The 70,647-nt window shown below is 42.7% G+C and overlaps 3 protein-coding genes and 1 non-coding gene across 6 annotated transcripts; 3 read left to right on the top strand and 1 right to left on the bottom strand.

The window, feature by feature from the left end:
• The first annotated feature begins 815 nt into the window (after positions 1–815).
• CCR8 (C-C motif chemokine receptor 8) lies at positions 816–5,426 on the top strand. 2 transcript variants are annotated; one of them, XM_061195291.1, is made up of 4 exons: positions 816–891; positions 1,118–1,252; positions 1,597–1,694; positions 4,248–5,426. In XM_061195291.1, exon 4 carries the CDS (start codon positions 4,278–4,280, stop codon positions 5,337–5,339), a length of 1,062 nt encoding a protein of 353 aa, XP_061051274.1. In that variant the 5' UTR covers positions 816–891; positions 1,118–1,252; positions 1,597–1,694; positions 4,248–4,277; the 3' UTR covers positions 5,340–5,426. The 2 variants fall into 2 exon arrangements, with proteins under 2 accessions (XP_061051274.1, XP_061051275.1); XM_061195292.1 differs by lacking the exons at positions 816–891; positions 1,118–1,252 and having other exon boundaries at positions 1,683–1,732; positions 4,548–5,426.
• Positions 5,427–23,575: 18,149 nt separating this feature from the next.
• On the top strand, positions 23,576–35,565 carry SLC25A38 (solute carrier family 25 member 38). 2 transcript variants are annotated; one of them, XM_061195289.1, is made up of 7 exons: positions 23,576–23,965; positions 29,631–29,752; positions 30,378–30,462; positions 31,172–31,351; positions 31,585–31,753; positions 33,512–33,678; positions 34,766–34,983. In XM_061195289.1, exons 1-7 carry the CDS (start codon positions 23,897–23,899, stop codon positions 34,886–34,888), a joined length of 915 nt encoding a protein of 304 aa, XP_061051272.1. In that variant the 5' UTR covers positions 23,576–23,896; the 3' UTR covers positions 34,889–34,983. The 2 variants fall into 2 exon arrangements, with proteins under 2 accessions (XP_061051272.1, XP_061051273.1); XM_061195290.1 differs by lacking the exon at positions 33,512–33,678 and having other exon boundaries at positions 34,766–35,565.
• Positions 35,566–38,983: 3,418 nt separating this feature from the next.
• CASP14 (caspase 14) lies at positions 38,984–68,739 on the top strand. The gene is made up of 7 exons (XM_061195288.1): positions 38,984–39,506; positions 41,421–41,473; positions 42,565–42,714; positions 52,335–52,560; positions 53,025–53,141; positions 62,002–62,111; positions 67,035–68,739. Exons 1-7 carry the CDS (start codon positions 39,158–39,160, stop codon positions 67,134–67,136), a joined length of 1,107 nt encoding a protein of 368 aa, XP_061051271.1. The 5' UTR covers positions 38,984–39,157; the 3' UTR covers positions 67,137–68,739.
• On the bottom strand, positions 60,203–60,337 carry LOC133095811 (small nucleolar RNA SNORA70). Its single transcript, XR_009701674.1, has one exon. It is a non-coding gene; the product is annotated as a small nucleolar RNA SNORA70 (small nucleolar RNA).
• Positions 68,740–70,647: the final 1,908 nt, after the last annotated feature.

Raw genomic sequence — 70,647 nt, 5'->3', positions numbered from 1 at the left:
CTTGGTCGATTCCAATTTTTGACAATTATAAATAAAGATGCTATAAATACTCATGCTCAGGTTTTTGTGTGGATATGTTTTCAACTCATTTGGGTAAAAATCAGGAGCATGATTACTGGATTATATGGTAAGCCTATTCTAGCTTTATAAGAAATCACCAAACTGTCTTCCAAAGTGATTATACCAGTTTGCATTTCCACCAGCAATAAATGAGAGCTCCTCTTAATCTTCTCCCTCTCCAGCATTTGGTGTTTTGATTTTAGCCATTCTTCCACATCACAAGTGTGTGGTGGTAACTCACTGTTGCTTTAACTTACAATTCCCTAGTGAAATAATGTTTTATAACATGCTAATTTGCCATCTGTATGTGTTCTTTGGTGAGATCTATTTTTTAATTTTTAGTTTTTTTGTTTTTTTGTGTGTGTTGTCACTATATATGATTTTTAAGCATTTTTTTGAAAAATTGAAGTATAGTTGATGTACAATATTACATGTCACAGGTGTACACTATAGTGATTCACAATTTCTAAAAGACTCCATTTATAGTTATTATAAAATATTGGCTCTATTCTCCATGTGTACATGATATCCTTGTAGCTTATTTTATACCTAATCGTTCATACCTCTTAATTCCCTACCCCTACATTGCCCCTCCCCGCTTGCCTCTCCCCATTGGTAACCACTAGTTTGTTCTCTATATGAGATCATTTTTTTAAACTTTTTAAATCATTGCAGAGTGCGATAGTAGACCCACCCCTATTCTGCCACTCACCACAGATAAGATACCTGCAAAGAAGCTGTTCTCCACTGAGCAGCACACATGACAGCGCAGACTCTGAGAAAAGGGAATTAGCAACACTGAAAACCTCTGGAAAGAAGGCTCTAATTAAGGTATGTATTAATAAGCATCCTTGGGGAAGAAGGATATAAGAAGCAGGGACAGTTTTATGTCCCTGGGGGCAGGCAAAGGGAAGACCATGATTTCAGAAATCTGGCACAAGAGGTGACTTTTTTTTTTTTCTTTGCATATCCCCAGAGTTTACAAACACTGCGTATGTCTTAATAGCTGTCCATGGCTCTGGTGGAGGAAAGAAAGCCATGCCATTTTTCTCTGCAGGATGCTAAGAGGGTGTCAAAGCTCCTCCAGGAGTGGGAAGGTGGATAAGAAAAGATCCCTCCTGTCACCAGGCATCTGGGGAGGAACCTGTCCATTTGCTGCGTACAGTGCATCCGTGAGATAACGGGAAGACATGTGGGTATTATTCTCAAGGAACAAAGCTGGCAAGCAAACGTTCATCCCTAACTAGATGCTAACTTAAATGACCTCAGGCACGTCCCACCAAACCCTGAAAAGCGTTCTTAGCCCCCTTCCACAGAGGGGAACCTGAAACTCAGTTTGAAAAACAAGTCCAAGTTTACTCTGCTACAAACTAATCTAGAACTTGGAAGTCAGGTGGTCTAGATTCTAAAAGGAGCTTTTTACTCTTTTTTTTTTAACACACGAAATAGAGAAACATGGAAAAGAACAAGGATTGGAGTAGACAGATGTGGTTTTTGAGCCCTGACTCTAATCTCTCACCCTCTGTGTAACTTCAGGCACTGGACAGAAGCTGAGATTCGGTATAATCGTAACTCCAGGAATAGAAAGGAGATATTAGTGCCTGCTTCATAAGGATTCAAGAGGAATAAATGAGGTGATGCATCTAAAATTCCTGGTCCACTGTGATAAATGGTAGAGCTTGCTAATACTTTCCACAGATTTTAATGATAAAAGAGCACGGGGGAAGTGTGGAGTGGGCGTCAGTAGGAAGGATCTGGGGAAGAAAATGAGTTGAAAACCTTCTCATAGTCCAGGATCTTAGGAGACCAGAAGAGAAGGACCATGAAATGGAAATTGTTTTGAAAAATAACTGTAAAAGACAAGTAGGGAGGAAGATGTAGGAGGGGAGACTGTTGTTTTGAAAGTTGCTGGCCACATAAAAAAGAGACCCACCTCCGTACTTCAGAAACTGTTTTAAAATCTATTTTGCGTACATAGTGAAATTAGTATTTTAAAAATGGCTAACTTGCTTCGCATTTCAAATTATAGAAATGTGGCATAGTGGATAGGGATGTCTGAATGTTCAATAATCAAATGCCTCGGAAAAATAATAAGTCTAGGTTGAAATTGCCTTGAATGTAAATATCAGTTTGAGGAGAATGATCATGTTTTTGTTTGTTTGTTTGTTTTTCTGAAAACGAATTTATTAATGTCTCTCTGTAAGTGAATCAAGTGGATGTACAGCAGCAAGAAACAGAGCATTGAAAATCAGCTATACCCCATTATAAAGAAAATTTAAAAAAAAAATCAAACACAGTGAGAGACAGATAAATACTTACAAAATACGTTCAGGGGGTGTGATGCAACCGGGATTGACCACACTAAAACCACAGCTGGATGAGACCTAAGGCTGGACACTGGTGGGGCTGAGAGAATTGGTGAGGATGGGTCAGCAAATGTAGCCACTTAAGAGTAATACTGCCTGCCCCCCATTCCATGGGTCCTAAAACTCCAGGTGCAGGGGAACCGTCCTACCGCTGAAACATGCATGGGACACCCAGAGGATGGTACATCGTCTGATCGGGAAGAGTGTGGAAAAGTTGCCTCATCTTCTCATTTCCTGGTGCTCGCGTTCTCCCCACGGGCCTCTTTCCTAACAATCTCCCCACTTGGGGAATGCGCACCTTCAGCATCCTGTTTCGAACAGTTTGGAATTTGTCCGGAGGATGAAGGGGAAGGGGGGGAACCAATGAGAGACAAGCCCTAGGTGTTTGGACAGACACATGTCACTCTAATTTCCAATCAGGAAGACGAGTTGACCAAAGGCTCAGCTTGCCCCCGGAATCAGATTAGGGCTTGCAGCAATCCTGCTGTTTTGGGGCCAGCTCCTACAAAAGCAAGTTAAAAAATGGAGGTCAGGGGTACTGCAATTCACAAACCTGCAGGGTTGTAAATGATACCTATTGTCAAAAAATGTCTTGAGGAAAGTCATCAAAAAGGGCTTGAAAACAAGGCAGAATTGCAGGAAAGGGATTTCAAGAGGTTGATTCGAGTCGCCATTGAAGCACATGAAAAGCGGCTGAACTTTGCCATTGCTGCAGTTGGCCAAAAAGGGCGTATGCGTCTTTCCTGAATATAAGAGAATGATCATGTTTTAAATGTTGAGTCTTCCTTTCACTTTATCTCTATTGCAGAAGGAAGGAAGGGAGGAAAAGGAAAAGAATCAAAAGCAAATATGGCAGTATGCTAGCAGTTGCTAATTCTGAGGGGTAGAACTATAGGTATTTAAGTTTTCTTTGCGAATTTTGGCTTTTCTTGTCCCACACAACCCCTCTGTATTGGTCAGCCCAGGCAGATTTCAGCTTTTAAAAAATGCTAATAGGCTTTACTTTTTAGAGAAGTTTTAAGTTTACAGAAAATTTGAAAATTTGGATAGAAAAGGCAGAGAGGTCCCATGTAGCCCCTGTATTAGTCTGTTTAAGCTGCCATCACAAAATGTCACAGGCTGGGTGGCTTAAATGACAGGAATTTATTTTCTCACAGTTCTGGAGGCTAGAAGTCCAAGAGCAAGGTGCTGACAAATTGGATTTCTGGTGAGAGCCTCTTGGGCTGCCTTCACACTTTGTCCTCATCTTACAAGGACACCAGTCCGATTGGATTAGAGCCCCATCTGATGATCTCATTTAACCTAAATTACCTCTTTAATGGCCTGTCTCCAAATATAGTGACATTGGGAGTGTCTTGGTCAGTTTGGGCTCCTACAAAGAATACCATAGACTGGGTGGCTGACAAACAACAAATTTATTTCTCACAGTTCTAGAGTCTGGGAAGTCCAAGATGAAGGTACCAGAACAGTCAGGTTCTGGTGAGAGCCCTCTTCCAGATTGCAAACTACCAAATTCCCATTGTATCCTCACAAACCCTAGAGCAGAGAGAGGAAGCAAGCTCTCCTGTGATTCTTATAAGGGCACTCATCCCATTCATGAGGGCTGCACCCTTATGACCTCACCTAATCCAATCACTTTGCAAAGGCTCCACCTCCTAATACCATCACAATGGGGGTAGGGTTTCAACATACAAATTTTGGAAGGACACAGTTAGACCATAACAGGACTTTAGGGCTTCAACACATGAACTTGAAAGGGGCAGGAGGCACAATTCAATCCATACTTTTAAATAAAAATATTGTTAAATGAATCTCTCTTAGGTGCCTCTGTGGCCAAGTCTTCCTGCCTTGATGGATTATACACTTGAGCCCAATGTGACAATAACTGACCACTACTATCCTGATATAATCTCAAGCCCCTGTGATGGGGAACTTATCCAAAGAGATAGCAAGTTGCTTCTTGCCATCTTTTACTGCCTCCTGTTTGTATTTGGTCTTCTGGGAAACAGCCTGGTCATCCTGGTCCTTGTCACCTGCAAGAAGCTGAGGAGCATCACAGATATATACCTCTTGAACCTGGCCCTGTCTGACTTGCTTTTTGTCTTCTCCTTCCCCTTTCAGACCCACTATCAGCTGGACCAGTGGGTGTTTGGGACTGTAATGTGCAAGGTGGTCTCTGGCTTTTATTACATTGGCTTCTTTAGCAGCATGTTCTTTATCACCCTCATGAGCGTGGACAGGTACCTGGCAGTTGTCCGTGCTGTATACGCCATGAAAGTGAGGACGACCAGAATGGGCATAGCCCTGAGTCTGGCAGTGTGGCTGATTGCCCTCGTGGCCACCAGCCCGTTACTAGTATTTTACCAAGAGGCCTCTGAAGATGGTGTTCTACAGTGTTATTTGTATTACAGTCAAGAGACGCTGAAGTGGAAGATCTTCATCCACTTTGAAATGAATATCTTAGGCCTGTTGATCCCATTCAGCATCCTTATGTTCTGCTACATTAGCATCCTGCACCAGCTGAAGAGTTGCCAGAACCACAGCAAGACCAAGGCCATCAAGCTCGTGCTCATTGTGGTGGTTGTCTCTTTACTCTTCTGGATCCCGTTCAATGTAGTACTCTTCCTTACTTCCCTGCACAACATGCACATCTTGGATGGATGCGTCATGAGCCAGCGGTTGATCTATGCCACCCATGTCACAGAAACCATTTCCTTCATCCACTGCTGTGTGAACCCTATTATCTATGCGTTCATGGGCGAGAAGTTCAAGAAACACCTCTCAGAAATATTTCAGAAAAGTTGCAGCCACATCTTCCTCTACATAGGGAGACAAATCTCTAGGGAGGCCTGGGAAAGGTCATCCTCCTATCAGCACTCCTCCCATTCCTCCAGTATAGACTACATTTTGTGAGGCAGGTGCCTTAGAGCAGCCCTCTGCCTCCATCACCCGTCTTCTTTCAGGAGACAAAAATGATTCACAGTGGAGTCTGAGACTAAGTGAAGGGAGACTCTTAGAAATTTGGCTACAGACACAAGACTTATTTCATGATATTCAAGGAATTCCTACTATTGCAAATTAGTCTTCTCAACTTTCAAAAACTTTGTTACTATTTTCTGAAAAGAGTCTATATATTTCACTATGAATTGTAATGTTAGCTCTAGGGATTTTTTTTTCTTTAGTTTTTGGAGTATCTTTATCAAATACCGAATTAAATTTTATCAAATGCTTTTTCCTTATCTGTTGAAGTGATCATGTAGTTTTCCTCCATTATTCTGTTAATTTAGTGAACTATATTGATTGATTTTCTTATTTTAAATCAACCTGTATTTTCCCTGGAAAAAATGACATCATGGTTATGATCATTTTAATAAATAATTGGATTCTCTTGGGATTTTCGTATCTGTGTTCATGAGAGATCTTGTCCTGTAATTTTTCTTTCTTATGATGTCCTGGCCAGGTTTGGCCCCCAGTACAAAGGGTGGATTGTATTATATGTCAATTATAACGTAATAAAAAAATGCAAGTCCCCCTCCCCCACACACAACAAAACCAACCAACCAACCCGACAACTCTTCAACAGGGCCTGTAATACCCCGCAAAGATTGTCTCCCTTTTCTCTTTACTTGTGCTGGTCCAGCCACTCTGGCCTCCCTTCAATCCTGGGAGATTGATCTCCACAATTTATTCAAATGGTTCTTCCTCTCAATTTGTGTGTGTGTCTTTTTCTCCCTGAACTCTAGTTAACTGAGTGTTAATACTTTTCTTATCCATATCTTGTAGCTTTATTTTATATTTTCTGTTTTTTAAAGAGTTCTTTAATTTGCTCTTCCAATTTTCTAATTCATGTTTTAGCTATATTCCATCTATTATGCTCTCATTTCAGCTATTATATATATATGTGTGTAGGTATATATATATATGTATATAATATGCTCCTTATTTCAACTATTATATTTTTCATGCTGGCACAGTGATGGCCTTGATACTTGCTGGGTTGAAATGATGAGGTCAGATAGAATCATGCTGTGTGTAACCTTTTTTTAAAAAAAAATTTATTGGAGTATAGTTGATTTACAATGTTGTGTTAGTTTCAGGTGTACTCCCCTCTGTTTCTTTTTCTTTTTTAAAAAAATTAATTAATTTATTTATTATTTATTTTTGGCTGTGTTGGGTCTTCGTTGCTGCTCACAGGCTTTCTCTAGTTGCGGCGAGCGGGGGCTACTCTTTGTTGCGGTGCGCAGGCTTCTCATTGCGGTGGCTTCCCTTGTTGCAGAGCACAGGCTCTAGGCGAGCGGGCTCAGTAGTTGTGGCTCACGGGCTCTAGAGCACAGGCTCAGTAGTTGTAGCGCACGGGCTTAGTTGCTCCGCGGCACATGGGATCTTCCCGGACCAGGGCTCAAACCTGTGTCTCCTGCATTGGCAGGTGGATTCTTAACCTCTGTGCCACCAGGGAAGTGCCCCGTCTCTTTCTTAAAAGGAATTCCTGACACCAAAGTCAGCCCGGTGGCTTTGTGTGTTCCTTGCTGAGGCAAGCCTCTACTCTTTGCCATTAGCTGTATGCAAAAGGATTTATATATTTGAAACAAATAATCAGCTGACTACTGGGCTATGTTGAGTCAGATTTAGATGACCCTGCTCAAGCCACATCCATGATGGCAGCTATCCTGTCCACGTAATAGATACCAAGATCAAGCCACAGCAAGTTCATTTAAGAGCGTGAACCAATTTTTAAGTATCTTGACAGATATACTTGCAGGTGAGATGATATAGGAGAAAATAATTATAATACATGAAAAACATGTTTTGAATTTTATAAAAGGCATTATAATTGGCCCTCACGTAGCTCTGCTAATGGAGGAAACGTATATAAATAATCTTAAACGGCAAAAGCAAAATGCCGTTAAACCCTAGGTCTGAAGTGCATTGGAATTTACTTTCTCAAAGCAATAGCAAATTACCTTTCTAATAATAGATGGTTTTATTAAATATTAAAAGTAGCTAGTGTTTACTTGAGTTCATCCTGACTTGTCCTGATACATCTTGAGTGGCAGGGGAGTCAACCTGAAATGGAACATTTGCTAGAAATAATCCACCAAACAAAGAATAATCCATATGTGTTTCATCTAGAGATGACTATAAAAAAAAAAAAAGAAAGAAATGATGAGGTCAGGAGGGATATGGGGAAGGGAACAGAGGGACATTCACATTTTTAGGCACCTACTCTGAGCTGGGCACTTAACTGGCATTTTCTCATTAATCTTCAAAGAGCCCTTCAGGATGATTATTGTTAACCTAAGAGGCTGCCAAATCAGAATCCCAGAGCATGATGTCTCCAAAGCCACGGAGTTCCCCCCTACCTCCTGCAAGTGCACTGCCTTCTCACACGTGCCCTGTGCTCCTCAGCTGGGCTGCCCCGCTGCCTGGCCTGGAGTAGGCTGAGTTCTGCAGGACACGACTCTGAGTTCAGCCAGCCCCTCGGAGGGGCCTCCACCTAGGGCACCACCAGTCCGGACCAGCTCGATGGTCGGGGTGTGAATTGGGGAGGGGTCTCCTCTACGTGCTACTGGACTGCTGCCTGCCAGGATTTTTCTCTCTCCAACCCAGCAAAGACCATTTGGAGCCGCCAACACTTGTGAAGTGGGATGTATCTCTGGATCTTGAACCATGCTGGCCTTTCCTGATAGGACATTGCAGGGGACACCTCGGAATTCCTGTCCTGGACCCTGCTCCTCACTTACAAGCCAGCCTAAAGTAACCTCTCTGCATGTCAAGGCAGTCATGTATAAGATGAGGTTGAAGATGGTGATGATGATACTTTCTGTCTTGCCTTCTCCATAGGACTGCCTGATGTCCCACCTGTAACCTGTAAACATCTTTGTACACATAAAAGGTTAAGTATTATTACTATAATAAAAATACACAGCACATAGCCTTCTACTAGCTGTGCAACTTTGGACAGCTTACTTTAACTGTTCTGTGCTTCAGTTTCCCTACATGTAAAATGCAGACAGTAATAATGCATACCTCTGATTTCTGTGAGACGGTTGGTTATATAGGGTTATGCGCTGTGTCTAACGCCACCTACCGTTCACTAGCTGGCAGTAACAAGAGTCTCCTACAGCAAGATTTAAAGAATGGGAGATCATTCCTGTGTGTGTCTGCTATATGTGTGTGGTATGTTAAGAATGTGTCTGTCGGGCTTCCCTGGTGGCGCAGTGGTTGAGAATCTGCCTGCTAATGCAGGGGACACGGGTTCGAGCCCTGGTCTGGGAAGGTCCCACATGCCACGGAGCGACTGGGCCCGTGAGCCACAACTGCTGAGCCTGCGCGTCTGGAGCCTGTGCTCCGCAGCAGGAGAGGCCACGATAGTGAGAGGCCCGCGCACCGCGATGAAGAGTGGCCCCCGCTTGCCACAACTAGAGAAAGCCCTCGCACAGAAACGAAGACCCAACACGTCCAAAAATAAATAAATAAATTAATTAAAAAAAAAAAAAAGTAGTTTGGTTTAAAAAAAAAAAAAAAAGAATGTGTCTGTCAAGGAAAGGCTGAAAAACTGTTCCAGATTAAAGAAATATATGATCTTAAATTGGATTCTGGATCCAGGGGAAAATGCTCTGAAGGATGGTTTAGGAACAATTGGGGAAATTTTAATTTGGACTATTTATGAGATAGCATAAGTATTAAAAGCGATAAAACAGGGCTTCCCTGGTGGCGCAGTGGTTAAGAATCCGCCTGCCAACGCAGGGGACACGGGTTCAAACCCTGGTCTGGGAAGATCCCACATGCTGCAGAGCAACTAAGCCTGTGCGCCACAACTACTGAGCCTGAGCTCTAGAGCCCGCGAGCCACAACTACTGAGCCTGCCTGCCTAGAGCCCGTGCTCTGCAACAAGAGAAGCCACCGCAGTGAGAAGCCTGTGCACTGCAACGAAGAGTAGCTCCCACTGGCCGCAACTGGAGAAAGCCCGTACGCAGCAACGAAGACCCAACGCAGCCAAAAATAAAATAAATTAAATAAATAAAAATTTTTTTAAAAAGGCGATAAAACAGAGAAACAGAACAGTGCCTGGGTACAGAAAGCACAACAATTAATGTTACTTGTTATTACCAACTAGGATGTAAGCCCCATGAGGTCATCGACTTTATCTGTTTTATTCACTACTGTATCCCCAAAGTCTGGAACAGTCCCTGGCACACAATATGTGCTTAATTAATATTTGTTGGATGGAGAAATGAACTGGTTCCTGAAACAAGACACAGTTAAGAACTGGGGTGAGGTATCAGGGCCATCTGTCCTCACACGCAGAGATTGAGGTTATCCACTCTGGTTCCTGGTCATTGTTTGTGACCCTGGTGACCCTGGCTTGCAAAACATTCTGAGATGATTAAGTTGTTCCAGGCACATGGTTCACACAAACAAAAATGCATCTGGCAGCTCCCGAAATCAAATGCATTTGTAACTTACTAACCTGTGATTGCCTAATGTCCCTTCTAGTTCTGCTCCCCACTGCTTTGCCTGGCAGTGGGAGAGGGACTTGGGATGCCCTGGCTGCCATCCTCTCTCTGCCCCTCAGGGGACCAACACAGGCTCTGATTGGCTGAGTCTGAGCCTCAGGCCAGTGCTCATCTACCAGGAGGAAGGCTTGCCTTTGTAAGGAGGTTCAGTTGGTACATCTCAGCTGGACATCATGCTGCAGGGAGGTCTCAGGTGGCTGGTGAGGCACCGACAGGCAGCACCCCTTCTCCCAGCCCTGGCTGGCCAGCCCCGGATGCTCAAGTCAGACTGGATGCCAGCCCCACTCATCACCGTGTGTACCCACATTGTGTACAGATGCAGGCAGCTGTGAGTGTGGTCAGAGAGTCCCAGATTGAGGGAGGTGGAAGGAACCCTAGACTCCATTGACAGATGAGAAATCTGAGGCCTGGAGATACAAGATGGCCTGCCCAAGGCCACAGCAGAGCCTTAGAGCCAGGACTCCTGATTCTTAGAAGATGCTCATTCCACTTGGCCATTTTGTCCTATATTGAGGGGTGGACCCTCAAACTGGGAACTTAGAGACAACATCTGGAGGCTTCTCCAGTCTTACTGATCCTGCTGAACATTTCCCATATGGGAAAGTTGGGTTACTGATTCCCCAGAGCAAGCAGAATCAGGGAAAGAGAATCTGATTAGTGGCAACTCAAGGGAAAACAGTGATGACAGTTTAATGTAGCATTTTCTGGACCAAAAAAAAAAAAAACAAAAAAGGCATAATTAAAAGTGAATTGTGGCAAGAGGGAGAATATATGGGGATATATGTATATGTATAGCTGATTCACTTTGTTATAAAGCAGAAACTAACACACCATTGTAAAGCATTTATATTCCAATAAAGATGTAAAAAAATACAGTTTTAAAAAGCACAAGCTTTGGAACCAAATAATATTCACTTTTTAAGTCTTCAGTTCAAAAGGAGATCACAGGAAGTTACAAAATACTCAGATCGTGGGTAGATCTTAACGGTGCTGAATGGAAAAAGTAATAAATACAATGAAGACCTTAAATTTAAAAAAAAGTGAATTGTGGAGCAGAGTCAAGATGGTGGAGTAGGAGGATGTGGAGTTCGCGTCTCCTCACAACTAGGGCACCTACTAGGCGCTGGTAGTGGTCCTCGGACACCTAAGGGGATGGGAGGAATCCCTGCATGACCAGGTAGGATGTGGGAGGGAAGGACAGAGGAAAGGAAGGTGGAGGTGTGACAGTACCCTGCAGGGGGCTGGGGAAGGGGAGAGGTTCCCACACTCAGAGGGGCCCACTCACGGCGAAGGGATCAGCGGGGATAGAGAGGGACCTTAGGGGGATCAGGGGATTGGAGGGGAATGTAGCCAGCCTCTCCCCCACCCACTCAGGCCCTGGCGAGCCTGCTGGGGTCCCAGGCCTGAATTCCTACCCCCTGGGGCCCCCTCTGGCCGGGCAAGTCCCGAGCCTGACCCTCCTGCCCCCCCAGCCCCCCCACCCCTGCCAAGACCTCTTCCAGCTGTGCCGGCCCCAGCGGGGGCGCCCCTGACAGGGCTTCCTCTGGCCATGCATGTACAGGTAGACTAAGTGCCGCCTCCTCCAAGGCCTCCTCCGGCTGTGCCAGCCCCTGCAGGTGAGGCTGTGGAGGCCTGTGCCCCAGCTGACCTGCATGGGCATGTGTGCTCTGGGCCAGCTCCAGGAACAGACGCTGGTGAGAGGAACACATGCAGAGCTGGGGCTGGCACAGCGGGTCCAGAGATCTACCTAGAGGTCTTGGAAGCCTACTGGGGAGGCGGGGGGAGGCTGTAGCTCACCGTGGGGGCAAGGACACTGATAGAGAAGGCACCAGGGAATTTTTTATTTTGTAATTTAAAATTTTTTTCATTTTCTTTATTTTCTTTTTTCTTTTTTAATTTTTTTCTTTTTGCTGTTCTGGTTCTGTTTTGTTTTGTTGTTTCATTTTTATTTTTTTTCTAATATATTTTTTATTTTTCTAATTTTATTTAATTTTTTATTCTTTGTTACTGTTCTGCTCTTTTCTGTTTGTTTTATGTGTTTTGTTTTTGTTTTTGTTTTTTTGCCATGCCACATGGCTTGTGGGGTCTTGGATCCCAGGCCAGGGCTTGGGCCTGAGCTACTGTGGTGGGAGTGCTGAGTCCAAGCTGCTGGACTAACAGAGAACTTCAGGTCCCAGGGAATATTAATCAGTGTGAGGTCTCCCAGAGGTCCTCATCTCGGCACCAAGACCCAGCTCCACCCAGCTGCCTGCAAACTCCAGTGCTGGACACCTCAGGCCAAACAATCAGCAAGACAGGAACACAGTGCCACCCATCAAAAAAAATGAGATGACAAAAAAAATACGTTACAGATGAAGGAGCAAGGTAAAAACCTACAAGACCAAATAAATGAAGAGGAAATAGGCAACCTACCTGAAAAAGAATTCAGAGTAATAGTAGTAAAGATGATCCAGAATATCAGAAATAGAATGGAGGCATGGATTGAGAAAATACAAGAAATGTTTAACAAAGACCTAGATGAACTAAAGAACAAACAAACAGAGATGAACAACACAATAACTGAAATGAAAAATACTCTAGAAGGAACCAATAGCACAATAACTGAGGCAGAAAAACGAATAAGTGAGCTGGAAGATAGAATGGTGGAAATAACTGCTGAGGAGCAGAATAAAGAAAAAAGAATGAAAAGAATTGAGGACAGTCTCAGAGACCTCTGGGACAACATTAAATGCACCAACATTTGAATTATAGGGAGATAAGAAGAAGAGAAAGAGAGAGGGTCTGAGAAAATATTTGAAGAGATTATAGTCGAAAACTTCCCTAACATGGGAAAGGAAATAGCCACCCATGTCCAGGAAGCACAGAAACTCCCATACAAGATAAAACCAAGGAGCAACACGCTGAGACACATATTAATCAAACTAACAAAAATTAAATTCAAAGGAAAAATATTAAAAGGAGCAAGGGAAAAGCAAAAAATAACATACAAAGGAATCCCTATAAGGTTATCAGCTGATTTTTCAGCAGAAACTCTGCAGGCCAGAAGGGAGTGGCAGGATATATTTAAAGTGATGAAAGGGAAAAACCTACAACCAAGATTACTCTACCCAGCAAGGATCTCATTCAGATTCAACAGAGAAATCAAAAGCTTTATAGCAAGCAAAAGCTAAGAGGATTCAGCACCACCAAACCAGCTTTACAACAAATGTTAAAGGAACTTCTCTAGGCAGGAAACACAAGAGAGGAAGAAGAAAAAGACCTACAAAAACAAACCCAAAACAATAAAGAAAATGGGAATAGGAACATACATATCAATAATTACCTTAAATGTAAATGTATTAAATGCTTCAACCAAAAGACACAGACTGGCTGAATGGATACAAAAACAGACCCATGTATATACTGTCTACAAGAGACCCACTTCAGACCTAGCGACACATACAGACTGAAAGTGAGGGGATGGAAAAAGATATTCCATACAAATGGAAATCAAAAGAAAGCTGTAGTAGCAATACTCATGTCAGATAAAATAGACTTTAAAATAAAGACTGTTACAAGAGACAAGGAAGGACACTACATAATGATCAAGGGATCAATCCAAGAAGATATAACAATTATAAATATTTATGCACCCAACATAGGAGCACCTCAATACATAAGGCAAATGCTAACAGCTATAAAGGAAATCGACAGTAACACAAAAATGGTGGAGGCTTTAACACCCCACTTACACCAATGGACAGATCATCAGGACAGAAAATTAATAAGGAAACACAAGCTTTAAATGACACATAGAACAGATAGACTTAATTGATATTTATAGGACATTCCATCTGAAAGCAGCAGAATACACTTTCTTCTCAAGTGCACACAGAACATTCTCCAGGATAGATCACATCTTGGGTCACAAATCAAGCCTTCTTAAATTTAAGAAATTTGAAATTGTATAAAGCATCTTTTCTGACCACAACGCTATGAGTTTAGAAATCAATTACAGGGAAAAAAAACTGTAAAAAACACAAACACATGGAGGCTAAACAATACACTACTAAATAACCAAGAGATCATTGAAGAAATAAAAGAGGAAATCAAAAAATACATAGAAACAAATGACACTGAAAACACAAAGACCCAAATCCTATGGGATGCAGCAAAAGCAGTCCTAAGAGGGAAGTTTATAGCAATTCAATCCTACATCAAGAAACAAGAAAAATCTCAAATAAACAGCCTAACCTTACACCTAAAGCAACTAGAGAAAAAAGAACAAACAAAACCCAAAGTTAGTAGAAGGAAAGAAATCATAAAGATCAGAGCAGAAATAAAGGAAATAGAAAAGAAGAAAACAACAGCAAAAAAATCAATGAAACTAAAAGCTGGTTCTTCAAGAAGATAAACAAAATTGATAAACCTTTAGCCAGGCTCATCAAGAAAAAAAGGGAGAGGATTCAAATCAATAAAATTAGAAATGAAAAAGGAGAAATTACAACTGACACCGCAGAAATACCAAGGATCCGAAGAGACTACTACAAGCAACTCTATGCCAATAAAATGGACAACCTGGAAGAAATGGACATATTCTTAGAAATGTACAACCTTCCAAGACTGAACCAGGAAGAAATAGAAAATATAAACAGACCAAGCATAAGTAATGAAATTGAAACTGCAATTAAAAATCTTCCAACAAACAAAAGTCCAGGACCAGATGGCTTCACAGGTGAATTCTATTAAACATTTAGAGAAGAGCTAACACCCATCCTTCTCAAACTTCCAAAAAATTGCATAGGAAGGAACACTCCCAAGCTCATTCTATGAGGCCACCATCACCCTGATACCTAAACCAGACAAAGATGTCACAAAGAAAGAAAACTACAGGCCAATATCACTGATGAACATAGATGCAAAAATCCTCAACAAAATACAAGCAAACAGAATCCAACAACACATTAAAAGGATCATACATCATGATCAATTGGGATTTATCCCAGGGATGCAAGGATTCTTCAGTATATGCAAATCAATCAGTGTGATACACCATATTAACAAATTGAAGAATAAAAACCATGTGATCATCTCAACAGATGCAGAAAAAGCTTTTGACAAAATTCAACACCCAATTATGATAAAAAACTCTCCAGAAATTGGGCATACAGTGAACCTACCTCGACATAATAAAGGCCATATATGACAAACCCACAGCAAACATCATTCTCAATGGTGAAAAACTGAAAGCATTTCCTCTAAAATCAGGAACAGGACAAGGATGTCCACTCTCGCCACTCTTATTCAACATAGTTTTGGAAGTCCTAGCCACGGCAGTCGGAGAAAAATAAGAAATAAAATGAATCCAAATTGGAAAAGAAGAAGTAAAATTGTCACTGTTTGCAGATGACATGATACTATATGTGGAAAATTCTAAAGTAGCCACCAGAAAACTACTAGAGCTAATCAATGAATTTGGTAAAGTTGCAGGATACAAAATTAACGCATAGAAATCTCTCGCTTTCCTATACACTAACAATGAAAGATCAGAAAGGGAAATTAAGGAAACAATCCCATTTACCATTACAACATAAAGAATAAAATACCTAGGAATAAACCTACCTAAGGAGGCAGAAGACCTGTTCTCAGAAAACTATAAGACACTGATGAAAGAAATCAAAGATGACAGAAAGAGATGGAGAGATATACCATGTTCTTGGATTGGAAGAATCAATATTGTGAAAATGACTATACTACCCAAAGCAATCTACAGATACAAGGCAATCCCTATCAAATTTTCAGTGGCATTTTTCACAGAATTAGAACAAAAAATTTTACAATTTGTATGGAAACACAAAAGACCCTGAACAGCCAAAGCAACCTTGAGAAAGAAAAACAGAGCTGGAGAAATCAGACTCCCTGACTTGAGACTATACTACAAAGCTACAGTAATCAAGACAGTATGGTACTGGCACAAAAACAGAAATATAGATCAATGGAACAGAACAGAAAGCCCAGAGATGAACCCACACACCTAAGGTCACCTAATCTATGACAAAGGAGCCAAGAATATACAATGGAGAAAAGACAGTCTCTTCAGTAAGTGGTGCTGGGAAAACTGGACAGCTACATGTAAAAGAATGAAATTAGAACACTCCTTAACACCATACACAAAAATAAACTCAAAATGGATTAAAGACCTAAATGTAAGACTGGACACTACAAAATTCTTAGAGGAAAAAATAGGAAAAACAGTCTTTGACATAAATCACAGTAAGATCCTTTTTGACCCACCTCCTAGCATAATGGAAATAAAAACAAAAATAAACAAATGGGACCCAATGAAACTTAAAAGCTTTTGCACAGCAAAGAAAACCATAAATGAGATTAAAAGACAACCCTCAGAATGGGAGAAAATATTTGCAAACAAAGCAACTGACTAGGGAATAATCTCCAAAATATACAAACAGCTCATGCAGCTCAATATCAAAAAAACAAACAACCCAATCAAACAATGGGCAGAAGACCTAAATAGACATTTCTCCAAATAAGACATACAGATGGCCAAGAGGCACATGAAAAGATGCTCAACATCACTAATTATTAGAGAAATGCAGATCAAAACTGCAATGAATTATCACCTCACACTGGTCAGAATGGCCATCATCAAAAAGCTACAAACAATAAATGCTGGAGAGGGTGTGGAGAAAAGGAAACTCTCTTGTACTGTTGGTGGGAATGTAAATTTTTTTTAATTTATTTTTTTTCAAGCCACTGAATAAACTTTTTATTTTATATTGGAGTATAGCCAATTAACAATGTTGTGATAGTTTCAGGTGCACAGCAAAGCGACTCAGCCATACATATACATGTATCCATTCTCCCCCAAACTCCCCTCCCATCCAGGCTGCCCATAACATTGTGCAGAGTTCCCTGTGCTATACAGTAGGTCCTTGTTGGTTATCCATTTTAAATATGGTAGTGTGTACGTGTCGATACCAAACTCCATAACTATCCCTTCCTCTCACTCTTCCCCCCTGGTAGCCATAAGTTCGTTCTCTAAGAATGTAAATTGATACAGCCACTATGGAGAACAGTATGGAGGTTCCTTAAAAAACTAAAAATAGAGCTACCATATGATCCAGCAATCCCATTCCTGGGCATATACCCTGAGTAAACCATAATTCAAAAAGACACTGCACCCCAATGTTCATTGTAGCACTATTTACGATAGCGAGGACATGGAAGCAACCTAAATGTCCATTGATAGATGAATGGATAAAGAAGATGTGGTACTTATACACAATGGAATACTACTCAGCCCAAAAAAAGGAACAAAACTGGGTCATTTGTAGAGACGTGGGTGGACCTAGAGTCTGTCATACAGAGTGAAGTAAGTCAGACAGAGAAACACAAATATCATATATTAACGCATATATGTGGAATCTAGAAAAATGGTACAGATGAACCTATTTGCAGGGCAGGAATAGAGACGCAGACATAGAGAACAGACGTGTGGACATGGGGCAGGGAAGGGGAGATGAATTGGGAGATTGGGACTGATGTATGTGCACTGCCATGTGTAAAACAGATAGCTAGTGGGAACCTGCTGTATAGCACAGGGAGCTCAGCTCAGTCTCTGTGGTGACCTAGATGGGTGGGATGGGGAGGTGGGTAGGAGGGAGTTCCAAGAGGGAGGGGATATATGTATAAATATAGCTGTTTCACTTCGTTGTACAGCAGAAAGTAACACAACATTGTAAAGCAGCTATACCCCAATAAAAAAAAAGTGAATTGTGTGCAAATTAAGTGCTCAAAAGTAGCATCGATTGGATGTCACCCCTTTCATCATTTCATAAGATAAGTAAACTCATTCCAAAATATTTTGAGTTCAGGTTTGGTTTCATATGATCAGTACTAGGAAAGAATTCTTTGGAATCAAACTAGAGAAAAAGAGACTTTTCCTGTTGGATTCAGATGAAACTAACATCTTAGAATGCTTGCTCTGGGCCAGGTACTGAGCCAGGTACATTCCAATATCATGACCGCATGCAGTCCTCACAGCAACCTACAGGGCAGGTGGTGTTATTCTCATTTTACAGATTTAACAACTGATGCTCAAAGCAGTTAAAGGACAAGTACCATTCAGTGCAGTGTATTAATGGGAAGAAGTTAGGGAGACAGAATTCAAATGCCACTCTACCCTCTACTAGCTGGCAAAAAGCTCACTGCAAGAGGGCAGTAAGGATCGGGGACCATTCCTAGGTGTTAGGCTTTTCCCCCCTTAAAAGCCTGTCTGTCTATAAATAATATAAGAATCTGTATTTTCTCCATCTGTGTAGGTAAGGAAGAGCGTATACAGGGAACTGTAAGCCAGTAACTAAGCCAGAAAAAAAGTAGAAACTGTACAAGAGCAAGAAGGACTGATTGGCCCTGATGATATGAACAATAACCAGGTGGAAGGTACAAGAAAATGTTGCCATATCATGGATTATCCAAAACCCTGGGAGGAGGGTTGGCCACCTAGACCTGGTCCTCCTCTCCTCTGTCTGCCGGAAAAGGGAGTCTCTGGTCGAGCCCCCAGCTGTAATGGGACAGTAAAGAGGCCTAATAAACCAGAGAGTCAACCAAGGTGAACTGTCTTGGGAGAAGAGCCTGGAGGACGTGGGGGAGCAGGAGAGGGAAACGGCCGGGAAAAGACCGTGTCTTTGAATTGTTTATCAACCAGGCTCCCAATGTCATTGAGGCTTGACCAGACTGCGGGTTCCCATGTGCAAGTAGGAATCCTTCTAACAAGGAAATCTGACCATTTCATTCTCCTGCTTATAGCTCTTCTGTATAAAGCCCAAATTCTTTACCATGGCAGCTTGGGCCCTAGTCTTTCTCTCTGACCTCCTCCCTTGACGCCTTCCCTACCACTGGACCTTTCCACTTGTAGAGTTCTGGGAACATGCTCTCTCTCATCTCTGGGCATTTATTTGTACAGGCTCTGCCTGGTGAAAACTGCCCCATCTATTAAATACATGCATAAATGAATGAATCAAGTTGGAATTGGATCAGGCATAGTCTGCTACCTCTTTTGGATTTTCCAGGTCTCAAGTAGCCACCTCCATTCCAATACAAAGGATTATTCCCTACCCAACGCCAGCTGGAGCCCCATCATGGTGAGGCTGTACAATGAACACATGGAGAAGATGGTGGATGGGACGGGGACGAGACTTCCAGGTTATTTGCGCTCTTTGCAGTTCCTTAAAGAGGCAGACTTAGCTAGGATCACTAAAGCTGTCCCTGGTAAGTTCACATCCCTATATCAGGAGCACTTAACCTCGGCTGGAGCGGGGCTCTGGATAGTGCAGGACTGTTGGCAAATCTTTGCTTATGCGTGTGCGTTTTCCTCGAGGAGCTCTGTGCCCCAGCCCAGTCCCCACACCTCCTGTGTGGGCTGCATTAGCCTGAGAGTCAGGTACGAGGCAGTCTGGGCATGGTGATCCTAGACTCACACAATATTAGGCCAGAAAAGGAACGTGGAGGCCACCTTGTTCAACCTGCTCATTTTACAAGAGAGAAAACTGAGGCCTAGATAGGTGATGAAGTGAGTTTTTGGCAGAGCCTGGACTAGAATCAGGAATTCCTGACTCCTGGGGCAGTGCTCTCTCCACCCGTGTCTGCAGTCACCCCGGCATCTAATACCTGCCAGCCCCACCCTCTCTTGTAGACCAGACAGGTGCAGTCTCAGTGAGGAATTGGGAAGAGGCAGTGCCTGGGATTAAGGACCAGTGCCTTTACCCTGGTACACCCAGGGTGAGAAGCTCAGTGATGCAGCCAGGGGGCAGTATCTTACTGACCCCTGAGGCCAGAAGCCAGAACCTGTTATGGACAGGACTCGTGCTCCCTCTAGTGGTCAGTTTGAGCTGAGCTCTTGAACCAGTGAAGGCCATCAGATGGAAAACAAAGACCGGATCCCACATTGCAGAGACAGGAACCAGCCGAAGTCTTCTAATTTTATATACCTAAGCTGTCATTCGAAATTCTGCTTTGAGATTCTTGGTAAAAATGCAGGTGTTTGATAAGTCTTGGATTTTATATATTGGAGACTTTACCTCTAATTAAGTCCTCTAAATTATCCCCATTTCAAGTCATACTGTATAGACAAATCTCTCTGAAATCTCAGACCTGTGGCAGTGAGAGGGGACATATATACTTAATTTACAGAAAGGATTTTTGCCTGCCTATCCCTTGATCTGCCACAATCAATGCATTCAGATTAGTATTTATTATTCAGTTGATAGGAACACCGGTGTCCCGAATTCACAGGCGGTTCACTCCTCACTGCCTCTCACACTGCTGATCTCATCCCTTCCTTGGAAGCTGCTCGTCTCCTTCAGAGGTTTATGGGGCCATCCCGGGGGGTGCAGATGGGAAGCTGAGGGCAGTGGGTTTCCTGAGGACCTCCTCCAGTTGGATGCTTTCTGCCCTGGAGACACCGCACCGTCCCAAGGGTCAGACTCCAACCCGATGTCTTTCTCACCGACTCAACTCTACTCTCCAGTCCAAATGGTAGAAGACACCCGCCACTTTTTCTGGATCACAGAGATGAAGAAACTCGGCTTTGAGTACGTCATCTTCCACAGTGCCTCGGAGAAGAAGTGCGTCTGCTTGTTCCAGCCTGAGCCCCTCCTGGAGGGGCTGCCTGGGTGAGGCACAGAGAGCCATCCCAGCCAGTAGCTCAAATGGGCTTTTTCTTGGTCAAAGAGCAGGGAGGGGTGGGGGTGAGAGGACAGTTGGTGGGTCCATGGCTGCCTTCAGCAGGTTCTTGGTTACTGCAGCTTTATTCTACTGACTCCCTGGGTAGGGAGGCTCCGCCAGCCCCTCGGTTACCCACCTGAGGTGTGGCCTCTCCCTGTTAGGGACTTCCTGAACCTCCTAAATGGCAGTGGAGTAAGCAGTGGACGTTGGAAATAAGAAGGGGGAAAAACTATTCTTGTTCAGTGGCCAGTATATGCCAGACCCTGCACGTGGAGATTTGGCTGTCTTAATTTAATGCCCACAAAAATTCTTAGGAGATATTCCTATCTTATGGATGAAGAAACAGATGGCCCAAGTGGTTCTCTGAGGTCACATGGCTAGAAATGTGAGATTTAGAGTTAGGTCTCTCTGCCTGCAAAGCCCATGGTGTTTTCACTGCATCTTTCTAGTTCCCCCTGAGACCAACCCAAGAGGGAACACAAGATTCATCAGAATTTGTGGTTGGAGCTGGTGGTGGGGTGGGGAGTTTCTTTTGCTTTTAGTTTATTCTCTTCAAAGCAGGCGTAACTTGCTTCAGACAGCCTTGTTTGCTTCCCCTGCATTTCTTTGCTCTCACGTCTCTGCTCTACCCTGAGCGATGCAAGAATCTTGTTCTGGATTGCAGGGAACCCTTCAGCATGTCACCTCACTGGAACCTGGCCATGCGGAGTGGAGTCCTGGGTGACTCTTTCTTTCCCTTTCTCCCCTCGTCTGCCCCTGTAGGATTATCCATGGTGGCGCACTGGGGACCATGATAGACACGTTTTTCATGACGGTGTACAACAGTGCCAATGCAGTCTTTACAGGAACCATGACCGTCACCTTCAAGAGGTCTGTTTCCTTGCCTGGGTTCAAGTTAGGAGTAAGCTGGCATGGGGTTATTCCATGTGTTCCGATGGAAGATGGGGGCTCATGTAGCAATCCTGAGTGCAAAGAGGAGTTTCTACTTTTGCTTTTCTCATGGACCAGTCTAAACTTGTTAGATGTTCCTTTTTCATCCAAGGACAAGGTGATAAGCTTGAAGATGGGTTATGTGTTCCAACATAAAGATATTCTACATAGGATGATGATGAACTACTTTTGGCTGCCTCTGATTTAGAGAAAGCCAGCCCATGTGCCTGTAAATATTTACTTCAGTCCACAAATAATTATTGGGCCCCTACTGAAATGATAATTCCTGATATTTGATTAGTCTCTTGCTAAACACGCACACACTATTTTGTTCGATCTTTACTATAATCCTGGGAAGTTGGTACCATTATCTCCAACTTGACAAATGAAGACGCTGAGGTGAATACACAGCTAGCAGGTGACAAATGCAAGGGCCCCTGATATCTTGGAGTAGAACCCCAGGACCTCCACTCTGGCAGCCTCATCCTCCCACAGGGTCATCCCTCCCTTTCTCAGGAGACCAGCCCACCAGCCGCTCTCCCCCATTGTTCTCTCCTAGACCACTCACCCTCGGCTCAGTGGTGAGGCTGGAGGCAAAGGTCACTGGCATGGAAGGAAGAAAGGTGTTTCTCTCTTGCAAAGCCCAAAGCAGTGACAGGACCGTCCTCTTTGCCAAAGCTTCTGGTAAAGCCATTAGAATTCTTTTTTCCTCCTGTTTGTGCCCATCCTTGTGATCGGGCACAGAGGGTGACTTTCCACACTGCCGAGGGCACTGCCTACCCCGGGAGACTCTTAAGGCTGCGTGTTTGGGGTTGGAGGGGATGCTCACATGGAGAGGAGCCTCTATAAGTTATAGGATAGAGGCCATCATAACACACCCATTCACCTCTCTGGGAGGCCAGTGTTGTCTAGTAGAAAAGTAGTTCGAGCCACAGGTGCAATTTTTTAAAATTTTATTGAAGTATAGTTGATGTACAATGTTGTGTTAATTTCTGCTGTACAGCAAAGTGACTCAGTTTTACATACATATATTCTTTTTCATATTCTTTTCCATTATGGTTTTTTTTTTAAATTTATTTATTTATGGCTGTGTTGGGTCTTCATTTTTTTCTGTGCGAGGGCTTTCTCTAGTTGTGGCAAGTGGGGGCCACTCTTCATCGCGGTGCGCGGGCCTTTCACTGTCGTGGCCTCTCTTGTTGCGGAGCACAGGCTCCAGACGCGCAGGCTCAGCAGTTGTGGCTCACGGGCCTAGTTGCTCCGCGGCATGTGGGATCTTCCCAGCCCAGGGCTCGAACCCGTGTCCCCTGCATTGGCAGGCAGATTCTCAACCACTGCGCCACCAGGGAAGCCCTCCATTATGGTTTATCACAGGATAACAAGTGTAATCTTAAGTGTTCCAGTAGTCATATGAAAAAAGCAAAGAGATAAAATTAATTTTAATAATTATTTCACCTAATTCAATACACCCAAAATATCATTTCAACATGTAATAATGTAAAAATTATTCATGAGATTATTTTATCTTATTGTCATGTCTTAGAAATCCAGCGTGTGGATAACTTACAGCACATTTCTGGCACGAAATTTTCAGCGTTTGAAGGGAAATGTGGATCTGCCAAGACAATAAAGTTGTGTTTAATGGAAAAATATTCCACACTGCTTCGGTTTTTAATACAAATTAATTATAATTAAATCAAGTTTAAAATTCTGGTCTTCAGTCACACTAGCCACACTTCAAGTGCTTGATAGCCACAGTTGGCTATTGGCTACCGCATTGGGCAGAGCGAGTCTGGACTGTAATTACCTTCAGACGTGGCGCCCAGAAGCATACCTCCCTGCAGACGCCCCACGCAGCTCCGGGCGCAGGGAAGCCCCGATCCTGCAGTTCCAGAGCTCTCCACGAGGCAGCACTAAGGAGCACACCCTCGCCAGCGCGTGACCCGCGTCCAACCCCGGAAGCTAAATTCCGCCGTTATATCTAGTTCCTCCGGCTTTCTCCACTGCCGGATGCACTCCGCCTAATACTCTCAAGTCCTAAAGACGGCGACGGGACAGGATGGGCAGGGCAGCAGAGCCGCGCAGTCGGCTGAGCTAGTGAAGAGCGGCGCCTGGAGCCACTCACGTGCGGTGGGCGCGCAGGTCCCGACCCCCGACCAGCGCAGACTGCAGAGAAGCCCCGCGGTAGAACGCGTCGCCCGGCTACCGCCATCGCGTCGTCTTCTCTAGAATCGTCAGGGCCGGGCCTGAGCTCCTACCGACGGCACCCCGGGCCCAGTGCAGTCGCAGGCCTTCCCTCCAATGATTCAGAAGTCACGCCCGGCGCTGCTGCAGCCTCAAGATGTCGGAGACAGGATGGAAACGCTTATGGTAACCTGCGGGGAAGGGAAGGCAGGGGTTCCGGCATTGCCGGCTCGGGGAGGGAAATTCGGAAGGTTGCCGAGGGTCAGCGGCCCTCGGGGAACCTTTTCTGCCTCCGGGATGCGCGCATAACCGGTTGGGGACGTGGCGGCAGAGATGGAGTTTGACTAAGGGATTAGAAGAGGGGAGGGAGGAAGGAGAGAAGTTGCAGTCCAGTCCTTGGGACAGGCAAGCAAAGGTCTCGCTCCTGTATTGGTAATCTGGGTAGAGGTAGGTGGAACTGCCGGGGCCTTGGCCGGTGTCGGGGGGGAATGTGCCCGCGTGGTCCAGAACGAGGTGCGAGCGCTACGGGACGTTGCTTTGAGTTGGATGCCTAGAATGACAGCTGGGAGGACACCTGGGTAGATATTTGGACCATTGCAAAGCCCGGCAATAACGCTAAGCCTGAGAAGCGGTCGTTGCTCGAGCGAGGTGGGTTAGGGCTGCACAGCGCCCGCGAGCTGGACAAGGTGGACCCTCCCGGCAACCGCTGCGGTTTGCCAGCGCCACGAGGCCACGCCCCCTCCCGCGCCTGGATTGGCTGCCGTGTTCGTGCCGCGGGGCTTCCATTGGTGGAGGCGGAGGCTGGGCTGGGCCGGCGAGGATGGTCTGGCTGAGTTGCTGCTAGCGGTGGGTGGAGGCGGGAATGCGGCTTCGCTTTAGGCTGGGAGGGCCAGCTGGCTGCGGCTACTTTTCTCCCTGAGGTCAAGATCACGGCCCACCTGCGCCGGGGGCAGGGCAGGAGTGTGGGGTTTTTTGTTTTGTTTTTTATCTTTAACAAAGGTGGAGGCGGGGACCGCTCTACGTTTACATCTTATAACATGTGCTTACGTATTTCTTTTTGGGTCCTCCAGCTCTGGCCTGGAGATCTGAATGGGATTCAGGATATAGTTTTTTTTTTTTTTTTTTTTCCTCATGGGTATGATTTTTTATTCATCACTCATTATTTTGGGGTTATTCAGCTAAACAAATCTAATCACTAGTGGAAAAATTATTATTATTATTATTTTTAACATGTTTATTGGAGTATAATTGCTTTACAATGGTGTGTTAGTTTCTGCTTTATAACAAAGTGAATCAGTTATACATATACATATGTTCCCATATCTCTTCCCTCTTGCATCTCCTTCCCTCCCACCCTCCCTCTCCCACCCCTCTAGGTGGTCACAAAGCACCGGAGCTGATCTCCCTGTGCTATGCAGCTGCTTCCCACTAGCTATTTTACGTTTGGTAGTGTATATATGTCCATGCCACTCTCTCACTTTGTCCCAGCTTACCCTTCCCCCTCCCCGTACCATCAAGTCCATTCTCTAGTAGGTCTGTCTTTATTCCCGTCTGTCATACAGAGTGAAGTAAGTCAGAAAGAGAAAAACAAATACAGTATGCTAACACATATATACGGAATCTAAGGGAAAAAAAAAAAAAGGTCATGAAGAACCTAGTGGTAAGACGGGAATAAAGGATATAGTTTTTTTAAAGGGGAGTAGGAGTTGCTTGTGGAACCTGTTTGCTAACTATTCAAGTGCTGCTTATTGCCTTTATGTATCTATGTATCATTGTTTGGTTGTTTTTGCCCTACCCCCCCCTCAAAAAACAAACAAACAAACAAAAAAGCCAGCTGTATTACTCATTTTATTTACCTTGAATAAATTTGGGCTGTTTAGGAAAAAAAAAAAATCAAACATGCCTTAAAGGGTATGCCATCCACCATTGACAATATCTTAAGACTATTCAAAATGAAAAGTGTAAATTCTATCTATCTTTTTAAAACAATTATGTTACCTGTTTGTTTTTGTTTTTTTTTTTTAACTATCAGAGGTTAATCTATACTGCTGGTTTATACTTTGCATCTGTTCTATGCTAATGGACCTGGAAAATTACAAAGTTAAAAAAGTTATGGGCTCTATGCATGTATCCACAAATATTTATTTAGCCAATAAAATGTCCAAGCAATGTGCTGTAAAAATAAAAACATTAAGAAAATAGTTCCTGCAATGGAGGACAGTGTGTTGGGCGTTGGGGAGCAGTATACAGTAGTTCCATACACAACCTGTGAGAGCATTAGAGAGGCAGCTCCAAAGAGAACTGCTTAGAAGCTGTAACCGCAGGTCATTCCTACAGCCTAACTGGAGCAAAGGGCTGGAGGGAGCCAGGGGAGAGTCCCCTGTCCAGGGATGTGGCCTGCAGGGCCCTCTAAGCCTTATCCTGTGGAATTGTGCTCAAGGGAGAGCCATGTGCAGATTTCCTGTTAGATGAAGTGATTCGTTCATTCTTTTTTTTTTTTTTAACTTATTTTTGGCTGTGTTGGGTCTTCGTTGCTGTGCGAGGGCTTTCTCTAGTTGCGGCGAGCGCGGGCTACTCTTTGTTGTAATGAGCGGGCTTCTCACTGCGGTGGCTTCTGTTGTTGCAGAGCAGGGGCTCTACGCGCGTGGGCTTCAGTAGTTGTGGCTCGCGGGCTCTAGAGCGCAGGCTCAGTAGTTGTGGCGCACGGGTTTAGTTGCTCCGCGGCATGTGGTATCTTCCCGGACCAGGGCTCGAACCCATGTCCCCTGCATTGGCAGGTGGATTCTTAACCACTGCGCCACCAGGGAAGTCCCTGATTCATTCACTCTTGATTGTTGAGCACCTGCTGTGGACCAGGCTCCGTGGTCAGTGCTGGAGGAACCACCATGAACAGGACAGTCCAGGCCTCCTCTGTCCTTGAGCCTCAGTCATAAGGCAGGTGGGCTCCGGTGCCGTGGAAGCACTGAAGAGGAGCACTGAACGCGGGTGTGGGGTTAGGGTAGATCAATGGCAGGGTGTTCACTGGGATGGAGCGCCCTGGAGGAGAGGCACATGGGGGGTGAGGGAGAAAGATGAGTTCAGGTTTGGAAATGTCAACCCGCGGTGCCTGTGGGACATCGGATTAAGTGGATATGGGAGTCTGTGCAAGACAGGTTGCAAGTGTGGACAGAAGGGTGGAAAAGAAGAGGCTCTGCATGTGAAGGAGGAGAGGCCAGGGAAGTGGGAGGAAGATCAGGACAGTGTTAATCCCAGAAGCCGGAGGCAGAGCACATTTCCAGAAGGAGCTGGTGGTGGTCAACAGGCAACAGCAGAGCGCTGCTGAGCTGCCTGGGAAGCGTCCTGGACTGTCACTTAGACTGCGAGGGATGGTGAAAAAAGCATGAACTTTGAGTCCTAGCCAATGGCTTCAAACCCTGTGACTTAGGATACATTGTCATCCCTGTGAGCTCCAGTTTCATCTGGAAAATGGGTTTGAACATCTAGCTCTTATGAGCATTGTGAGATTTCGAGGTGCTGTATATGGATGCCTCACCCCAGGCTGCTCTGGTAGCGGGGGTTGGCACTGCTGAGGCTGGAGACCCCCAAGGAGATCACTAGGATGGATCAGTGGGGGGCAGGCTCTGGGAGGAATGAGGGGTCATCAGCAGGAGTTGGTCATGAAACAGTAGGTAGACCAAGGAGTCTTATTTGTCTCCCAAATGTCCTGCTGGGACATGAAGGAGAGGCAAGCGTGTGGAGAATCGTGGACAGAGTTTCCATTAGGGGATGTTGAGTTTGAGATGCCTACAGGCCATTCGAGGGGAGGTGAGGGAAACATGGGGACAGTGGACTCGGGAGAGAGGCTGAAGTGGGCTGGAGGCGTGGGCGTTGCCAGCATGTGTGTGTCGAGCATGGTGTGGTGTGGAGGTGAGGGTGCCCTGAGAGGCCGCAGCTACGGGGAGATAAGAGGAACAGCAATATCTGTGGCTGGGGAAAGGAGGCTTAGAAGGGCAGCCAGAAACCAAAAAGAGAGGAGCGGCGATCAGCTGTTTCAAATGCACCAGAGAGGCCAAGTAAGAGAAGGCCACAGATGGGAAAGGGGTCCTGGGATATGGCAGGTCCTTGGTGAGGCAGCTTTAGTGGAGGGGCTTTATCTGGATGGCAAACTGTGGGGACCTGAAGGGAGACTAGTGAAGAGGGAGTGGAGATGATGTGGCATCAGGCTGGAAAGATGGGGGGCTTTCAAGCTTGTTCCAGACAAAGGAGAAGATGTCAGTGGAAGTAAGAGGCTGAGTATGCAGGGAAGAGAGGCTCACTGATGCCACAAAGGTTCAGATGAGGCTGAGAAACAAAATTTGTGGGAATATGGGTTAGCAAAAGGAGCAGGACACACATCTGATGAAGTTGTTCCCATCTGGCTTGGTTGTACTTGTGGTCTTACCTTTGATGCTTGGAAGGCTATTTGAACGTGGTTATAAGCTCCAGTGTTTATTATCTCAACTTATTAAGTCCTTTTAAGGAATTCCAGTTATAAATTGAGACTTGCTCTTTTGGTGAAACGTGGAATAATCTCTCTTCTCTGTGAAACAAATACCACAGATTACAAACATTTTGGTTGCGGGTAGGTAGTTTTTTTTGACGTGTATAACAGGAAACTTCATCTTAATAGCATTTTAGAACTATAGTATGCCATTTATTAAAAAGTAATAGTGCATCATAATTATAAAGATTTCCATGTGGAACTATGTGTATCTCTATCAGGCTAAAGATAGTTTATACTGATGTCTCCTACCTGGTCTGTTATGACATGGATATTGTAACCGTCTCCCTTTGTTTGTGACTTCCCACTCCAGTGGTAAGAAACCTGGCTTCCACCATTTGTCATTAAATTCAGTGCTGTTCCATTCGAAAAATAAAAAATAAAAAATAAAAAAAAAGAAAATGGAAAAAAAAAAAAGTAATAGTGCAAATGCCATTTAATGAGAAGAGAGAAGATCTTTGGATGGAGTTTGCCAAGTGTCTCCTTTGGAAACGAGGACATTTGTTTCCTGCTTGGATTTTTAAAAGTGTGTTTTCACAACCATTTGCTGCGTCTGGATTCCGGGGCATGCCTTGGGGCCTCTGGAGTGCGCTTGGGGGAAACACAGTCAGTCTGCGAGGCAGTCCTGCCCTTCTGGATGCCGCCTCTCGATTAGACAGTGTGTGTGACTCTCCCGGCTTAGAGGACAGCCAGCAAACCCAGGAGTGGCTGCTGGCCTGTGGCGCCCCTGCGATCTGTTTAGGTCCCAGTGAGACGAATGAGTATATGACCGGGGGAAAGTTTTACATTAAGGAAATGCATGGGTTTTACAGGAAGTGGCACAGACGTTTCACATTGTACCTGCTGACTTACGGTTTCACTTCCTTTGTCTTACTCCTGTAAATAGCCTGCAGGCCCTACAACCAAGGGAACCTGAAACCAGCAGTTCAGAGTTAAAACACTGTTCAATTGATTTTTGCTTTTGTGACGAGAAGGAGTTGGCCAATAACTTACCGTCAAGACAAGTAGGGAGGTGTGGTCAGTGGCATAATTCACAGATGGAAATAACCGTGTTGCTCAGTAGGAGCAAAGTTATCCATAAGTTTTTAATTATCAGTAATTACTAAAGTTGTTATCAGTAAGGCCAGAGAGCTACCTCTTGGAATATACTGTGTTCTCAACAACATTCCAACACTGTTCATTCCTGGCTATGCTTTTCCCTTCTGTGAAGTCTGACACTAATACAGGGCACCACCAGGTGAGTTTCTAAGAGATCCTTACAGAGAACTGACTGGTCCAGGTGTGGCGAAGGCTGGGACAAAGCTGCTGACACAGTGTTCTCTTGCCCTGCAGTTGCAGCCCGTGATCAAAGCTTTCCTGTGTGGCTCCATCAGTGGGACCTGCTCTACCCTCCTTTTCCAACCCCTGGATCTCCTCAAAACGCGCCTGCAGACCCTCCAGCCCTCAGCCCATGGGTGAGGCCTGCTGCCCCCTCCCCCCGCCCCTCCCCCCCTTTTCACTGAGGAACTGGTTTCAACAACTTCTCTCAGACACTGGCGCATCTTTACTGTGTTCAGTCAACTTCCATTCTGTTGGATGAGCAAAGAGAAACACAGGCCAGGCCCAGCTTTCATGTGTTTTATATATACTCTGTTATATTTGACATTTCTCTTAATTAAGTGGGGTCCTTCCCTGAGTAGCTTCCTGGGATCTGCCTTGGTGACGTTTGCATATTCCTGTGCCAGCCTGTAATGTCATAACTGTGCTGCCTGGCACAAGTAGTGGGTGGTTTTCTGGAAATAAGGTAGGTATTGAGTGTCTCTTGTGTGCCCCCTATTGGGCTCAGCCCTGTGGGAAGTGCACAGAGTGTATGTAAAATGAGAAGTTATCCCATTGCTTGCAGTGTGAATGGACAAAGGATCACGTACCTGCCACATCGTGAACGCACAGGAACTCAGAGTAACTCCAAGATGCCTTTTAGAGATTCTTAAGTGTTCTAGAAAAGAGTCCATACAGAGAAGTCTGTGAGTGGGGAGTCCTTTCACCAGGATGTGGTCTAAGTGACTTCTCCTTCCTTGCCTCCGTTTTGTCTGCCTTCAGATCCAGACGTGTTGGGATGTTGGCTCTGCTCGTGAATGTGGTTCGCACGGAGAGTCTGTTGGGCCTCTGGAAAGGGATGTCCCCCGTAAGCTGCCTTTTGGGTCTTGTCTTGCACCCCCTCCTTTAATAACTAGCCGTCTCTCATCCACCTCACACCTCCTCTCTTGTAAGGGAACGTGAGGTTGGAGGTGGTGGGAGGGCCTTTCTGGTCTTCCTGCCCGTCCCTCTCACTGTCGCTGGCTTCCATTTGAGGGCCCTGGGAGTAGCACACCTGTGCGCCCTGGGCACGACTTCTTAGTGCAGCATGAAGTCCTAGAGCAGAGGCAGCTGGCACCCCACCTGTCAACAGGCCTTGCCCTCACCCCTCCAGTCCCTCCACACCTGCATTTCTTCGCCTAGACAGCTTTTTCTGGCCTTAAGAACTCACTTTGCTGGAAATGTCAGGGAATTCACGCTCACCCCAGCCCCGCAGCAGCCCTTAACCAATGAAAGACGAGAGCTGATGTTTAAAACTTCCCTTCCCTCCTCAGGTGGCAGGAGGGAAGCGTGGACACAGATTCCCAGAGTTCCCCAGAGGGATTCCGTTGCCCATGGCAATAACTGATGAGATGACACACTCTTTGTTGGCTGCCTTCTCTCCCATCTCATTTCCCTACTCTCCCATTGGTGTTCCCGCCACACCTTAAATCGACTCCTTGCATGCGAATCCTGGGTCTTCTTTGGGGAAATCCAGCTCAGACAGGATCTTACGTGTTGGTGTTTGATTCCGTTCCTCCCTCCGACTTGTTCTGCAGTCCATCGTGAGGTGCGTCCCTGGCATTGGAATCTACTTTGGCACTCTCTACTCTTTGAAGCAGTACTTCCTGCGAGGCCATCCCCCCACCGCACTGGAGTCAGTCATACTGGGAGTGGGCTCCCGCTCTGTTGCGGGGGTCTGCGTGTCACCCATCACTGTGATCAAGACACGGTACGAGGTGAGTGGGCAAACAGAGACACCGGGCTCTTGAGTCAAGTGGCCGCTGATGCTACCTCCGATTTATAACCTAACACAGGGTCGATGTGGTCGGAGAACTCATCTGTGTAGTCAGGCCAAGCACATGCAAACCAGAGCCGCCAGGGCTCCGGTAATGCACCCTGAGGATGGCTTGGTTCAGTGCGCAAACCCAGGGCCACTGTGCCAGCCATTGGTTCTGTGCTTCCTTTGCAGAGCGGGCGGTACGGCTATGAGAGCATCTACGCGGCCCTGAGGAGCATCTATCACAGCGAGGGGTACCGGGGTCTCTTCAGTGGCCTGACAGCAACACTCCTTCGTGATGCCCCCTTTTCCGGAATCTACTTGATGTTTTACAACCAGACCAAAAACATTGTGCTTCATGGTACGGGTAAAGGAAGGTGTGGGAAGAGATATCCCTCGAGAGATCACATCCTCACCACTTTCTCTGAGATAGGAGACTATTCGTTGTTCTTAGCAGCTCCAGATTCTTATCCTAGTTTTAGAAACCGAGCCATATCTGCATTGTGTCAGGCTTGGGACCCGGTGCTGGGATGCAAGGGCGGCCATGAAGACATGGTCCCTGCCCTTTTGAGTTTATAGCTTCCTAAGGCAGACTACTGATAGTATGTAATTCTTGAGTCGGGTAGGGGGTAGGATAAAGCTCATTTTGCATAGGCTTTGCAGCAATACTTCCCACATTTGCCTGATCTTAAGAATTCTGGGTCCTACCCAAGGCATCCTAAATCAGAAGCTTTGGGGTAAGACCTGAGAGACTGTATTTTTCAAGAAGCACTTGTGATTCTTATCAGACAAGTTTGGGAAATCCAATGGGTTAGGAGCTAGGAGAAAAATATTTTCATGTCCCTTGCTGTGCTCCTGGTTAACATTGTTTTGAGCCTTCTGTTTGGATGGAGGGAAAGATGCCAAACCCCTAGCATTCTGGCAGGCCCACCCTTCCAGTAAGCTCGTGTTGTCAAGACATGGGCAAAATCGACAGGCAGTAAACATCCACCCAAGCAGAGCCAGGCATTGATAGAAACACATCCTATAAAGTGAACCTGCATTCAGTAAGGTGTCTATGGATAATGTGAGCAAGGAATTGCAACCAAAGTCATTTAATTGGGAAAGCCAGAATGCCACCCCCATGACAGTGGTGTCAGTTGGGGTGCTTTGGGAGATTTGCTGCTTCTCCCCAGGCTCCAGGAGGTGTGACACTACAGGTCACAGTCTTACTTTACAGGAGAAAGTTAAGGCAATAAGGGAGCTTGGATATACATTTTTAACTTCTTCATCCATCCTAAAATTTTTTTTTAATTTGGTATTTAGAAATCATTTTATGCTTACCAAAAAAGCCACAAGAATAGTACCTATAACTCCATAGCTCTTTATTCTCTTTCTATGTGTATAATTGTTTTCCTCAAACCATTTGAGAATAAGTTGCAGACATGCTGCCTCTTTACCCTTAAATACATCAGTGTGTACTTCCTAAGAACAAATGCACTCTTGTATAACCATCGATAGTTCTTTCATCTGTAGTCTTGATTTCTCCAATTTTCCCAATAATGTATTTTGTAGCAATTTTTATTTTTTATTTTCAAGAGTATAAGCCAGTTATATAACCTCAGCGTGGGTTTCCCTGATGTTTCCTTTCAACTAGATTCGTTTATACCTTTTTAGCAAGAGGAGCACATAATTGAGGTTGTGTCTTCAGTGCCTTATATCAGGAAGCTCATGACATCCGTTTGACGCACTGTGGGTGATGTTAACTTTTTATCACTATAAAAATAGTGTCTCCACTGAAAACTCAATTGTTTGTTCTTTTGTAATTTCTAAGTATCTCTGTGGGGAGATACTTTGAATCTATGTAAATCTATATAACACCTCCTGTCCTTTAATCCATATATTTTAGCATCACTGAATGACTCTTGCCTGAATCAATTATGCTGATGGTTGTAAAAAGGTGAACTTTTAGTTCCATTATCCTACTTACACTGATTAGTTTAGATTTTGAATTCTTAGCCTTGTTTGAATCCAGACCCTTCTGGCTTTCAGGAAGAATTAGTGGGCAACTTGGCATGGATATTTATCTGATGAATGTGGGATTTATTTATAACTGAATGTTGCCTTTGTCCTGTTTCAGACCAGTTGGATGCAGTCCTTGTTCCCGTTGTAAATTTCAGTTGTGGGATATTTGCTGGGATTCTGGCCTCACTGGTAACTCAACCTGCAGATGTCATCAAAACTCACATGCAGCTCTCCCCAATGAAATTTCGGTGGATTGGCCAGGCAGTGACGCTCATTTTCAAAGTAAGGCTTTAGAATAAATATTGGTTCATATTGTGGTTAAGGCTTTCTCTCTAAGGCGGTAGCTCTTATCCTTTACATGGTAGAATCACCTGGGGAGCTTTTAAAAAAATCCTGATTCCCAGCTCATAATCTGGGCTTATCATATTAGAATCTCTGGGGGAGATGAAACCCTGGCATCAGTATTTTAAGCTCCCTGGTGATTCCAATGTGTTGCCAAGGTTGAGAATCACTGCTAAAAATCTATGGTTGTGGGGTTTTTTGTTGTTGTTGTTGTTTTGGTTTTGTTTGTTTAGGGAGGGAGCCTGACATTGGGACAACCTGTGATATTTGTTAAACATGCATATTGTTGGGCTCTACCCCAGACCTACCTAGTCAGGTGATCTGGGAGGACTCCTTAACCTAATCAAGGACCTAGGAGAAAATGTAGTCAGAAAAAAATCACAAGCACATTGTTTTGTTTCCAGGAGTTTGCGCTAATGCAAATGGACAGATGGTATTGAAGATAAAAAGTACAGTAATTGTAAAGTACACTAAAATGCTATTTAAAAGCCACTGAGTAAGCCCTTTGGAAACATGTACTGTTATCAGATATTCTTTTTGAAAGTAAATTTCTCACCTAGATCTTTAGATGTTTCTGTACTTCTCAATTTTTGTATGTAGCACAGGACACATGTAAGCATCTGCAGCAAGTATCTGACTTAACCTAGATATGAGCAAGTATTTGTGAATCTGATCATATTCGTCACACTGCTTGGGTTGCCTGCTTTCTTATTCTTTATACCTAAAATCATGAAGTTTGAAAATAGAGTCTTCAGTATATGTGAAGATGGTAAGATTTTCAGCTAAGAAATAAATTCCCCTGGATGGAGCAAGCCTAAAAAAGATAAAGCTTAGCAACTACTCCAAAAAAATTTTTTTTTAGTTAATTGCCTCCTTGGACCCAGTATTCATAGTTTTAACATTATAAAAGTCTAAAAAGTAAGACTTAACAATGGGGTAATGCAGAGAGAAATCCTCACTCTCGTGCCAGGTATATAACTGTATTGCTGCTTTAGTCCCAGGGTTTTGGCCTCCATTTTCCTTCTAGGACTATGGGCTGCGTGGCTTCTTCCAAGGCGGTGTCCCCCGGGCCCTCCGCAGAACTCTGATGGCAGCCATGGCGTGGACAGTCTACGAAGAGATGATGGCCAAGATGGGCCTGCAGTCCTGACCGAGCCGGGACCAGGCAGAGATGGGATCTGTTGCCCTGCCTGGTTTCTGCCAAGGGCCTCTTCATCTCACTGCCCTGGAGTCGGACGAAGTCCTATCTGGAGAGCCAGGCAAACACGTCACCTTCAGTTACCCAGCTCAAGAAGAGAATAGGTGGGCCCGACTCAAGCCTTCCAGACCTCCCAGAAGAGGAGTCACTGACATGGACATCATATTGGGGAGTTAGGAGAAGGGTTTGCATACCCTGCAAGGCTACTTGAAAAGGCATTTCCAGAGAGTGCTCTGTCCGGTGGCTCTGCTCAGCCACCCACTGCACCACAGTGCCTCTTTGGATCTGCTCTTGGGCAGTGCAGCGCCAGGGATGCTGTGGGCCGCCTGCAGTGGCGGAGGAGTTCCAGCAGCCAGGCTGGATCTGCTGAGAGAGGAGTCACTGTCACCAGGCTGAAGTCTGCCTCTGAGGTGATGTTAGGATGAGGAAGAACAGATGTCACGACTTCATTGGTTCCTCATCGACTTCTCAGAGGCTCCGGAGAAGGGGGGCAGTGGCTTCCTAGCCCCTAAGTGTCCAAATAATATTGTTTGATCTTGGCTCCGGCACTGTTTCAACTCCAAGTTGCTCTGGCATTTTTCTGCAGCTAAAGTTGGATAAATAAAGTGAAGCACTTTATCATTGAAAAACCTCAAGTGCCATGACTCCGCTTTAAAATAACAAAATAGTCTAAGGTGGCTGACTCTTGATCTGTATAGGTCCTCAAACCTAAAATTTTTAAAAATAGCTTTATTTTGCATATCATACAATTCATCCATTCCAAATAGACAATTCTGTGATTGTTTTAGTAACTTTACTGACTGGTGCAGCCATCACCATAAATCGGTTTCAGAACACAGTCACCCCTCCCCCCCGAATAAGATCTCTTATTTACAATTAACCCTCATTCCCAGCCCCAGCACAGCCCAGGCAGCCACTGAACTGCTTTCTGTCTATAAATTTGCCTTTTCTGTGCACTTCCTACATAGTCATACACTATGTAGTGTGTTGTATCTGGCTTCTTTCACTTAGCATAACGTTTTGGAGGTTCATCCATGATGTGGCATGTTCAACACTTTATCCTTTTTTTATGGCCAAATAATATTGTGTGCCTATTTTATTTATCCATTCATCAGTTGATGAATGTGTGACTTGTTAGCACTTTTTGGCACTTACGAATATCGTCACTATGAACATTCACGTATGAATCATTTGTGTGGACATATATTTTCATTTCCCTTGTGTACATGCCTAGGAGTGGAATTACTGGATCATGTGGTAACTATGTTTAACCATTTGAGAAACTACCAGACTGTTTCCAAAGTGGCAGCACCATTTAACATCACCACCAGAAGTTTATGAGGGTTCTGATTTCCGCACACCCTCCTCAACACTTGTTATTGTCTGCTTTATTTATTGTAGCCATTCTAGTGGTTTCTATCAACTTTCAAGCTTAGGAAGGGGCTGTTGTTTTATCCAAACAGCAGAAGGGGGAAGTTTGATCTCCTGGTTAAGAACATGGGCTGTGATCCAGGCGACCCAGGTTAAAAGGCTGGCTCTCCACCTACTTAGACACATTTGAAATTGTCCCCAGGGGATGGGGATAGTAATATTTCCTACCTCCCAGGGTGGTGGCAAGGGTTAAATGAGCATATGTTTCTGGCGCATTACATTAGTTTCCTAGGGCTGCCACAGCAAACCACCACAAATCGGGTGGCTTCTAACAAATTTATTCTCTCAGTTTGGAGCCTATAAGTCTGAAATCAAGATGTCCGTAAGGCCATACTCTCTGAAGGCTCTAGGGGAAGATGGTTCCTGTCTCTTCCAGTTTATCCCATGGTAGCTGGCAATTCTTGGCGTTCATCACTCCAATCTCTGTCTCTGTCTTCTCAATGCTTTCTCCCCCGTGTGTCTCTCTGTCCAAATTTCCATCTATTTTTAAGGACACCAGTCATTGGATTAGGGCCCACCCTACTCCAGAATGACATCTTGATTACATTGCAAAGACCGTATTTCCAAATATGGTCGTGTTCATAGGAACTGGGGGTTAGGACTCCAACATATCTTTTTGGGGGACACAAGTCAACTCATACATATTAAGTTTAATGATTTATAAGTTTAAGTTTTAGGTTAGAATGCCGTATTCAAAATTATAATATGGAGAGGAGTATGGGAGAAGACAAACTAGGATCCTAATCTCCTAGTGGTACCCAAGCCACCAGTGCTTGGTGACCTATGTGTGTGAGGCTGTGTGCTGGGGAAAGCAGGGGAGCACCTAGGGCTGGAAATGGTGTGCTTGGGGCAGGAATGCAGGGCAGGCAGCTTAACACAGATGATGGATGGAGTGCCTGCCGCCTAAGGACTTAGCCTCTGAGGCAGGGTGTTCAGGTTTCTTGGCCTCTTCAGTCTCCCTTGACCCTCATCTTGGGCTCTGGGAGCCTAATGCCAGTGGGGCCCGGCCAGGGGCTCCTGGGAGTGGAGGGGCAGAGATAAGGCCCAGAGGTGCAGGCTTCATCCCAGTGCAGATTTGCTTGCCTTATACACAGCTGGTGAATTTCAGCCACCAGAGTCCCCTCCCTGCTCCTCATTTGTTCTTTTGGGGGCAAATCATCTTAAAATTTGGAGAAATCGTCTCATTTTCTCTAAATATGGAGTAAAACTGAAATTTGCCATTATGAACTCTGATTCCAGAGGCAAGTGGCCCTGGGGGTCTACATATCCCAAGCCCCCAGAATTTGTTTTTTCCTCTCCCGCAGTCTCCCATGAGTATTAAAGTTCAGAAAGGAAGTGGCTAGTGAGCTTCAGAGGGCTTTGGAAACACTGCCTAGTGCCCCCCTTTTTTTTTTTTTTTTTAAATTGATTCGTTCTTGGCTGCCTTAGACTTAAAGCAAATTATTTAGGGGCGGAGCTTTGTGGGAGTAAACAGTCATCTGGCGCTAGAGATAAGGCCTAGTAAGGCAGGAGGCAAAAAGGACAGAAGCAAAGCTTTCAAGCTGCTATACTCAATTTCCAAGAATATGTTATGAAATATCTCAATCACAAGAGTAGAGTAGATGGTACATTGCCCCTTCACTCACATCACTCAAATGGAACAATTATCAGGATTTAGCCACTTTTGCTTGTCTTTCCCCTCTCCCCCTCCTTTTTTCTTTCCTTAACTGAAGCTTTTAAAAGCAGATCCCAGACATCATACCATTTCACCCTTCCACATTTCAATATGCATCTCTAAAAATTATGGACATTTTTCTTAGGTAACTACAACGTTATTATCCTACTTGAAAAAAGTTAACATTTTTTTTGCTTATCATCCAATACCCAGTCCATATTCATGTTTCCCTGATTGTCTCAAAAATTATTGTTTACAGTTGGTTTATTTGAATCAGGATTCAAACAAGTCCTAAGATTCTTTCACCAGCTGTTGGAAAGGGTAAGTAATTTTGAGGCAAACCACGGTTAAAATGAGTCATCACTTCCTGAGGGCCCAATCAAGTCAGGGAGCCTAGCAATAGGACTCTGGGGGGTTGCAAAGCTGAGATCTGCTCTCCAAGGCAGTGCTCCTTCCACGCCTCCAGGCTGAGCAGTGTGCACTTCCACCTTCTTGCTGCCTTCAAATTCTCAAATATCAGCTTTTGTCACCACGTCCTCTCTAAAAAAAAACTGGCTCAATGCCATAATCTGTAGGTGTTCTTTCACCTTCCAAGTTCTTCCCTGCTCCTTGGGAACTACTGGCTTAGGTAGCTGGTAAATGCTCTAAGGTCAGTGGTTCTCAAGCTCGGCTGCACACTGGAATCATCTGGGAGCTTTAAAAACCACTGATGCCTGGGTCGGCCACCCAGACGTTCTAATGTAATCAGCTCAGGTTGTGGCCTGGGCATGAGTAGTTTCAAAAGTCCTCCTGGTGAGCCTAACGCGTGCCAAGGCAGAGAACCTCGGAGTAGCCCTGCAGGGCGGGCACCACTCAGCTCTGCTAACCCAGGCTCCAAGGGTTAAAGAAGGAGCTCTTGTGGGCGGAGCGGGGCCTCCAGGGTGCGGGGCGTGGCTCCGGGGCGGGGGCGGAGCTCGGGCCTGAGAGGACGGAAGGCGGGAGCTTGCAGGCAGCCGGCGTCCAGATCTCCGGGCTTCGGAGGACGAGCGGAAACGCCTCCAGTTTTCAAAACAAAGAGGAGAAGAGGGAGGCGTGTGAGGCGCGCAGGGCTGAGATTGGTCCCTCCCGCCCTGTCGCTTCAGCATCATTGGGTGACAATGGAGGGGAGCCCGGGAATCGGCTGGCGCTCGGGGTCCGACGGTTCGCGGGCGCCTCCGAAGATCCCGCCGGCCATGGAGGAGCTGCAGAGCCGCTTGCAGGAGACCCTGGACCTTCTGTCCTCGCAGGAGCTGCGCAGCTTCCGCGACCACCTCAGGAAGGTGGAGCCGCGCGTGAGCCAGGTGAAGCTGGAGCTGGAGGGCCGCAGCCCGTCGGAGCTGGCCAGGCTCCTCGCCAAACAGTATTACCCGCCGGCCGCCGCCAAGCGCGTCCTCGTCCAGGTGCTGGAGCAGCTGCCCCGCGCCGACCTGCTGCCGCGCTGGCAGAGCGCCGCCGCCGACGGCCCGGGTGAGCGCGCGGAGATTCCCGGGGTTGGGGGGACCGGAGCGGGTGCTTGGTGACCGCGGGGTTTGGCCCTACCGCCCGGGGATTCCCGGATTGGCGGAGGGAGGACTGACCGGGATTCCCGGGCAGGGGGAGGGGGGACTGAGTGGAGGGAAGGGGGGACTGGCGGGGAGGGGGGTGTCCTAGGTGAGCGCCGGGTTAGGCCTGGGGCACAGGTGAGCGGTGGGGGACCGAGCTTCAGTAGGGTGGGGTGGGGGAAGTGGAGCAAGGAGAATGCGGGCGTCGAGGGACCAGTGAACGCGCGGCGGGAAGTGGGAACCGGGGGATAAGCGGGCAGGAGAGAGACAGTTCCCAGGCACGGAATCCAAGTGACCAGTCCAAGAGTAGCCATCAGAGTCTACCAGTTCATTCTGGGGTGGGTTGAGAAATCAGACTGACTCAGCAGGCCTGAGATGCATTTTTAACAATTACCTCCAAGTGATTATGATGGGGGAGGTTTTTAGATGATGCAGTGAGAAACGCCGTGTTGGAATCCACCATTAGAACATTTGCCATAAATCTGGGAAGCTGTGGCTTAAGATCAAGAAATGTAACAAGTTGGGGGCGGTTAGGGTTTCCCCTCGTAAGTTTAATAAATGTATGTGTGTATAATATGTGAGCGACTTTGTGTACATAGAGAAAGAGAACGAGAAAGAAAGAGAAAGCACTTCTACTGGGCACACTGAGGTAGACACTAAAATATCCTGTTGCTGGTCTCTGCCATCGCATGCTTATGATCCGGGTTTTTTTTTTTTTTTCCTTTTTAATTATTTTATTAAATCAAAAGTACGACCGCTACTTAACTCTACACACACATTTAACATTTTTTAAGGAATAACGTTATGTGTCATTACACCAAATTCCTGGCTAATAGCTCTCCAAAAATTTGAGAAAAATCACGCGGAGGGGGAAGGGTAACCTGGGACGAAGTGAGAGAGTAGCATTGACACATATACACTACCAAATGTAAAATAGATAGCTAGTGGGAAGCAGCTGCATCGCACAGGGAGATCAGCTCGGTGCTTTGTGACCACCTAGAGGGGGTGGGATAGGGAGGGTGGGAGGGAGATGCAAGAGGGAGGGGATATGGGGTTATATGTATACATATAGCTGATTCACTTTGTTATACAGCAGAAACTAACACAACATTATAAAGCAATTATATGCCAATAAAGATCTGGTTGAGTTTTGAGGTATGTTGCTTTGCTGACTTTTAGATTCATAATGAGTGACAACTGTAAACAACCTCAAAATGTGGCCTGTAGGCAGAATACTGGCCCCACGAAGCCTTTGATTCTCCCTTGACTGCATCTGCACAGCACTTATCATAATGTCTCTCCAGGCTTAGTGGTTAATGAATCACACTTTTGTTATCACCCCTTTAGACTGTGAGTCTCTTGCAGTTGGTAAACTGGGTTTTTTTGTTTTTCAGAATCAACCAAACTACCCGGTATCATGACTACCCACTGTAGGCACAACAAAAATATTTGAATTGAATGCTGAGAGTTTGTTTAAGTAAAAAATTAAATAGGGTCTAGTTCCTTTAACTTCATTTTTCTCTTTATTGATGTCTTGGTCTCCTTTTCTGGAGGTGCATGTTCACTAATGTTCATTGGTGCTTCTCCTTTTCATCTCTGGCCTGGCTCTCCCTGCCCCTGAATCTGACTGGGGCCTAAGGGAGTTCTGTTAAGTTTTCATCCTTATGAGTTTGGGAGAGGGTTTTCATAATCCTAGAAACCTGTTCTAAGACATAAGAGGCAACTGATTTCCTTGGGAGGTGCTTCCTGTTAACGGGAATGACAGCAGATGATGATTAAGAAGAGAAAAAAGAAAAAAAATGTTCTTTTCTGTTTTGTCTTTTCATGAAAATTCATTCAGTGATTCCACGAAAGATTCCAAAGAGAAGCTATGACTGTGTGGAAGGTGAATTGGTAAATATCTGGACTCTTTAAGATAGTATTTAGTCACCATTTGAACCTTTTTTTGTGCTGCTTCTGTTGGATTGGAGGTGGGTATCTGTGTCGTCATCTCAAGCGGTCAGATCTCCCTGCTTTCTGTTATAAATAGGAAAAGCAAAACATTAGCCAGATAAAACCACTTTGCACGCATTAACCAAATGAGGTAAGCTAACCAAATGAGGTAAGCGCTGTTAGTATCTGCATTTTACAGATGAAGGCATTGCAGGCTGTGTGGCCTCTCGAAACTACATAAATTGCTGGCTTCCGGCCTTTTTTTGCTTGTTTTATTATGAACATTTAAAACATAAGCTAAAGTAGAGAGAAGAGAAAAATGAATCTCCAGACTCCAGCCCAACCTACTCTTTGCCCTGCTTCAACAATTAGCAACGTGGCCAATCTTGTTTCATCTGCTCCTCGCCCCGCCCCCCCCATTATTCTGAAGCAAATTCCCCAGCTACCATATCACTTTCATACATAAAATACTTGAGTATGTATTTCTGAGAAAGACTTTTTCCAAACGTAGCCATGATACCATTATTATACCTAGAAACAAATTCCTTATTGGCAGAGAGGCAGTCAGCCTTCAGATGTCCTTGACTGGCTCCTATGGCTTTTACAGTTGGATTGAGTCAGGGTCCGACTCACACAAGGTCTACACAGTTACACTTGATGGCTTGTCTCTTAAGACGCTTAATTTATGATACCTCTCCCTTTGACCTCTTTTCTTGTTTGTTGATGAAACCAGGTTATTTGTCCTGTAGAATGTCCCACATTCTGGATTTTGATAACTGCAGCCCTGTGTTGTCATTTACCATTTTCCTTAAACGGGCAGTTATGGCTATGTATAGGCATTTAAAAATGAGATTGGCCTATTCGTCCTAGTTTGAGAAAGGTATTTGAAAAAGTTATAAATGAAGTCATGATGAGAGAGGAAATCAGTGTTGTGCCCCTGCTCTGAGCTGGGAAACGTCATCATTAACTCCAGAAGAAACTCATTTCACATATAAGGCGTATTTGGATTTGGTTTGGTTTAAATATTGTTTCTTGGCTTTCCTTGAAAACAGGACCATTATGACCTGAGTGGCAGGCGGAAGGCCTTCCTCATGTGTGTGAAGAGGAACAGGCTGGGCGCTCACCAAGATGTCCTACTGATGGAGGACTGGCTTGGCCAGTGCCAGTTCGAAAATACGTTGTGCATCGATCCTGACAAAATGGTACCAAGTTAAAAACAAAAATGAAAATGTGTAGCTCGGGACTTCCCTGGCGGTCCAGTGGTTAAGACTCCGTGCCTCCACTGAAGGGGCGCAGGTTTGATCTCTGGTTGGGAAACAAAGATCCCACATGCCTTGCGGCACAGCCAAAAAAAAAGAAAAAGAAGAAGAAAAATTGTAGCTTGGATATTATAATTTTCCTTCCTTTTTAAAAAAATTGGGTTTTATTACCTGGTTAGAACCAGGGCCTGCTGAGCAATGGATGTGTATGTCCTGATGAAATTCTTACCCAGCTTACCTGTTGGATACATATGCTTTTGTCATGTTAAGTGTGTGATGATACTCCAGCTTCCCTTCTAGTCAAGCAGGGACCTCTTGGGTCCCTGCATTTGAAGAGGGAAGGGAATCCAAGAAGGTGTAAAAGCGAGATGGGCAAGGAGGCCCAAGGACAAGCTGTGAGTCCAGAGTAGGCAAGGTCCAGAGCATTTGGGAACAGGAAGACCAAGGGGACAGCTTTGAGAGGTCATCAAGCAGCCAGGCCAGAGGAATCCCAGCAGCATTGGAGCCCAGGGGCTTTGAAAGATCCTGGTGGGACTTGCTTAGAACCATGGGAGGGTTGGGGAGAGGAGTTGCTGAGAGCCCTGGGCAGAATTGCATTGTGATTTAACTAGAGGACACAAGAAAATGAGGTGGAAGAGTGGTGGTGGTGGGTGGGAACTGCATTTTGACCTCTCTGACCCCAGCTGAGTCCTGGCCTAGCCCTGCCCATGTTTTGGGATAATAACAGAGGAAAGTCCTTCATAGACCCCAGGAGGCACTGCTAGTGAATATCAAGGAACAGCATAGCAGAAGGGCTAGGAAAGCAGCACACACTGACAGGTGGAATCTTGTCTCTTACTAGTTGTTACCTTAAATCTGGTTCTCAACTGAGGGTGATTTTTGTCCCCCCAGAGGACATTTGACAATGTCTGGAGACATTTTTGGTTGTCACAACTGGAGGGTGCTATTGGCATCTTGTGTAGTTGCCGAGGTAGAGCCAGTGTGCTACTGAACACCCTACAGTGCACAGGACGGCCCCCAGGGCAAAGATTACCTGACACAAAGTAATAGTGCAAGAGTTCTAGAAATTCTGCCTTAAATTAATTGACTACTTTCTTATCTCTAAAATGGGGGGGGGGTGATAGTAATTTATCTTGTAGGGCTATGGTGAGGATGAAATGAGCTGCGTTATGTAAAAGTTCTCAGAATAGTAGCTGGCTTATAGTAAGTGCTCAGTAAATTTTGATTTTATTATTTCAAAGCTAAAAACAGACTCCCTCATGTTTCCCAAGGATTGTACCAGAATCTCTTCCAATATTATGTGATTTTTTTAATCCAGTCCTTTCCATTCAGATTACAGATAATTGCCAATGTTCTTCTGGTTTATTCTCCCAAAGGTCCAGAAGTGGCCTCTTTCTCTACATCCTGTCAACATTTACTTGTAAATATTTAGCAACTTTACTGGTAAAATTATTTCACTGTTTCATTTTCCTGATTATTAGTTTGGTTGAACATCTTTTGGCCATTTTTTTCGTTCTGTGAATTATTTGAATTACCTGTTTGCCCTTTTTCTTACTGGTTTTTCTTTTTCCTTTTTGTTTTGGCTGCGCCATGTGGCTTGCAGGATCTTAGTTCCCCGATCAGCAATCGAACCCGGGCCCGGCATTGAGAGCACGGAGTCCTAACCACTGGACCACCCTGGATTTTTTTTTCTTATTCTGTAGTTCTTTTTCCTGAATTTTAGACAAAATAGAGTGCAAATATTTTTCTCCTGCCTTGTTACTTGCCTTTTGACTTTTTGTTATCTTAAGTCATATGGAAGTCTTTTTTATTTTTTTTAAAATTTATTTATTTTATTTTTAGCTGTGTTGGGTCTTCATAGCTGCGCACGGGCTTTCTCTAGTTGTGGCGAGCGGGGGCTACTCTTCGTTGCAGTGCACGTGCTTCTCATCACGGTGGCTTCTCTTGTTGCGAAGCACAGGCCCTAGAGCACGTAGGCTTCAGTAGTTGTGGCACGTGGGCTCAGTAGTTGTGGCACACGGGCTTAGTTGCTCCGTGGCATTGGAAGTCTTTTTTATTTATTTATTAAATTATTTATTTTGGCCGCACCATGCAGCTTGTGGGATCTCAGTTCCCTGACCAGGGATGGAACCCAGGCCACAGCAATGAAAGCGCCAAATCCTAACCACTAGACCACCAGGGAACTCCCCTGGAAGTCTTAGTTTTTGTGAGTAAACTTGTCAGTCTTTCTGTTTGTTGGCTTCTTGGTTTTTATGTCTTGATTAAGCCCCATGATTTCCCAACTTAAAATTTTTTTAAATTATTTTTCTGTAACATTTTTATAGTTTAAGGTTAGCCTTCTACTCACTGGAATTATATTTTTTGGAACAGTGAGGTGGGAGGTCTAACTTTATTTCCAAGCCAGTCATCTCATTTGTTGATGATTCATCCTTTCCCCACATATTTGAAATTCCATTCTTATCATAAACTAAATCCCTATATATATATTTGGATCAATTTCTGTATTCTAAAATATTCTATTCATATATTTGTTTATTCTTAAGCTGGTATATCAGTGTTTCGTTCACCATGATTTTATAGTACCTTTGGATGTCTGATAGGACCTATCCCCCATTCATTGTTTTTTATGTTTTTTTTGCTTTTTTTTTTTTTAAACTTCTGAATGTTCTTTGCTATTCTTGAGCACTTTGCTGTTCCTGAGCATCTGTTCTCTGTTACCTTGAGAACCATCTGGTTAAGTTTCACAGAAATCCTTTGAGATTTTTTTTTTTTTTTTTTTTTTATACTGCATGTTCTTATTAGTCATCAATTTTATACACATCAGTGTATACATGTCAATCCCAATCGCCCAATTCAGCACACCACCATCCCCACCCCACCGCAGTTTTCCCCCCTTGGTGTCCATATGTCTGTTCTCTACATCTGTGTCTCAACTTCTGCCCTGCAAACCGGCTCATCTGGACCATTTTTCTAGGTTCCACATACATGTGTTAATATACGATATTTGTTTTTCTCTTTCTGACTTACTTCACTCTGTATGACAGTCTCTAGATCTATCCACGTCTCAGCAAATGACTCAGTTTCGTTCCTTTTTATGGCTGAGTAATATTCCATTGTGTATATGTACCACAACTTCTTTAACCATTCGTCTGTCGATGGGCATTTAGGTTGCTTCCATGACCTGGCTATTGTAAATAGTGCTGCAGTGAACATTGGGGTGCATGTGTCTTTTTGAATTATGGTTTTCTCTGGGTATACGCCCAGTAGTGGGATTGCTGGATCATATGGTAAATCTATTTTTAGTTTTTTAAGGAACCTCCATACTGTTCTCCATAGTGGCTGTATCAATTTACATTCCCACCAACAGTGCAAGAGGGTTCCCTTTTCTCCACACCCTCTCCAGCATTTGTTGTTTGTAGATTTTCTGATGATGCCCATTCTAACTGGTGTGAGGTGATACCACATTGTAGTTTTGATTTGCATTTCTCTAATAATTAGTGATGTTGAGCAGCTTTTCATGTGCTTCTTGGCCATCTGTATGTCTTCTTTGGAGAAATGTCTATTTAGGTCTTCTGCCCAATTTTGGATTGGGTTGTTTGTTTCTTTAATATTGAGCTGAATGAGCTGTTTATATATTTTGGAGATTAATCCTTTCTCCGTTGATTCATTTGCAAATATTTTCTGCCATTCTGAGGGTTGTCTTTTCGTCTTGTTTATGGTGTCCTTTGCTGTGCAAAAGCTTTGAAGTTTCATTAGGTCCCATTTGTTTATTTTTGTTTTTATTTCCATTACTCTAGGAGGTGGATCAAAAAAGATCTTGCTGTGATTGATGTCAAAGAGTGTTCTTCCTATGTTTTCCTCTAAGAGTTTTATAGCGTCCGATCTTACATTTAGGTCTTGAATACATTTTGAGTTTATTTTTGTGTATGGTGTTAGGGAGTGTTCTAATTTCATTCTTTTACATGTAGCTGTCCAGTTTTCCCAGCACCACTTCTTGAAGAGACTCTTTTCTCCATTGTATATCTTTGCCTCCTTTGTCATAGATTAGTTGACCATAGGTGCGTGGGTTTATCTCTGGGCTTTCTATCTTGTTCCATTGATCTATGTTTCTGTTTTTGTGCCAGTACCATATTGTCTTGATTACTGTAGCTTTGTAGTATACTCTGAAGTCAGGGAGTCTGATTCCTCCAGTTCCGTTTTTTTCCCTCAAGACTGCTTTGGCTATTCGGGGTCTTTTGTGTCTCCATACAAATTTTAAGATGATTTGTTCTAGTTCCGTAAAAACTGCCATTGGTAATTTGATAGGGATTGCATTGAATCTGTAGATTGCTTTGGGTAGTATAGTCATTTTCACAATATTGATTCTTCCAATCCAAGAACATGGTATATCTCTCCACCTGTTGGTATCATCTTTAATTTCTTTCATCAGTGTCTTATAGTTTTCTGCATACAGGTCTTTTGTCTCCCTAGGTAGGTTTATTCCTAGATATTTTATTCTTTCTGTTGCAATGGTAAATGGGAGTGTTTCCATAATTTCTCTTTCAGATTTTTCATCATTGGTGTATAGGAATGCAAGAGATTTCTGTGCATTAATTTTGTATCCTGCAACTTTACCAAATTCATTGATTAGCTCTAGTAGTTTTCTGGTGGCATTTTTAGGATTCTGTATGTATAGTATCATGTCATCTGCAAACAGTGACAGTTTTACTTCTTCTTTTCCAATTTGTATTCTTTTTATTTCTTTTTCTTCTCTGATTGCTGTGGCTAGGACTTCCAAAACGATGTTGAATAATAGTGGTAAGAGTGGACATCCTTGTCTCATTCCTGATCTTAGAGGAAATGCTTTCAGTTTTTCACCATTGAGAATGATGTTTGCTGTGGGTGTGTCGTATATGGCCTTTATTATGTTGAGGTAGGTTCCCTCTATGCCCACTTTCTGGAGAGTTTTTATCATAAATGGGTGTTGAATTTTGTCAAAAGCTTTTTCTGCATCTATTGAGATGATCATATGGTTTTTATTCTTCAGTTTGTTAATGTGGTGTATCACATTGATTGATTTGCGTATACTGAAGAATCCTCGCATCCCTGGGATAAATCCCACTTGATCGTGGTGTATGATCCTTTTAATGTGTTGTTGGATTCTGTTTGCCAGTATTTTGTTGAGGGCTTTTGCATCTATATTCATCAGTGATATTGGTCTGTAATTTTCTTTTTTGTAGTATCTTTGTCTGGTTTTGGTATCAGGGTGATGGTGGCCTCATAGAATGAGTTTGGGAGTGTTCCTTCCTCTGCAGTTTTTTGGAAGAGTTTGAGAAGGATGGGTGTTAGCTCTTCTCTAAATGTTTGATAGAATTCACCTGTGAAGCCATCTGGTCCTGGACTTTTGTTTGTTGGAAGATTTTTAATCACAGTTTCAATTTCATTACTTGTGATTGGTCTGTTCATATTTTCTATTTCTTCCTGGTTCAGTCTTGGAAGGTTATACCTTTCTAAGAACTTGTCCATTTCTTCCGGGTTGTCCATTTTATTGGCATAGAGTTGCTTGTAGTAGTCTCTTAGGATGCTTTGTATTTCTGCGGTGTCTGTTGTAACTTCTCCTTTTTCATTTCTAATTTTATTGATTTAAGTCCTCTCCCTCTTTTTCTTGATGAATCTGGCTAATGGTTTATCAATTTTGTTTATCTTCTCAAAGAACCAGCTTTTAGTTTTATTGATCTTTGCTATTGTTTTCTTTGTTTCTATTTCATTTATTTCTGCTCTGATCTTTATGATTTCTTTCTTTCTGCTAACTTTGGGTTTTGTTTGTTCTTCTTTCTCTAGTTCCTTTAGGTGTAAGGTTAGGTTGTTTGTTTGAGATTTTTCTTGTTTCTTGAGGTAGGCTTGTATAGCTATAAACTTCCCTCTTTGAACTGCTTTTGCTGCATCCCATAGGTTTTGGATCATCGTGTTTTCATTGTCATTTGTCTCTAGGTATTTTTTGATTTCCTCTTTGATTTCTTCAATGATCTCTTGGTTATTTAGTAACATATTGTTTAGCCTCCATGTGTTTGTGTTTTTTATGTTTCTTTCCCTGTAATTGATTTCTAATCTCGTAGCATTGTGGTCAGAAAACATGCTTGATATGATTTCAATTTTCTTAAATTTATTGAGGATCGATTTGTGACCCAAGATGTGATCTATCCTGGAGAATGTTCCGTGCGCACTTGAGGAGAAAGTGTAATCTGCTGTTTTTGGATGGAATGTCCTATAAATATCAATTAAATCTATCTGGTCTATTGTGTCATTTAAAGCTTCTGTTTCCTTATTTATTTTCATTTTGGATGATCTGTCCATTGGCGTGAGGTGTTCAAGTCCCCCACTATTACTGTGTTACTGTCGATTTCCTCTTTTATAGCTGTTAGCAGTTGCCTTATGTATTGAGGTGCTCCTATGTTGGGTGCATATATATTTATAATTGTTATATCTTCTTCTTGGATTGATCCCTTGATCATTATGTAGTGTCCTTCCTTGTTTCTTGTAACATTCTTTATTTTAAAGTCTATTTTATCTGATATGAGTATAACTACTCCAGCTTTCTTTTGATTTCCATTTGCATGGAATATCTTTTTCCATCCCCTCACTCTCATTCTGTATGTGTCCCTAGGTCTGAAGTGGGTCTCTTGTAGACAGCATATAGATGGGTCTTGTCTTTGTATCCATTCAGCAAGCCTGTGTCTTTTGGTTGGAGCATTTAATCCATTCACGTTTAAGGTAATTATCGATATGTATGTTCCTATGACCATTTTCTTAATTGTTTTTGGTTTGTTTTTGTAAGTCCTTTTCTTCTCTTGTGTTTCCCACTTAGAGAAGTTCTTTTAGCATTTGTTGTAGAGCTGGTTTGGTGGTGCTGAATTCTCTTAGCTTTTGCTTGTCTGTAAAGCTTTTGATTTCTCCATCGAATCTGAATGAGATCCTTGCCGGGTAGAGTAATCTTGGTTGTAGGTTCTTCCCTTTCATCACTTTAAGTATATCATGCCACTCCCTTCTGGCTTGTAGAGTTTCTGCTGAGAAATCAGCTGTTAACCTTATGGGAGTTCCCTTGTATGTTATTTGTCATTTTTCCCTTGCTGCTTTCAATAATTTTTCTTTGTCTTTAATTTTTGCCAATTTGATTACTATGTGTCTTGGCGTGTTTCTCCTTGGGTTTGTCCTGTATGGGACTCTCTGTGCTTCCTGGACTTGGGTGGCTATTTCCTTTCCCATGTTAGGGAAGTTTTCGATTATAATCTCTTCAAATATTTTCTCTGGTCCTTTCTCTCTCTCTTCTCCTTCTGGGACCCCTATAATACGAATGTTGTTGCGTTTAATGTTGTCCCAGAGGTCTCTTAGGCTGTCTTCATTTCTTTTCATTCTCTTTTCTTTATTCTGTTCCGCAGCAGTGAATTCCACCATTCTGTCTTCCAGGTCACTTATCCGTTCTTCTGCCTCAGTTATTCTGCTATTGATTCCTTCTAGTGTAGTTTTCATTTTAGTTATTGTATTGTTCATCTGTTTGTTCTTTAATTCTTCTAGGTCTTTGTTAATCATTTCTTGCATCTTCTCGATCTTTGCCTCCATTCTTATTCCGAGGTCCTGGATCATCTTCACTATCATTATTCTGAATTCTTTTTCTGGAAGGTTGCCTATCTCCACTTCATTTAGTTGTTTTTCTGGGGTTTTATCTTGTTCCTTCATCTGGTATGTAGCCCTCTGCCTTTTCATCTTGTCTATCTTTCTGTGAATGTGGTTTTTGTTCCACAGGCTGCAGGATTATCGTTTTTCTTGCTTCTGCTGTCTGCCCTCTGGTGGTTGAGGCTATATTAGAGGCTTGATGGGAGGCTCTAGTGGTGGTTAGAGCTGACTGTTGCTGTCGTGGTCAGAGCTCAGTAAAACTTTAATCCACTTGACTGTTGATGGGTGGGGCTGCGTTCCCTCCCTGTTGGTTGTTTTGCCTGAGGCAACCCAACACTGGAGCCTACCTGGGCTCTTTGATGGGGCTAATGAGAGACTCTGGGAGGGCTCACGCCAAGGAGTACTTCCCAGAACTTCTGCTGCCAATGTCCTTGTCCCCACGTTGAAACAGAGCCACCCCCCGCCTCTGCCGGAGACCTTCCAACACTAGCAGGTAGGTCTGGTTCAGTCTCCCCCGGGGTCACTGCTCCTTCCCCTGGGTCCCGATGCGCACACTATTTTGTGTGTGCCCTCCAAGAGTGGGGTCTCTGTTTCCCCCAGTCCTGTCGAAGTCCTGCAATCAATTCCCACTAGGCTTCAAAGTCTGATTCTCTATGAATTCCTCCTCCCGTTGCCGGACCCCCAGGTTGGGAAGCCTGACGTGGGGCTCAGAACCTTCACTCCAGTGGGCGGACTTCTGTGGTAAAAGTGTTCGCCAGTCTGTGAGTCACCCACCCACCAGTTATGGGATTTGATTTTACTCTGATTGCGCCCCTCCTACCATCTCATTGTGGCTTCTCCTTTGTCTTTGGATGTGGGGTATCTTTTTTGGTGAGTTCCAGTGTCTTCTTGTCGATGATTGTCCAGCAGCTAGTTGTGATTCTGGTGTTCTCGCAAGAGGGAGTGAGAGCACGTCCTTCTACTCCGCCATCTTGGTTCCTCCTCCTTTGAGATTTTAATTGACATGACATTGAATTGAGATTAATTTAGAGTTAATTGGCAAATTAATAGTATTGAGTCATCTCAGAAACATCGGTATGTCATAGTTTATGCTGCCTCTTCACTAAAGTTTTTTTTTAATAATTTTCTTCACTTAGGTAATGTGCATGTCTTGTTAGGTTTATTCCTAAGTATTGTTTTACTTTTGTTATGGCCATGAATGGATCCCTTTTCCATTACGTGGTTTAAATTATTATTCCTGGGTAATTGGGGAGCTATAGATCTTGGTAAATTAACTTTGTATCTGGTCAACTTGCTGATCTCTAGTTCTGGTAGTTTTTAGTTGATTATATTTCTAGATAGTCATATTATCTGTAAGTAATGAGTTTGTTTCCAATATTTAAACTTCATTTAATTTTTTACTTGACTTTATTGAAATGGCTAGGATCTTCGTTACAACATGTATGAGGCTAGTGAGAACAGCCATTCCTGTCTTCTCTTTTTAGTGGGGTTGATTCTGATGATGTCTCCTGATAGATTCTGGCAAGTAGATATGATTGGGTAGACTCCATTCCCTTCCATTTCTAGCTTATTGAGGGTATTAATTTTATAAGATAATTTTATATATTAAAGTAAGTAATAATATAGCATTGAAATACATTAACCCTTTGGGGAGCTATAATTCTGTTGTATTTTGTGGTAGAGAATCAGAAATACCCTAATTTTGTCAAACAAGAACCACCAGTGGTACAAGAAGAAATCATATGAATTCCGAAAGCAACCAAAAGGGAAGTGACAAGTTATACTGACTCTGTTAGAGATGCAGGTATTTTCATATTTGTCATCTCATTGGATCACCTTGTAAAGGAGCCATCTCTGGGATTTCTGGGTTTTCCTCCTTGCAGTTCTTTTTAATATGTTTTCCTATTTTACAGGAGTTACTTGGAAAAATAACATCATTTCGAGATGGACTAAATGAAATTAAAGATGACATTGGCTGTTGCCTTGTTGCTCTTATGTCCCACGGAGAAGAAGGCTTTATCAAAATGAAAGATGGTGAAAAAGTCAGCCTGGAAGGCATTTTTGAAATGTTTAACAATAAAAATTGTCCAGCACTTCAAGAGAAACCAAAAATCTTTATAATCCAGGCCTGCAGAGGAGGTAAATGGAGACCTCTTTGTAATAGTTCTGTTTCTAGGAAATTCTCATATTGATGATTGAAGAAAGAAAAGTGAGTTTTAAAAAATTATTTTACATTAGAGGACACTTAGTTGATGTAACTTTAGTTACGTAGTATAGTAGGGACTTTGAGCTGGGAGGAAAGGATGAAGGGAAAGCTTTCCTGGGATAGGATAGTTAATTTAGGCTGAGGAAGGGTCTAAGTCTTTAAATTCATGAGGTGGGTTGGGGAACTCAAATTCTGGGAGAGAGGTGGGCAATTTCCAGGGGATGTCCCACCGTTCATGTGATTCCAGGTGGCTTGTGGGACTAATGTCTGATTTATGTTAACTTTGGTGGATATTTCTCTCTCTTATGGAGATACAAGCTTGTTGTGACTTTTATTAAAGGTTACTGGTGTCAGTGGTGTATTATCGTAGTTTGCATTTTCATTCCTCAAAAAATAGAGAGAAGAGACAATGGTGTTGAAACAGATGATGAACCCATGGACTCGGATGACAGATCAGAGAAGAGGAGGCTGCCTACATTCAGTGATTATTTCATCATCTATCCCACCCAGGCAGGTAAGACAGTGAGGCTTGATGACAGTGAGATACACATTCGTCCAGAGGGTTTAGCTTATTCCTAATGATTTTGAAAATCTTATTATTATTTTTTTAGATATATATTTTTTAATGCTTTTCTTTTTTTTTTTTTTTTTTTTTTAATTTATCTTATTTATTTATTTATTTTTGGCTGCGTTGGCTCTTTTTTGCTGCGCCCGGGCTTTCTCTAGTTGCGGCGAGCGGGGGCTACTCTTCCTTGTGGTGGGCGGGCTTCTCATTGCGGTGGCTTCTCTTGTTGCAGAGCGCAGGCTCTAGGCACGTGAGCTTCAGTAGTTGTGTCACACAGGCTCAGTAGTTGTGGCACACGGGCTTAGTTGCTCCGCGGCCTGTGGGATCTTCCCGGACCAGGGCTCGAACCCGTGTGCCCTGCATTAGCAGGCGGATTCTTAACCACTGCGCCACCAGGGAAGGCCAGAAAATCTTGTTTTTTTTTTAAGCTGTGCCACGTGGCTCATGGGATCTTAGTTCCCTGACCAGGGATTGAACCCAGGTCCTCAGCAGTGAGAGTGCTGAGTCCTAACCACTGGACTGCCAGGGAATTCCTGAAAATCTTTTTAAAAAATAATATCTGTGCTTTACAGATTGATGTACATAAGGAGAAATTTTCATTAACCTACCCATCTTCAACTGTTCCACTTTCAGAGATGGCAGGTTTGCATCTGACTGTTCATCTCTTCCAGGAAGACGCCATCCTTTTAGCAAAGTATCACATAGTAAATAAGATCATTGGCTCGCATGTGAAAAAGATCTTGGTCCAAAGCCAGCTCTGCCACTTGCTGTCTTTGAGACCTTCAATACTTCTTAGCCTCTAGATATGTCAGTTTCTTTATGCAAAAGAAGAATGATGAAATATACTTGTGTCATTGGGATGTTATATAAATTAAATTATGTAGTGCAGGTATTGTGCTTATCATGATAACTGGCATAATAAGTTAAAAAAGAAATTAATATTATTACTAATATATTATGCTGATTACATTATTATCCTTATTACTATACTGTTAATACTAATAAGTTAAAATCCAAAAGAATCTTGTGTGCTGAAGGGGTAAACTTGATTCAGTTGTGAAAGGGAAACAGGAAAATGTAGAGAAGATAGAAATAAATGGTCAAGGGCATTTATTTAGCTGTTTTTATCTTGACTTTCTTCAAAAAGGATTAAAATAGCTTATGTGTGTGTATATACACATATACACACACACACACATATATATATATATGCAATTCAAGATAAAATGTTAGTGAAGAAATGGAAGCAAAGGAAAATAAGGACAATAATGTAAAATGAAAATATCCCCATTAAAGTTAGATGTAACTTTATTCATCCAAGAGAGATGAAAACATATGTCCTGGGACTTCCCTGGTGGTCCAGCAGTTAAGACTCCGTGCTCCCAATGCAGGGGGCCCGGGTTCGATCCCTAGTCAGGGAACTAGATCCTGCAGGCATGCCACAACTAAGAAGCCTGCATGCCGCAACAAAGATCCTGAGTGCCAAAACTGAGACCTGGCACAGCCAAAACTAAATAAATATATAATAAATAAATAAATATTAAAAAAAAAAAAAGAAAGAAAGCATATGTCCTGATAGACACTTGTACATAGCAAGTGCAAGCAGGTTTATTTGAAATAGTCAAAGACTGGAAACAACCCAAATGATCAACAGGTGAAAGAATAAACAAATCATGGTATATCATACATAGAATACTACTCAGCAATAAAAGAAATAAGCTCCTGATGCATGCTACAGCAAAGTGAAGCTCAAAATAATCCTGCTGACTGAAAGAAGTCAGACAGAATAAAGCAGATACTGTGTGTTTCCATGCATATCAAATTCTAGAAAATGCAAACCAATCTATAAGACAGCAAATCAGTTGTGTTTGGAGATGGGAGTGGAGAGGGAAGGAAGGATTACAGAGGGGCATGAGGACATTGGAGGGGGCTGATTGGATTCATTATCTTGGTTGTGATGGTTTCACCGAAGTATACATATGTCAAAACTTACTAAATTGTTTGCTTAAAATAGGTGCAGGACTTCCTTGGTGGTCCAGTGGTTAAGAATCCACGCTTCCAATTCAGGGGTCACGGGTTCCCCTGGTCAGGGAACTGAGATCCCACATGCCGCGTGGTGCGGCCAAAAATATATATATATGCAGATGCTTGTCAATGATCAATCATACTTTAATAAAGCTGTAAATTTTTTAAAAAGTTAGATGTAAGACAAGCATGCCCACTCTCACTCCTACTGTTTGACATGGCATGGGTAGTCCTAGCTAATGCATTAAGATAAGAAAAGATATAAGGATCAATATTGTAGAAATCACGTTATAGTTATAGTTATAGTCATTATAACTATAGTCACATTATAGTCATTATAGTTTTGAATATCTAGCAGTAATCACTTAGAACATATAATAGAAAAGAAAAAAGATACCATGTTATTTTTTCTTGCTTTAGTGAATGATGTCTACGAATAACTAACAAAAGATGAGCAAGAACTTTATTAGAGAAAATGAGAGAACATTCCGGAAAGGCATAAAGAAAGACCTGAATCAGTGGTGGGAAATACCGTGCTCATGGTTGGCATTTTCAATACCATGGAAATGACCTTTTTTTCCCCAAATGAGTTTGTAAATTGAATTCTACGTGTTTTTTCATGGAATTTGACAAACTAATCACAAAATTATTATGGAACAGTTAAGGGTCAAGACGAGGAATCTTGAGCTCCAATTTTGTTGAATGAATGAATTTCATGACTATGTGCTGGCTATTAATGTTGAGGACTAGAGATTCAGTATTGAACAAAAGAACTAAAAATCTCTGCCTCCATGGAGCTTATGTTCTAGGGGAGGAGACAACAGTAAACACATACAGAAAATAGATTCTGGGTTGCTTTATGATTCCATGTCTATGAAGTTCAAAAACAGGCAAAACTAATCTATGGTGGATGGTAGAAGTCCGGATGCTGCTTGTCCTCAGGGTGCACAGTGTTTGGAGTGGTTATGACCAGAGCAGCAAGAGGCGACTTCTGGAGTACTGGTATCATCGTGTTTCTTGATGAGGGTGCCAGTTATGGGGGTGTGTTCATTTTACGAAAATTTATTGAGCTATTATATACCCATATGCTTTGCATACTTTTCTGTATGATGGTTACCCTTCAGTGAAAAGTTTACCAAATAAAATGTTAGATTGTGGTAAGTGCTATGGAGAAAAGTAATGCAGGAACCAGGGAGAGGGAGTATTGAGGGGTAGAAGTGGAGATTGTAATTTTTTTTTGCGTTTTTTTTTTGGCTGCATTGGATCTTCATTGCTAAGCACAGGCTTTCTCTAGTTGCGGCAAGCAGGGGCTACTCTGTTGCGGTGCGTGGGCTTCTTATTGCTGTGGCTTCACTTGTGGAGCACTGGCTCTAGGGTGTGCAGGCTCCAGTAGTTGTGGCTCACGGGCTCTGGAGCTCAGGCTCAGTAGTTGTGGCTCACGGGCTCTGGAGCTCAGGCTCAGTAGTTGTGGCACATGGGCTTAGTTGCTCCGCGGCATGTGGGATCTTCCCGGACCAGGGATCAAACCCATGTCCCCTGCATTGGCAGGTGGATTCTTAACCACTGGGCCACCAGGGAAGTCCCGAGACTGTGGTTTTAAAAAGAGATGTGTAGAGATGTTTCCACTGAGAAGGTGATTATTGTGTAGAATTGAAGGCCATTATTGTGTAGACTTGAAAGCCATGAGAGTGTGAGCAATGCAGATATTTGAGAAATTGTGTCTTCTAAGATATGAATACTTAGTAGAAAGCAATAACAAAAACTCTATCAGCCGGTACATAGACAAACAGATCATTGGGATAGAATAAAGAATGTAGAGGTAGAACCAAATATATAGGGAAACGAGACATGTGACAAAGAAGCCATTGCTAATCAATGGTGAAAGGATGGACCATTTAATAAGTGATGGGAAAACTGGCTTCTCAACAGGAGAAAAACAAGTTTATTTTCTTATTTCTTGGTGTAGGGTTCCTTGTATCTTTAATCATGTGGAATCTCTATCTGTAGTTATGTTCCCTTCTTTACCTCTAATATTTCTGGCTTTCTTCTTTTTTTTCTTGATCAGTCTTGCCAGTGGTTTATTTATTTAGTTAAGAACCCATTTTTAGTTTTGTTAATCCTATTATTATGTTTGTTTTTGATTTCATTCATTTGTCTCATATTTCCATTTTTCTCCATTTTTTAAGGGTTTATTCTACTCTTAATTTCCCAACTTTTTCAGTTAGGTACTTGGGTCATTATTTTCTACCTTTTAAAAAAAATAAGCATTTTTAAACCTATAATTCCCCTCTAATTACTGCTTTCACTGTATCTTTTATATTTTAATATATAACATTTTTATCCTTCAGTTCCAAGAATTCTTAAATTTCCATTATTCTTTTACCCATTAGTTATTTAGAAATATGCCTCTAAATTTTTCTGGTATTGAAATTTTAAAATTTATCCTTTTATTATTGATGTCTAGTTTATTCGTGAGAAAGAATATCAACTATGATACCAATCTGAAATCGGTTGAGACTTGATTTATGTCTTGATCTGTAGTAAATTTTTTAATGGCTATTGATCTATCATGAATATTCTATATATTCTTAAGAATATGTGTTCACTTCTTGAATACAAGGTTCTATATATTTCTATTAATTGAGCTTAGTTGTGTTGTTCCCAGTCTCTACTAAAGGTCAAGCAGACATATTTAGTAATTTGTCCGCTTGACCTGCCAATAACTGAGATAATGTGTTACTATGTCATGTTATCATGGTGGATATGTCAGTTTCTTCTGTAGTTCTATTATCTATTTTTCTTTTCTTTATATATTTTGAGGCAACTTTAGTAGAGGCATATGATTTTAGAATTGTTACACTTTGTGGTGAAATAAATATTTTAATCATTGTTTAGTGAATCTACTATCCCAAATAGTGCTTTTTTTGGTATTAGTTTTTCTCTGATATTAATATAGATACCCCAGTATTCTTTTGGCCCATATTTGCCTGGTATATCTCCTTCAGACCTTTTTCTATTAACCTTTCTGGGCCCTTATGTTGTAGGTGGTCCTTTAAACAGAATATAACTGGATTTTGTTTTTTAATCCAGTCTAATATCAATCTTCTTACTGGTGAGTTAGGACAATTTATCTTTATTGTGACTAATGATATATTTACATTTTTACCATTTTACTTTGTGCTATTTATTTTTATTTGCTTTTTTCCCCTCCTTTATTGCTCTTTTTTAAAAAAATTGAAGAATAGTTGGTGTGTACAATATTATGGTAGTTTTATTGCTCTTGTTTTTGATTGATTGTGAGTTTAGTTTGTTATTCTTACGTTTTATCCCTCTACTGACTTGGAAGGTATGCGTTTCGCATCTCTTCTTCTCCTGGTACCCTGTGAAATGTTATAAATAAGTAAGCTTATTCTTACTGCCTGATGATACACAGAACCTTAGAACACTAATTCTCATCACCTTCCACACTTAAGCGCTATTGTTCAACATTTACTTCTAACTTTTATTGTTTGTATCTTTATTTATATGAAATTATTTATGTATTCTTACACTCCTTCTCCTTCCACCCTAATTTTCTTCTAAATTAGGACATTAACCCAACACATTTTCATCAGATAGGTTGGCGTGTTCTAGGGTGACAAGCACGATGCTAGGTAATGCCTATTCCTTTTTTAAAACCCCACAAATTAGAACACTTTTGTGTGTATATTTTTTGTGTGTGTATGTTTTATACAGTGTGTGTTTGTTTATATTTATGCATGTGTTTACCATTTTCTTCTCTATCTGTCCTGAATCTCAGGCCATTTTCTTTCTTCATGAAGTATATCCTTTAGAAATTCATTTAAGGAAGATTTATAGGTGGTAAGTTCACTTTACACCCAAATCTGGCCGATCATGTAACAGTGTCTTTGCTTGTTCTTCCTTGTGATTCCATCATTTATTTCTTTAAACATTTCATGCACAGTTATTTTATATTTTGTACCTTATACTTTCAATATCTAAAGTCTTTGGGGATCACTCTTGTGGTCGTTTCTGTTACCTGTCACTCATGGGGGTTTGTTTCTTTGTGTGTCTGAACTCTTAGCTCATTTATTGAATCTTAATCTGTGATACTCCTGGGGGCATAATTCAGTTATGCTTTCCTTGAGAGAGGATTATCACCCTCGTGGACCTCTGTAGCTCTGCTCAGGGTCACATGGTTAATGCAGGATCTTAAATTCATCTCCCTATCTCCCAGGTACACCTTCCAGGCTTGACATTTCCCCTTAGACACAAGAGCAACTCTGGTTTTCCCATTTGCTTTCCACTTCTAGCTCAAGTTTCAGCTTCCTCGTTCGGAGGAATGGCATGCCTTGGGGATTTCCATTCATTCCTATCAGCCCAGAATAGCATTAAACTTTTGCTTTAATCAAGAATTAAGCTTTATAGCTGGAGCGATATTTAAAGTACCCAAAGTGCCCAAAGTGGAAAACTTGGAATATGTGATAAAATGAATCTTTTGGATCACCCATTTTTTTTGGCATAATCCCAGTTCTTTTTATTTTTAAATTTTTTTTTTTTTTTTTTTTGACAGGGAAGTAGGATTTATTGGTGGGCACGAGTAAGGAGGGGACAGCGCCAAGGCTCTCGTGAGCGCAGGGCCCGCCATTTGTCCAGAGGGCCGCAATTAGGGATGTATATGACCCCACAGCCATCCGGGATGAGCCGCTTTTCTGCCACCATGTTTTCAAATTCGTCTGCATTAAACTTAGTAAATCGCCACTTCTTGGAGATGTGGCTCTTCTGGCAGCCAGGGAACTTGACCTTGGCCCTTCGGAGGGCCTCAGTCACATGCTCCTCGTTCTGCAGCTTGGTGCGGATGGACATTATGACTTGGCCAATGTGGACCCTGGCCACTGTGCCCTGGGGCTTTCCAAAGGCACCTCGCATACCCGTCTGGAGCCTGGATTGGGGACAGCATGCCAGTCATGATGGCCACTGGAAAGGGCTGTCTCCGAGGTCCCTTAGGGCAACCCATACAGGCAACAGGCTGCATACTCTACCGAGGAGGCTGCTATTTGCAGCCACTGCGCACCGGGCCCCCATGGGGAAAAGAGCACAGTCGGCTTAATTGGCTGCAAATATTTTTTAAAATTTTTAATTAATTTATTTTTTATTTTGGCCGTGCCACGTGGCATGTGGGATCTTAGTTCCCCGACCAGGGATCAAACTTGTGCCCCCTGAAGTGGAAGCTCGGAGTCCTAACCACTGAACCACCAGGGAATTCCCTTGGGTCACCCATATTTACCTGATTGGATGAGGCAGTACCAAATATGTGTGGGGATGGGGGGCAAGGGGTACTTCCATATACCATTGATGAGAGCAAGTTATAATGCCTCTTTGGAGAGCAATGTGTGATACCTAGAAAGTTTGTTTATTCCACGACCCAGCAATTTCACTTCTGGGTATACACCCTAGTGCTGCAGTCTCCAAATCAGGGGGCCACAGTGAAGTCACACAGCTATACTTAATTCTGTGAACCACCAGCTCAGGTGAGGTATGGTTCCAAAAATTAGATCGTGCTGTGTTCTTTTTGATATCACATTTTGGTGGTAGCTAGGTTTTGGAGGTTCGCTGAGCTAAAAAGCAAGTACCATGGTGGTATCCTAGGTTGAGAAGTCATGCAGTGCCCAAAAGGGGCACACATCCCATTAGTAATTGTGGTTATTTAAGAATGAGGGAATTCCCTGGCGGTCCAGTGGTTAGGACTCTGTGCTCTCACTGCCGAGGGCCTGGGTTCAATCCCTGGTCGGGGAACTAAGATCCCATGAGCCGCTCACACAGCACAGCCAAAAAAAAAAAAAAGAATGAAAAAAATATTTTTTTATCAATTTGTATGACCATCACCTTTCAGTTTTTTTGACCATCTATTCATGTGCCTATTGGCCATAATGTATCTTCTTTTGCCCAATATTGCATTGGGTTGTTTGTTTTCTTATTAAGCTGTATATATTCTGAATACAAGTCCTTTCTCTGGGACGAGTTACAAATATTTTCTCCCAATCTGTGACTGGCTTTTCATTTTCTTAATGATGTCTTTCAAAAAGCAAAAGTTTTATAAGCCTTGGTGGTTCAGTGGTAGAATTCTTGCCTGCCAAAAAACAAAAGTTTTAGATTTTAAGTTCAATTCATCATCTTTTTTTCTTCTATGGCTTATGATTTTTGTATTGTAAGAAACTTCTGTCTACCCTGAGGTTGAAAGATGTCCCATGTTTTTTCTGTTCCAACCCAGGTTTACTATGAGAGTGTGCAATTTTAATATTCCCATTGAATTTCCACACTATATAGACATATTTCATGTTTTTCAGTCTAATAATAAAGATAATTTCAGTAAACTCTTGAATACCCCCAAATAAATTCCATATGGTTGTATTTAGGGCGATTTAGCTTAAAATGCTAGAGCAAAAGTCAGCAATAAAAAAGATAGAAAAGGAATAAATAAAGCAAATATGACAAAATGATAACTCTTGGATCTGAGGGATGATTATATGGGGGGTTGTTAAACTTTGCTTTCTACTTTTTTGTATATTTGAAAAGTTGTATTTTAAAAATGCCTATAAAAAGAATGTCCTCTTGAGAGGTTATGTGCTATTGGTCACATGAGTTCTCTGTGATTGTGTCTTAATGCAAGTGTTTCTGTATTCTTGATTCAAAGCCATTTTCCAGGTTTTAACTATGGGTCAAAGAACAAGTTTGCTGTAAGTTAGAGGAGGAAAATGGATGAAATGACTTTTTTCCTTTGTAGATCATGTGGCTTTGCGGGACCCCCGCACCGGCTCTGTGATGATCAAAGCAATGACCGAAGTCTTTAAACAGTATGGAAATAAGTGGCACATTGCTGACTTCTTCACCAAAGTAAGTAAATTCCAAGTGAACATGTGCTCCATTCTGTCTAAAGCTAATGCACTTGATGAGAACGTTTTCACGAGAAGATTGACTTAAGCCCGAGAAAGCGTGAGAGATGGTGAGAAGTTGTTTGGAAACAGCAGGCTGATGGTGCATTAGGAGGACTGTCGCAGAAGTCACGGCCGAGCCAGGTGCGAAGGGAAACTGATAGTGACACTTTATTCATCGGTACATGAGTGAGTTGGATTTTAGGTGAGCTTTGAAGTTCTGCTTGCTCTGTGGTCCTGCTGGCCTGACTTAGCCTCTTCCCAGGGAGAGGGGAGAACCCAAAGGCTTCTTCAAGGAAGAAGCTCACATTTGTCTGAATGTTCACTGAATGAATGAGTGGCCAAGAATTGCAGCAGATTTATACACGAACCGTAGTTTGGAGGAGGGCCTGATGATAGTGGTTTATCATATCAAGATTGAAGAGTAATTTTCTGCGTAATCTGTGGGTTTTATTCCTAAAGAGAGCTAATTAGAAGAGGTTGTAAATGAGCACAGTAACAGCAACACTAACACCCACTGCAGGTCTCACTCTGTGCCAGTTGCTGTTCCCTGCGCTTCACAGATATCAATACATTAAGTCTTTCAACAGCTCTCAGGCAGGTACTGGGATTCCCATCTCCTATTACAGATGGAAAGCGGCCTTGGCTTTCCAACCCGGCAGAGCACTTCTAGAGCTCATGCCTTAACCACAGTTATACAGGATTACTTACTCCTTATCTCCCCAAGTTATGGTAGCTATTTTTATTTCTTTTAAAAAATTGTTTAATGCTTTACATATGATGCTTAACAGCTTTCAAAACTCCTTTTCACCTCATTTTTTTTTTAACATCTTTATTTGAGTATAATTGCTTTACAATGTTGTGTTAGTTTCTGCTGTATAACAAAGTGAATCAGCTATATGTATACATATATCCCCATATCCCCTCCCTCTTGCGTCTCCCTCCCACCCTCCCCATCCCACCCCTCGAGGTGGTCACAAAGCACGGAGTTGATCTCCCTGTGCTATGCAGCTGCTTCCCACTAGCTATCTATTTTACGTTTGGTAGTGTATATATGTCCATGCCACTCTCTCACTTCATCCCAGCTTACCCTTAACTCCTCCCCATGTCCTCAAGTCCATTCTCTTCGTCTGCGTCTTTATTCCTGTCCTGAGCCTAGGTTCATCAGAACTTTTTTTTTTTTTCGATTCCACATATATGTGTTAGCATACGGTATTTGTTTTTCTCTTTCTGACTTACTTCACTCTGTATGACAGACTCTAGGTCCATCCACCTAATACAGATAACTCAATTTCGTTTCTTTTTATGGCTGAGTAATACTCCATTGTATATATGTGCCACCTTCTTTATCCATTCATCTGTCGATGGACACTTAGGTTGCTTCCATGTCCTGGCTATTGTAAATAGTGCTTCAGTGAACATTGTGGTACATGTCTCTTTTTGAATTATGGTTTTCTCAGGGTATATGCCCAGTAGTGAGATTGCTGGGTCATATGGTAGTTCTATTTTTAGTTTTTTAAGGAACCTCCATACTGTTCTCTGTAGTGGCTGTATCAATTTACATTCCCACCAACAGTGCAAGAGGGTTCCCTTTTCTCCACACCCTCTCCAGCATTTATTGTTTGTAGATTTTTTGATGATGGTCATTCTGACCGCTGTGAGGTGATACCTCATTGTAGTTTTGATTTGCATTTCTCTAATGATTAGTGATGTTGAGCATCCTTTCATGTGTTTGTTGCCAATCTGTATATCTTCTTTGGAGAAATGTCTATTTAGGTGTTCTGCCTATTTTTGGATTGGTTTGTTTATTTTTTTGATTTGAGCTGCATGGGCTGCTTGTATATTTTGGAGATTAATCCCTTGTCAGTTGCTTCATTTACAAATATTTTCTCCCATTCTGAGGGTTGTCTTTTCATCTTGTTTATTGTTTCCTTTGCTGTGCCAAAGATTTTAAGTTTCATTAGGTCTCATTTGTTTGTTTTTGTTTTTATTTCCATTTCTCTAGGAGGTGGGTCAAAAAGGATCTTGCTGTGATTTATGTCATAGGGTTCTGCCTATGTTTTCCTCTAAGAGTTTTATAGTGTCTGGCCTTACCTTTAGGTCTTTAATCCATTTTGAGTTTATCTTTGTATATGGTGTTAGGAAGTGTTCTAATTTCATTCTTTTACATGTAGCTGTCCAGTTTTCCCAGCACCACTTATTGAAGAGGCTGTCTTTTCTCCATTGTATATTCTTGCCTCCTTTATCAAAGATAAGGTGACCATATGGGCATGGGTTTATCTCTGGGCTTTCTATCCTGTTCCATTGATCTATATTTCTGTTTTTGTGCCAGTACCATACTGTTTTGATTACTGTAGCTTTGTAGTATAGTCTGAAGTCAGGCAGCCTGATTCCTCCAACTCCATTTTTCTTTCTCAAGATTGCTTTGGCTATTTGGGGTCTTTTGTGTTTCCATACAAATTGTGAAATTTTTTGTTCTAGTTCTGTGAAAAATGCCATTGGTAGTTTGATAGGGATTGCATTGAATCTGTAGATGCTTTGGGTAGTACAGTCATTTTCACAATGTTGATTCTTCCAATCTACGAACATGGTATATCTCTCCATCTGTTTGTATTGTCTTTAATTTCTTTCATCAGTGTCTTATAGTTTTCTGCATATAGGTCTTTTGTCTCCTTAGGTAGGTTTATTCCTAGGTATTTTATTCTTTTTGTTGCAGTCGTAAATGGGAGTGTTTCCTTAACTTCTCTTTCAGATTTTTCATCATTCATGTAGAGGAATTCAAGAGATTTCTGTGCATTAATTTGGTATCCTGCTCCTTTACCAAATTCACTGATTAGCTCTAGTAGTTTTCTGGTAGCATCTTTAGGATTCTTTATGTATAGTATCATGTCATCTGCAAGCAGTGACAGTTTTACTTCTTTTCCAATTTGGATTCCTTTTATTTCGTTTTCTTCTCTGATTGCTGTGGCTAAAACTTTCAAAACTATGTTGAATAATAGCAGTGAGAGGGCTTCGCTGGTGGTGCAGTGGTTGAGAATCTGCCTGCTAATGCAGGGGACACGGGTTCGAGCCCTGGTCTGGGAAGATCCCACATGCCGCGGAGCAACTAGGCCCGTGAGCCACAACTACTGAGCCTGCGCGTCTGGAGCCTGTGCTCCGCAACAAGAGAGGCCACAATAGTGAGAGGCCCGCGCACTGCAATGAAGAGTGGCCCCCGCTTGCCACAACTAGAGGAAGCCCTCGCACAGAAATGAAGACCCAACACAGCCAAATAAATAAATAAAAATAAATAAATAAATAATAATTAAAAAGGTGCTAATAATTTAAAAAAAAATAGTTTAAAAAAAAAAAACAGCGGTGAGAGTCAGCAACCTTGTCTTGTTCCTGATCTTAGAAGAAATGGTTTCAGTTTTTCACCATTGAGAATGGTGTTGGCTGTGGGTTTGTCATATACGGCCTTTATTATGTTGAGGTATTCATCTCATTTTAAGGTAAGCTCTTGGGGGGAAAAATGTTAAATGGAAGGAGTATAGACAATTTTGACAGTCATTCTAACCATATTTCCAAATCTCTTATATTGCTCAATTTCTCTCTTTAAGAAAATAGTTTCTTGTCAGCGTCTCAATAAAATGTAATAATAAAGACAGATTTAACCTACCATAAGTAGAAATCCATTTTAGTTAATGCTAAGTGAAAGTTGTTTTGCCGACTGGTGTTCATTAAGTCTTTATTGAACAGCATTCATTTTTATAAAATTGAAAGCCAATTTTTTTTTAACTGAATGAAAGATTCTTTAAATTCTATAGTGCTTTACAGTTTTCAAAAGTTTCACACATGTTTTCATATAATCCCATAATAACCCTTCTCCCCCCACCCCTACATTACCCCTGCACCCTTCCCTCTCCCCATGGTAACCACTAGTTCTCTATATCTATGAGTCTGCTTCCTTTTTTTTTAATTCATTGGTTTGTTGTATTTTTCAGATTCCAAATATAAGTGATATCATACAGTATTTGTCTTTCTCTGACTTATTTCACTTAGCATAATACCCTCCAAGTCTATCCATATTGCTGCAAATGGCAGAACTTCATTCTTTTTTATGGCTGAGTAGTATTCCATTGTGTGTATGTATGTGTGTGTGTGTGTGTGTGTGTGTGTGTGTATGACATCTTCTTTATCCATTCATCTGTTGATGGACACTTAGGTTGTTTCCATACCTTGGCAATTATACATAATGCTGCTATGAACATTGGGGTGCATGTATCTTTTCAAATTAGTGTTTTTGTTTTTTTCGGATATGTACTCAGGAGTGGAATTGCTGGGTCATATGGTATGAACAGCATTCTTTTTTTTTTTTGAAATGCGGGATCTTAGTTCCCCAACCAGGGATGGAACCTGCATCCCTGCAGTGGAAGCGTGGAGTCTTAACCACTGGACCGCCAGGGAAGTCCCAACACTGTTCATTTTTAAAGCACTTGCTGAGTAGACACTGGCAAGAAAGTCCAAAAATGAGCATGATGCGACCTTTGCATTAAAGGCACTTAGAGCTTAGTGAGGCAGCAGATGGTGGGGTTACAAGCAGCACTGGAATTAATAGAGCTATTGGATACTTTGGACAAAACATAATCCAATGCTTTCATATGCCATGAGTTACCAAGGCTCAGAGAAGGTTACTATCTTGCCTGATGTTACCCAGGGGCAAGTTGACTTGAACCCGGGTCTGTGCACGCAGCCACTCGATGCCTTCAAGCACTTGGTGGGTGGTGTCTGCATTGTTTTCCTGGTGCAGTCAGAGAATTCTGCCGTCTCCTTCTGTGGGCTTTACTAAGAGGCTTTTGCTGAGGGCTTTACATTCTTTTGGACAGTTTGTGCTTTTATCTTACAGGTGAATAACAGAGTGGTGCACCGTGAATTTAATCTTCGTAATGAACCAATAAAAGTATCACTTGTAATGGAGTCAACTTTAACTAAATTTGTATACTTTTGACATCAGGAAGATTAAAAAAAGAAGGACTGCTTTACAATAGAGTTTGAAAAGAGCTGTGAGCATTTGTAGCATTGTACTAATGGTTACCATTTTGCATTTTTGTCATTGGTTGTATTTGTCCAATTTGTTTTGTGTATATATATATATATTATTTTTCTAAGATTTAACTGTGCTTACTTGATACTTGTAAATAATTTGACTTTTTTTTTTAAAAGATCATTGTTTTCTGAAAAAAACGTTTTCCTGAACCGTTACCAAAACATGGACGTCCAGCTCCATTTGTGTACTGTTTTTATCCTGTGTTTCTCTTGGTGATTACACCCTACCTTCTCCACTCTCAGCTTGGTGCTGGTGCTAAGCCTCAATTTCTTGGCTTAGTCAAGAATTGCCTGTGTGTGGTCTTGTCCTCTGTTTTACCTTATTTACCCAGATTGTTTTCTGCAGTCAGTCTGATCTCCTCTTTGACTCCGTAAGCCATTCTCAAGTCTTACCTGGATGTCTCTGTGCCCTTGATGCCTTCATGTGTTCCATCTTCCATCCATTTCCCCGCTTCCTCCTTGCTGCCTCATACCTTTGAACTGCTGTTTTCTCCACCTGGAACCCTCTGTTCCACCCCACATAGGTAAGTCCTTTCCATCCTTCAGAGTTTGGTTCAAGCATCACGTGCACAGCCCCTCATGCTAGGTCAGCTTCTTCTAAGTGCTCAGATACCCTCTGCTTCTCTTCTGTAGCATTGAAATGACTGTCTAGTGGCTGTTTAATCTCTCTCTCCAGTTCAGTCGTAAGATCCGAGAGGCAGAGGCTGTGTGTCTCATTCATGGCTGCATCCTAGCTTCCATCCGTGCCTTAGGACACAGAGAAGCCATGCAATGAGCGTTGAGTGAGTGACTGATCCCTGTCTTTTAATTATTTTATCCATCCCTCAGACCTCTGTGCATATCTAGCCACTTGCTACTTATCCCCACACACGTGGATGTCTCATGGCTACTTTAACTTAACAAGTTGGACGTTAACCTGAGTTTCCCCTAAATCTCTTTATAAAACCCATCCCATTGTTAATAATCCTTTGACTCCCCACTGCTGCTGGATGTACCCCAAAATCCCGTAGGAGAATGTTGCAAGTCTTTCTCCGTCAGGCTTTATCTACACTACTCTTTTACTGCCTGTTTGTCCTCGTAATTCGCCCTTCCCTTAATAATCCTGTCTCACAGAATCGGGCTTGTGGATCAATGACTGTGGATAAACACTCTTGGATATGTTATCATATCATAGTTCAATCTCTCCTTTCTGTCTGAAATGCCCTTCATTCTCACTGTGTGCTTCCTCTATACTGTGTATTCTTTAGGGTGCAACTTGGGTCCCCTCCCACTATAAAGTAAAGCTGTATGTAGACTAGTGTTTTTAGAGTAACAAACTGTGGACTGAGCATGACTGATGGGCCTGTACGAGGATGCAGGTGTTTGGTCAGAATGCTCTGAAGACTGAGAGCCAAACTGACTGAAGCAATCCAGAATCTCCAGGCCTGTCTCCATTTCAGGGATAATTGTGTCCTTTTTAGTTAATGTGATTTCTTAAGTATAAATATATGTGATTTAATTTTTAAGCTTTTGAGTTCTGATATTTGATATATAGTTTTGTTTTTGTATAGAGCATTAAAATGTCTCTGGTTCATAAAATATGAACATCAGCTGAGCCTTCTCTTTCACTTGGATTCTGGAGGATTTCTAGGCACAGAGGCTCGTTTCGGGGGGACAGCAGCAGCTGAAATATCAACAACTCTTATTTCCTGGGAGAGGTTGTGTGACTTGGTCAGAGTCACAGCATGTGGTGAAGCTGGGATTCCAAAGCATGAACTAATTCAAGACATGAAGTGCCAAGTGATAGAGAAAAGTTTTAAGACAGAATGCTTTTGATGGACAGAAGGGACCATTCCATTACCACTTAACTGATGGAATGAGGGCTTTGGGACAAAGGAGGGAAAAGTGATTTTGGAACCCTGCTCAGACCACTACAGGTAAGGGTCGTGGAGAAAACTGTAGGACAACTGGATACCAAACAAACAGGTGAAGAGGAGCAAGGAGGAATTCTGGTTAGAAAGGTAGGTGGCCCAAGATGAACTTGATGCCTGGGGCTAGCTAACTGCCCCATATTCTCTCAGCTTCAAATCAGTAGAGACTCTCCTAGCCATCCAATGCCATGTGAAATATAGCCCAAAAAACTAGTCTCTGGCACAAATTTATATTTGAAAAAAAATTTTTAAGCCCAGTTTTTATTTATTTTTAAAATACAGACCCCAGGAACCAAAGTTTGCAAAAGGAAGGCTCTGAGATTTTTATTAAAAATGTGTATGAATAAAAAATAGGGGAGAAACTTGTGCAGGAGACTAGGAGGCTGAGGTGGGGAGGAGGACATGTGGCTGGGGAGCTACAGCCCTTTGACAAGTGCCTCTTAGGCCAAGGGCGCCTCACCATGGCTTACTATCACTACAGTACGTTTTCACCTTTGGACTTAACTCACTTCCTTGCCGAATATTTTCATCATGCAGATCACGTCTCAAGGACAGTTATTCTGCGGGGAAAAAATATTTTGTAGAGAAACAAAACCTAAATGTAATTACAGTACCATTTCCTAGTTGTCATAATGGAAGTATTCTGGAGATTCTATGGTGCACAGGGGAGGGAGCTGCTGAGATAGTTTGGGAGTGCCCCAGAATGCCCTCCAGAGAAGTCCTGCAGTGATAGAAAACTGTCCCTAAAAGCCAGCCATTCTTTTTAAGTCTTCCTTTTTTTTTTTTTTGCGAGCCAAAATGTCTACAGGTATTTTCAGCAGTTTCTAAGGATGCTTGAAGCCATGACTAAATTTACTCCTTTCCTTGTATGTCAGCTCTTTATTTAAATGCAGTGGGGTTTGTTTTGTTTCAGTTTAAAAACCTGTGTTCCTCATAGAAAATTTCAAGAAACACTAAAAAAATGAGGCCAAGAACCTACGCAGTTTCTCTACTTGTGTATCTGTAGTTCTCACGCTGGCTGCACATGAAAATTACCTAGATTCTTTTGGTTTGGAGTTGGGCATATGTTTAAAAGCTCTCCAAGTGATTCTAAGCGCAGCCAGGCTTGAAACCTACTGTATAACTAATAATCTGGCTATTGGTTATTTGTTTACAATCATTTAATGCCTAGGGCTTCAATTTTTAAAAATAATCGTCCTCATCCTGCAACTCCTTTTTGTATTTTATTTTTTTAACGGCTGCATAGTATTGGGCGGAATAAATATTAACTAGTAATGGATACTGCAATTTTTCTCCTACGAGAAAGAAATTCTCATGCAATCCACCTGTGCAGTCCTCATTTTATTTCATTTTTCCGGGAAACTTCCCGTAATATAACTTTTTAAAAATCTGAATTACACATTGCTAACTTGTCCTCCAAAAACGCGAAATAATTTCTCCAGCTTTTGTTTATCCAATACAGGCTTGTGTTCAACACCCCTTCCCATGTAAGGAAACTGCAGC

Source organism: Eubalaena glacialis, chromosome 7, assembly GCF_028564815.1.
Source record: "Eubalaena glacialis isolate mEubGla1 chromosome 7, mEubGla1.1.hap2.+ XY, whole genome shotgun sequence".
NCBI lineage: Eukaryota > Metazoa > Chordata > Mammalia > Artiodactyla > Balaenidae > Eubalaena > Eubalaena glacialis.
The sequence above is the reverse complement of the archived record's forward strand: the minus strand, read 5'-3'. Positions and strand labels throughout refer to the sequence as shown.

Coding starts and splice junctions, on each gene's coding strand:
- CCR8 (XM_061195291.1), top strand. CDS start 4,278: ATGGATTATACACTTGAGCCCAATGTGACAATAACTGACCACTACTAT.
- SLC25A38 (XM_061195289.1), top strand. CDS start 23,897: ATGATTCAGAAGTCACGCCCGGCGCTGCTGCAGCCTCAAGATGTCGGA. Junction 30,463..31,171: donor TCTGGAAAGGGATGTCCCCC/GTAAGCTGCCTT, acceptor CTTGTTCTGCAG/TCCATCGTGAGGTGCGTCCC. Junction 31,352..31,584: donor TGATCAAGACACGGTACGAG/GTGAGTGGGCAA, acceptor CTTCCTTTGCAG/AGCGGGCGGTACGGCTATGA.
- CASP14 (XM_061195288.1), top strand. CDS start 39,158: ATGGAGGGGAGCCCGGGAATCGGCTGGCGCTCGGGGTCCGACGGTTCG. Junction 39,507..41,420: donor CGCCGCCGCCGACGGCCCGG/GTGAGCGCGCGG, acceptor AAATTCATTCAG/TGATTCCACGAAAGATTCCA. Junction 53,142..62,001: donor CATCTATCCCACCCAGGCAG/GTAAGACAGTGA, acceptor TTTCCTTTGTAG/ATCATGTGGCTTTGCGGGAC.